This window comes from Triticum dicoccoides, chromosome 1B, assembly GCF_002162155.2.
Source record: "Triticum dicoccoides isolate Atlit2015 ecotype Zavitan chromosome 1B, WEW_v2.0, whole genome shotgun sequence".
In the NCBI taxonomy this organism is placed as follows: Eukaryota; Viridiplantae; Streptophyta; class Magnoliopsida; order Poales; family Poaceae; genus Triticum; species Triticum dicoccoides.
In genome coordinates, this window is record NC_041381.1 from 378,518,460 (window position 1) to 378,589,559 (window position 71,100).

At 46.0% G+C, this 71,100-nt stretch overlaps 4 protein-coding genes across 4 annotated transcripts; 2 read left to right on the top strand and 2 right to left on the bottom strand.

The window, feature by feature from the left end:
- The first annotated feature begins 33,903 nt into the window (after positions 1-33,903).
- On the top strand, positions 33,904-38,541 carry LOC119336562 (methionine aminopeptidase 1A-like). The gene is made up of 17 exons (XM_037608610.1): positions 33,904-34,050; positions 34,126-34,204; positions 34,564-34,614; positions 35,095-35,250; positions 35,637-35,712; positions 35,890-35,937; positions 36,031-36,075; positions 36,174-36,273; positions 36,502-36,553; positions 36,628-36,669; positions 36,798-36,859; positions 36,961-37,059; positions 37,251-37,324; positions 37,429-37,498; positions 37,632-37,697; positions 37,805-37,893; positions 38,168-38,541. Exons 2-17 carry the CDS (start codon positions 34,137-34,139, stop codon positions 38,255-38,257), a joined length of 1,188 nt encoding a protein of 395 aa, XP_037464507.1. The 5' UTR covers positions 33,904-34,050; positions 34,126-34,136; the 3' UTR covers positions 38,258-38,541.
- A 503-nt stretch (positions 38,542-39,044) lies between these two features.
- LOC119336552 (tubulin-folding cofactor D-like) lies at positions 39,045-49,481 on the bottom strand. The gene is made up of 17 exons (XM_037608601.1): positions 49,157-49,481; positions 47,830-48,377; positions 47,493-47,595; positions 47,191-47,367; positions 44,925-45,101; positions 44,106-44,222; positions 43,870-43,974; positions 43,303-43,473; positions 43,001-43,216; positions 42,464-42,662; positions 42,162-42,367; positions 41,769-41,993; positions 41,099-41,650; positions 40,445-40,714; positions 40,164-40,208; positions 39,583-39,765; positions 39,045-39,500 (listed from the first exon to the last, which is right to left on the bottom strand). Exons 1-17 carry the CDS (start codon positions 49,373-49,375, stop codon positions 39,207-39,209), a joined length of 3,807 nt encoding a protein of 1,268 aa, XP_037464498.1. The 5' UTR covers positions 49,376-49,481; the 3' UTR covers positions 39,045-39,206.
- Positions 49,482-49,604: 123 nt separating this feature from the next.
- Positions 49,605-52,691, top strand: LOC119336570. Its single transcript, XM_037608618.1, has 6 exons — positions 49,605-49,769; positions 49,877-49,932; positions 50,019-50,142; positions 51,013-51,119; positions 52,083-52,149; positions 52,239-52,691. Exons 1-6 carry the CDS (start codon positions 49,697-49,699, stop codon positions 52,316-52,318), a joined length of 507 nt encoding a protein of 168 aa, XP_037464515.1. The 5' UTR covers positions 49,605-49,696; the 3' UTR covers positions 52,319-52,691.
- A 12,176-nt stretch (positions 52,692-64,867) lies between these two features.
- Positions 64,868-65,875, bottom strand: LOC119336579 (21 kDa protein-like). The gene has a single exon (XM_037608626.1). The coding sequence runs from the start codon at positions 65,792-65,794 to the stop codon at positions 65,153-65,155; it is 642 nt and encodes a 213-aa protein (XP_037464523.1). The 5' UTR covers positions 65,795-65,875; the 3' UTR covers positions 64,868-65,152.
- Between the last annotated feature and the right edge of the window lie 5,225 nt (positions 65,876-71,100).

The following is a 71,100-nucleotide window of genomic DNA, read 5'->3' on the forward strand; positions in this document are numbered from 1 at the left end:
AAGGTTGATCGCAAGTCCACATCAGGCACATGTCACTTTCTGGGACGATCACTTGTCTGTTGGTCTTCAAAGAAGCAGAACTATGTATCTCTCTCCACTGCTGAATTCGAATACATTGCTGATGGATCTTGCCGTGCTCAGCTTCTTTGGATGAAGCAAACTCTCAAGGACTATGGTATTCACCTGAAGAATGTGCCACTCTACTGCGACAATGAGAGTGCCATCAAGATTGCCAACAACCCAGTTCAGCACTCGAAGACAAAGCACATTGAGATTCGTCATCACTTTCTCAGAGATCACATCATGAGGGAAGATATTGATATCATTCACGTCAATACTGAAGAGCAATTGGCTGATATCTTCACAAAGCCCTTGTTAGAGAAAAGGTTTTGCAAGTTGTAGTGTGAGCTAAATATCTTGGAATCCTCAAATGTCCTATGAACTGGACACACATCCTAACACTTATGCATTTTGATGACTTAGATGTGCAACACACAAAGTAATGTATATCTTCAATCAATGAAGACATACACTCTAAGTGTGAATACATTAATGCGGAATTTGACTTCGGAGTGCCATGATAATTGTGCGTCGTGTCTGGGTCTAATACTTCCTATACGGTGGGTAACGCCACCACCAAACTTTTGTTTGAAGTGTTATTCTTGGCGATATATTTGCACAGTCTTCATATTTGATTTGTCTTCATCCCTGGCTTATATTCAAGTTTATCCTCATTTGGTTGATTCGGCCTTATGCTAGTTATATACATATTTGTGTTTTGTCCTCTATAGCATTCACTTATAGCTATGGTTTTGTGCTGAATATTTTGATCTAAGTGAATGTGATCAGACCCTAACCTATCTATGCTTCTACCTCAACTCTATTTGTCCAAATCATATGCATTCTATTGAAAACTGTCGATTGTCTTCACTGAGACCTTGTCAGCTGAAGTCAATCTAACAAACATTTATATCTATTTTTAATGCTCTATCTTTATTGCCTGAAATCCGAAGAATTCGGAATGACCACCCCGACAATCCAGGTGTGCGTGGGAACATGGAACAACTACCAAGGAGTTGCATGCTTGCCACGTGTCCTTCAAATGTGAATCGCCAGGGGCACCTGCATAATTGCGTTGTGCCGTCACCTTCCTTATAAATACGCATCCCATCATGGTCAAAAAATTCCTTCTTCCACATCACCATCTCTCGCAAACCCTAGCACCACCGCTAGCTCTCGACGACGCCGGTGACGAAGCACTTAGCTACCGCAACTTCTCCGACACCGTCCTCACGCCAGTCGTGGACCTCATCGTTTCAGCCACCGCCGTAGGTGTCTTCCATCGCCAAGTTAGGGCACGGGAGATTGAACTGCTCGGCCTCCAACTTCGCTCCGTCTAGCAGTTCTTCTTGTGGTAATTAAAACTCACTTTTTACCGTATTTTAGATCTGGTAGATTCATCCTTCTCCATCAAAAGTAGTTTCTAGGTCTCCAAAGTTGAATCTATCTCTTTCTGCATCTCATACTATACCTAGTTTGTTCACTTATGCTACTCTACAAGTTAGATTCCTCACTTGTACCTATTCTTGGATTCGTACAAATCTGGAACTGACTCACAACAAATAAGTGAATGTCTTCGCGTTATGAGGTCAATGTCTTCAAACTGATTTATCATCAAAATCTTCTGAGAATGCATATGACCTCTTCCCCTTCCCTCGCACCTCTAATGCTGTCACAGGTACATGTCCGTGGGAGAATCCCTTGGTTCTCATAGTCTGCATTCATTTGTAGAGTTCTTACAGAGTCATATAAATTCTCCCGAAGCAAGTTCTTGTCTGACCAGCCATAAGAAGCCTTTGCAAGTTCTGAAGCCTTTCAGGTTAAGTTTCATGGCTACTGAGAAACCAGCAAGAAAGGGTGGCAGAAAGCGCCATGGGAACACTTCCAAGGATTTGCCTCCAGATTTGCATGAGCTGTACAAAACAAACCCAGAGGAAACCTATACAGGACGCAAGAATCGAATCCAATGGATTCGAAGATATTGGGCAGAGGAATGGTTCAAGTATCGATTCGTCACAGAAGAGTATGCAGAGAAGAATGCCATCAAGAGACCCTGGGGTGATATTCTGTACAAAAATCTACCTCCCAGGACCCAATTTGAAGCTATCGAGCAAGGTTTCTATCCGTGCATGGTTCGCGGACCGCAGCCAGAGAATGTTGACCCCTCTTCTCTGATGTGGTGTCGCGAAGACAATCTATTCAAGCGCAACTACCAGTTCACAAAAGACTCTGCTGTGAAGAACAAGAAGGCATTCGGACTTGACTTCAATCCAGGTTGGTCTGCTCCATGGGAAGATGGCACCCGTGAAGCCAATGAAAACAGGATCGGCCCCTTCTACAACTTTGAAGGCCTCCTCTCGCACATTGCCGTTCAAGGTGCAAACATGGATCATTTTGGTGACGATGCTGACATTGATGATGCACCAGCTCCTCCTCCTAAGCCGCAGAAGCAAAAGAAAGCTAAGGCTTCAAAACCAACAACTGCACCAAAAGCTTCTCGAGTGAAGCCATTGGCAACTGCCCCTACTGCTCCAAGTAACACCTCTGAAGATCACTCTCGCATCTCCAAGAAGGGAGAGAAACCTCAGAAGAAAACTATTCAGAGGACAAGTCAAGCATTGACACCAGCTGCCATTCTAAGGAACGAATCTGAAGCTATTGATCTGTCGTCAGATGACGAGTTTGGTGAGGATGCTATTGAGCAGCTGATAAAGAGCAAGCAAGAGGCGGAGATCTTCAATGATCTGCCCCTCTTCGACGTAAACTTTCTGGATAACTTCATTGATGAGTGGTTTGACAACCCCAATCTCGGCTTTGACAATCTTCAGCTCCTGATTGGCATCAGCGTCGCCTTTCAAGGTGCCATTACTCCTGAGCTGGCTCTGCCTCAATGCATTGTTGAACTAAAGAAAAAAATTGATTTTGAGAAAGAACAGTTCAAGAAGCATGTGGCCAAGCTTAGTGTGGCTGATGTTCAGAAGTTCAAGCTGATGCTGAATGACCTCAAGGAGGCGTTTCGCAAGAAGCGCGAAGAAGCCAAAGGCTCAAGAGAACGCATGAAGAATCTTGCTGCCAAATGTGTTCAAGCTTACAATGAAGCTGAGAAGCGCAAGGCACTTGGGCGTCCAGGCATTGACCCCAAGATGGCTGCCAAAAAGAAGAAGTCCACTGTGGCCCCAACTAAATCTCCAAGGCGGGAATAACCTCGCATTGTCTTCCCTGCCAGCATGACAAGCTCGAAGCCTAAGGTCCCCACAGTGTCTTCAGAACAAAAGAAAACCAAGGCAGTTGAAGCCAAAGCCAGAAAGCGCAAACTCAAGAACACCACTGATGATGCACCACCCACCAAGAAGAGAAAGACTAAGAAGAGAGATTGGGCTGCTCCCAAAGAGCCCCTTGTTGTCGAGCCCATTGCTTTTGCTCATCCCGCATCTGAAAATCAAGAGTGTCAGTTGATAGTTCATGAGTCTGCTTCCACATAGGCTCCTGAAGCTGAAGAAGATCCAGCCGTTGACCCCATCACGGCTGAAGACATTGGTCCTCAAGACAATGTAGAAGATGATGAAGTCCTTCCTCAGATCGAGCGCCAAACGGTATCGTCGCCTGTTCTCATGAATAGCGAACCCATCAGTATTGGTCGTCCTTTGACACCAATCTCACAGGATGCCTCATGGGCTAATTGCCCCCAACCAGCAACCCCAGTTCAAGACTCGCCAAGTACACGACGTCCTCCACCAACACAAGTCACCAGCCCAATTGTCAATGATGACAATTACATGGAGACCACACCATCACTGAAAGTGTCGCCTGTGTTTCAACAGCTTCGCAAAGGCCAGAGGCCATCGGTCTCCATGACAACCATCACAGAAGAGGATTCCCACCAGTCCAGCTCAGTGGCACGTCAAGTGTTCCCTGAAGACAATCCTTCTATGACGATTCCTATGTCAGAAGCTAATGCTTCTGAAGAGATTCCTGCTGCAGCAGCCGATGAAAGACAAGAAGAAGAACGTGTTGCTACACCCCCACCAACCAAGAAGAAGTTATTCTGGAGGAGAATGTGTCCATGCCCGGCCCTCCAGCTACTCAAGTAGAGGTTGAAAATCTTGCGGCGGCCACCAACAACACTACTGAAGCCAATGCCATTGTCATGGCTGAAGATAATGTGGCGCCTGCAATGAACACTGTGCATGAAGCCAATGATGCAACTGCAACCAATGTGCAGCCTGACGCCTCTGCTAATGCCACTGCTCCTGTTCCGCCTCCAAGGCCACACACCATTGAGCAAGCATTTTATGAAGGCGAGCTTGTCACTATCAGATGGCCTATTATGGTTCCTCCGCCTGCTCCTGGACCTCATTTTGATTATCATGTGGAGCACAGGCCTCAAGTTCAGAAGCCAAAGCCAAGGTTTCCATGGTTCCCAGGTACTGCATCTGCACTAGGATCATTCAATGTAAATGGCTTCATTGCACACAACACCTTCTTTGATAGTGCCAAGAACCCATACTCCAAGCCAAGAATATCCTCTGATCGGTTCTAGAGTTATCAGCAACGCAGCTATTACTCCTACATTCTATACAACCAAGGGCACATATTTCCTCATATGCGTCTGGATTCTGAAGCCATTGCTGGCCTGCCCTGCTTAGAAGAAGCACTTGGCTGTTTCCGAGATGCAGGCCTGCTACAGTTTGTCACTGATAAGGAGCATTGGAATGAAGAGCTTCTGCTCTAGTTTTATGCAACTCTCCACATTCGCGGCTACAACAGGGATCCGAAGACATGGGTCCTTGAGTGGATGACATGCAATGTACATCATGAAGCCAAAGCTTATGATCTCATTGAGATTACCGGCCTGTCCACTCCAGGTGAACTTTATGAACCTGGTTGTCAGCTTCACCGCAATGCATTGGAGAGCATCTTTCAGAAGCCAGAGCCCAACATGAGCCAAATGCTGAGCATGATGAAGCCACTGCCTCAGGATGCTGAATATCCCAAGGAATTCTTCGTTGAAGACCTGGAGTATCTGCCCCGCACCATCTATCACATCATTAGGCAAACTCTATGGCCCATCAAAGGGCATTCCTCCTCAGCAAGGCTTGAAGGTGCAATGAAGACATTGGTCTTCTACATTCTCAATGGCAAAAGCTTCAATGCTTAGGATTTCTTCATTCGTCAGTTTGCTGCATCTGGCTCTGACGTCTTTGGTCTGAAATTTTATGCTCCTTGGGTTATGCGTCTGATCAAGCTTCACTCCGCTGTTAACTATCAGCCCTCTGCACGCAACCATCTTATATTCCTGCCAGAGGTTGATATGTCAGTCGAAGCCATCTACCAAGAGCCTGCCAAGGAGGCAATATATCTTCACAATGTCGATCATCAGAGTTTCACTCAAAAGGTTGAAGGTGTTCAGGATGCTTCTCGTGTCTATCCTTTGGCCGGCAACACTCGCCGTGCATGTACCGAAGCCACAGAAAGCACCATTGCTCCAAGGACTCGAAAGCGATCTCGTGTGCTCAGTGACCGAGAGCTTCTCGTGGCCTTGCATCAGAAACACGACAAGCATCACTACTGACTGAAACGTCAAATGCAAAGCCTCTTGGTGGATGTCAAACACATTCGCAACCTTGCCACCAAGAACGCCTTTGTTACTCATGAAACCTGTCGGAGGACTTGGAAGGGTTTGACATTGCTCTGTGCTGAAGCTGATCTTCAAGACGATGGCTACACTAAGAGATTCAAGTTTGACTCCACTCCTCCAAGGAATATTGTCTTGCGTCAAACTTCGTCTCTTGAAGACTCAGAGTACTCTTCTCCGCAGCTACGGTAAATGCCAGAGTTCTTGATGACACCGATGATGCTACTTCACCACCTCCAACATCAGCGTGTATCGACACTGCACCAAGTTCTTTTGCACCACCAAACCTCAACGACGACCCTGCTGCTTGACCTACTCCTCATGGGAACGAGTAGTGACTATGTCTTCAAACCTTTTTGGTCCTTATTGACAAAAGGGGGAGAAGCATAAGTTGATAGTCTTCAATCGGGTCCATATGGGTGGTTGCTATACTTTTTCCTAGTGTTTACAACTCTCGTTTTGATACATTTGGTTCTTTGAGTTGTAATACTTAAACTTGATGGCCGTCTGCTACTTTCTCTGTTGTTCTATGATGCGACGATAAATCCCGCATGAAGTCATTTTGCAGACATCCATCTTTCATTATGCATGTCATTATTCCTGTATATCTGTTCATGCATGATGTATTGTCTTCATATGGTGAGGAAGATCTCCACAAGTACAACCTGCCATGTGCATTTGCATTCCAACGTAAAACATTTATATGCACATCTTCAGGGGGAGCCTTTTGCCACTTATGAAGACAATGTCTTAATCCTTTACAATTTCACATACTTTTATCCCCGTTGAAAACTTCAACCAGTTTGTCATCAATCACCAAAAAGGGGGAGATTGTAAGTGCATCTAGTGCCACCCCTAGTTGGTTTTGGAGTATTGACGATAAACCTGGTTGAGGGACTAATGTGTTTGTGAGAATTGCAGGATAACACAAGTAGTAGTCCCTCATTGATTCGGTTTACCTACCGGATATGATCCCTAAAAATGTGTGAAGATATTGAAGACAATGGTGGTATGTGAAGCTAATCACGTTGAAGACTATGACATGAGAAGACAATGTCTAAAGACTATGGAGCGCGAAGACTTAGTTGTTTCGTTGTTTCCTTTGTTTGTTGAGTCATAGGAACCACCGCACTGTTAAGTGGGGTCCAAGTGAACAAAGTCAGAGTGACTAAAGTAATGCTCAACCAAATCCTATGTCTTCGAGCGAAGACAATGAGTGCAAATCTTATCCAGAGTCGGATAAGTCAGCTTTACTTGTAGCCCAAGTCAAGCTGCCACGTGTGTTTGAAATCTGACCGTTGCGACACGTGTCAGTTCCTTTGTGACCCAGGGTCATTTCGGACAAATCAGGTCAGGTTGCCCAGTGGCTATAAATAGCCCACCCCTACACCATAAATTGGTGGCTGCTCAGAGTTAGTATACGGCTTTTGTCGTTTGAGAGCAACCCACCTTCGAAGCTTTTGAGAGAGATCCTTACAAGGACAAAGCCCAAACCACACAAAGCCCAAAGAGTGTTTGGCATCACTGAAGTCTTTCTGTCCGCGTGATCTGAAGACTTATTTCACTTGAGGACTGTGAATCCTCCATCCGGTTAGGCGTCACGTTCTGAGCTTCCAAGAGTCATTATGGATTGCCGATGAACGAAATTTGTGAAGGTCTGGGAGTCTACCTTGAAGACTTACCAGAGTGATTGGGCGGGGATTGAGAGTCCTTAGCTCAAGGGGAATAAGGTGAAGACGCGGTCTTCTGAGTTAAATATCAGCCTCCCTAACCAGACGTACAGTTGTCACAACAACTGGAACTGGTCGAACAAACCCCTGTCCTCCTGAAGCCATTGGTTATATCTCTCACTTCTGTTTACTTATAGTTTGTCTTCGTGAAGTCATTGCCTGCTTGCATAATCTGTTTGACTTCACTGTGTGACTACTTGTCTTGATTGGCTTCATACTATCTTCCATCCTGATCCTTACTACCTAGCTACTAATAGTCTTTGTGCTTTCGCTTCATTGAATACTTGACTATGGCTTGTCTAGTGTAGTCTACCTTCCGCTGCATACGAATAGTGTTGTTTCTACTGTTTGTCTTCGAAACTCCCATGTTTTGAAGACTTTCATAAAAATCACCTATTCACCCCCTCTAGTCGATAACTAGCCCTTTCAGGTATGAAGATACCGATGATCGAATCTCGGGCAAGTAACATACTGATGACAAAGGGAATAAAGTTTGTTGGCATAACGGTTTGACCGATAAAGATCTTCTTAGAATATGTGGGAGCCAATATGAGCATCCAGGTTCCTCTATTGCTTATTGACCGGAAAGGTGTCTCGGTCATGTCTATATAGTTCTCAAACCCGTAGGGTCCGCACGCCTAACGTTCGATGACGATTTGTATTATATGAGTTATGTGATTTGGTGACTGAATGTTGTTCGGAGTCCCGAATGAGATCACAGACATGACGAGGAGTCTCGAAATGGCCGAGAGGTAAAGATTGATATATAGGATGATAGTATTCGGACACCGGAAGTGTTCCGGCGATACCGGGACGTACCGGGTCACCGGAAGGGGTTCGGGGCATCCCCGGGCAACTACATGGGCCTAATGGGCCAAGAGTGGGACAGACCAACCCCTAAGGGGCTGGTGCACCCCATGTAGGCCGAAATAGAGGGAGGAAGGAAAGAGGAGAAGAGAGAAAAGAAGGGGAGGGATTCTGCCCCCCTCCTTCTCTTCCCCTCCTCCTTCCTTCTCCCTTCGGGAATTATGATAAGGGGGGACCGAATAGGATTAGGGACCCAAGTAGGATTCTTCCTACTTGGGCGCCCCCTTGGTTGTCCCCTCTCCCTCCCACCTATATATATGAAGGGGGGAGACGCCTAGAACACACATCATTGATTCCTAGCCGTGTGCGGCGCCCTCCTCCAAAGTTTATGTATGCGGTCATATTCATGTAATATGCTTAGGCGAAGCCCTGCGCGGATCACTTCACCATCACCGTCACCATGCCGTCGTGCTGACACAACTCTCCCTCGACACTTTGCTGGATCAAGAGTTCGAGGGAAGTCATCGAGTTGAACGTGTGTAGAACTCGGAGGTGTCGTACGCTCGGTGCTTGATCGGTCGGAACAAGAAGAAGTTCGACTTCATCAATCGCGTTAACAAACGCTTCCGCTTTCGCTCTACGAGGGTACGTGGACACACTCTCCCCCTGTCGTTGCTATGCATCTCCTAGATAGATCTTGCGTGAGCATAGGAATTTTTTCGAAATTGCATGCTACGTTTCCCAACAGCGCCGCCACACGATGCTGCGACCGAAAGACACCAGGGTCGTGATCGTCCATTGATTTTGTTTTTGGGTTGTAATACATATTTTCTTGGACGGGATCCCAGAAGAGGCCTAGTAGGCCCAATTGAATCTCCGATGCCTAAAAAACCACCGGAGCAGCGACCCAAGAAGGCTAGTGCCGCCTGTACACGTGATTTAGCATGTACGATGTGATTTAGGTGGGATTAAGAGCAAATTTGATGGTCGAGGATGCCTAAAAGTGATGATCCAACGGATAGAAATGCTAATGGCCTGAGAGGGAAGGAAAGGTGCTCGGTTATAACGTATCCAAATTCCACTCTTTATAATGTTATAATGTGCTATATCAAACTTCTTTACTCATATTTTTCAAATATTTTGAGTCAATAAAATCCATCCTTTATTAAAAAAATATAATTCAAGAGTTTAATTCTACTCTCTTCTTACTTCTTCATTTTTTAAGAATCATGGGGATAAAAAAAGTAATTCCTAAATACAAATCTTTTTAGAGATTTCAATATGAACTACGTACGAAGTAAAATGAGTGAATCTATACTCTAAAATATGTATACATCCATATGAAGTCCTACTGAAATATCCAAAAAATATATATTTAGAAACGGAGGTAATAAATGTTAAAGTTTAGGACTTTGATATTTGGCACATGTGTGCCATATAAGCAAAACTGTCACACCTCTACTTCCTTCACTTTATATACATGCATACATTAGCATCCTTTCTCCTTTCACGTGCATCTTTCCTTCTAATTATATGCATACACTAGAAGAAGAAAAAAGTTGATGTCATTCTAGATTCTATTTATTCTAAAATTTTAAAATGTTTTGTAGCTCAAACCGTTGGTCCAATGTAAAAACCGTTTTTACATAAAAGATTCTTTGCGACGAGATCTTTGAAACTAGATCTCATGCTGGCATGTTCCGATGACTTTTTTTCAGCCAAAATTTACCACACCTAGGCTACAGAAGTTACCATGCCCATTATATGCAAGTTACCATGCTATTTCCACATAAATTATCAAAGGCATAAAAATGGTTCACTGACCCTGCAGTTCATATATTACCATGTTGTATTCATATAAGTTATCGGGCATGCGGTTCTCATATTACCATGTTATTTTTAGGTTTGCGGTTCATATATTACCATGCTCTTTGGTCCATGTTATATCGGTGCTTGTACATGAGTTATCGTGGTGTTTGTACGTAGGTATGTGGTGCGTATGTAACCATGCTATTTACACAAAATTTACGGGGTAAGTTTTCAATAATTTCCCCACCGAGTCAAATATTACCATGATATTTGTACGTAACTTATCAAGTATGCGATGGGTATTAACACAGAAGTTACCGGGGGTATCTTTTGAACAAATTTTTTCTCCAGATCAAATTTACCGCAGTGTTTGTACCTAAATTATCAAGGTTGTGGTGCGTAATTTACTATGCTATTTACATACAAAAGTTGCCGGTGAATTTTTCGACCACTTTTTACTACTCTTCCCCAAATCAAGACTTGAAGGAAATATGCCCTAGAGGCAATAATAAAGTTATTATTTATTTCCTTACATCATGATAATTGTTTATTATTCATGCTAGAATTGTATTAACCGGAAACTTAGTACATGTGTGAATACATAGACAAAACATATAGTCCCTAGTATGCCTCTACTTGACTAGCTCGTTAATCAAAGATAGTTATGTTTTCTAACCATAGACATGTGTTGTCATTTGATGAACGGGATCACATCATTAGGAGAATGATGTGATGGACATGACCCATCCGTTAGCTTAGCATTATGATCGTGTTAGTTTCATTGCTACTGCTTTCTTCATGACTTATACAAGTTCCTCACACTATGAGATTATGCAACTCCCGAATACCGGAGAAATACTTTGTGTGCTACCAAACGTCACAACGTAACTGGGTGATTATACAGGTTCTCTACATGTGTCTCCGATGGTGTTTGTTGAGTTGGCATAGATCAAGATTAGGATTTGTCACTCCGATTGTCGGAGAGGTAGGTATCTTTGGGCCCTCTCGGTAATGCACATCACTATAAGCCTTGCAAGCAATGTGACTAATGAGTTAGTTGCGGGATGATGCATTACGGAACGAGTAAAGAGACTTGCCGGTAATAAGATTGAACAAGGTATTGAATACCGACGATCTAATCTCGGGAAAGTAACATACCGATGATAAAGGGAACAACGTATGTTGTTATGCGGTTTGACCGATAAAGATCTTCGTAGAATATGTGGGAGCCAATATGAGCATCCAGGTTACGCTATTGGTTATTGACCAGAAATGAGTCTCGGTCATGTCTACATAGTTCTCAAACCCGTAGGGGTCCGCACGCTTAACGTTCGGTGACGATCCGTAGTATGAGTTTATGTGTTTTGATGTACCGAAGGTAGTTCGAAGTCTCGGATGAGACCAGGGACATGACAAGGAGTCTCGAAATGGTTGAGACATAAAGATCGATATATTGGACGACTATATTCGGACATCGGAAAGGTTCCGAGTGATTCGGGTATTTTTCGGAGTACCGGAGAGTTACCGGAATTCGCCGGGAGAAGTATTGGGCCTTATTGGGCCATATGGGAAAGAGAGAGGGGCTGCCTAGGGAAGGGTCGCGCGCCCCCCAAGGCCTAGTCCGACTTGGACTAGGGGGAGGGACGGCGCCTGTCGTGGATCTAAGTCTGACAGTAGAGTGGGGGGTAGGTATGGAGAGGCAAGGTCCTAGCTATGAAGAGGTTGTAAACACAAGAGATGTACGAGTTCAGGCCCTTCTCGGAGGAAGTAAAAGCCCTACATCTCGGATCCCGGAGGCGGTCGAGTGGATTATGTGTATATGGATTACAAGGTGCCGAACCCTTCTGCCTGTGGAGGGGGGTGGCTTATATAGAGTGCGCCAGGACCCCAGCCAACCCATGTAATGAAGGGTTTAAGGTACATTAAGTCCGGGGTGTTACTGGTAACGCCCCACATAAAGTGTCTTTACTATCATAAAGTCTACTTAATTATAGACCGTTGCAGTGCAGAGTGCCTCTTGACCTTCTGGTGGTCGAGTGAGTCTTCGTGGTCGAGTCCTTCAAGTCAGTCGAGTGAGTCCCTCGTAGGTCGACTGGAAGGTGATTTCTTTTAAGGGTGTCCTTGGGCAGGGTACTTAGATCAGGTCTGTGGTCCTACCCTAGGTACATGACTCCATCATTAGCCCCCGAATGGATTGAGGCTTGAGTGATGAAGGAGTTGATGTTGTTTCCGATTAGCCTTCGCATACTGGTCGTGCGTTGTTTTGAACCAAAAAATCTCTTTGTTGAAAGTGAGCAACTTTTCTTCAGTCGACTCGATCCATTCTTTTCCTTCGTCGAGTGATCCTTTGGGCTTCGCCGATTTCCGAGCGATGGATCGCAGGAAATCCCGCGTTTGGCAGACCGATCTGCCGTCCGCGGATTCCGCGGGATGCGAAATTTGGGGAAGCGCGCGAAGCGGGGCGGACCGTGGTGTTCGGACGGGACAGGGCATAGACGCCTCGATCCCCGCGCCGCTTTTTTCGCCATGTATTGCGTCCGTGTAACTGTTCAGGATATGATTAGATCGACCGGGCCCACCTGTCATCCACTCGGAAGGGATCTTATAAATGCTCCCGGCGAGGGTTTTTTGAACAGTGCCTCAGCATTCTCTCTCTCTGCCCCTTCGTCTCCGCCCAACGCGCTCACTCTCGCCTCCGCACAACTTCCCCTCGTGCATCCCGCCGGCAGCCATGGTCAAGGAGAAGACGGCGGTGTTGGAACGCGCGAAGAAGGCGTCGGTGACGGAGAAGGCAAAGGGGAGATCCACCAGTCGTGGCGGGTCTTCGTCTAGATCTCGCCTGCTGAAAGGCTGGGTCCAGGGAGATTGGATCCAGTCGACCATCACGGAGAAGGATCTCCTCGACATGGCCAACGAGGGCCTGATCCCTCATGGAGCTGCGAGGCTTCCGGGGAAAGAGTGGCAGCCCCAGCCAGAAGAGGGTGAGTGCGTGCTTCTGGCTACCCATGTCGACCGCGGATTTTCTTTGCCGCCGAGCATTTTCTTCCGTGGTTTCTTGAACTTCTTTGGATCGCAACTCCAACACTTCACCCCGAATTCTATCGCCTATCTTGCCGCGTTTGTGTCCATGTGTGAGAGTTTCTTGGGTTGTCGACCGCATTGGGGTTTGTTCAAGCACATATTCAAGTGTCGCTCTCAGACCATGAAGAAGGCGAGCCCAGGCGATGAAAAAACCCGAGTTGTCCAAATGTGTGGGGGTCTGGGGATCCAGGTGAGGAACAAGAGCACCTTCCCAGCCATGACATTTCCCGAGTCAGTCAGAGGCTGGCAGTCGACCTGGTTCTACTGCCAGGATCAGTCGACGCCAGGGCAGTCGAGTGGACTCCCTCAGTTCACCATGGGCCGAGTGAACAAGCCCTCCTCTCTGAAGGTGATTCCAGAGGAGAAAGCTGACGTGAAGATGCTGATGGAGCGTGTAGTTCAGTTGGTTCGGGAGGGAGTGACGGGTATGGATCTCCTGGAGGTTTTCCTTAGGCGTCGTATCCAGCCTCTTCAGTTCCGGAGCCATTGCATGTGGTTGTACTGCGGGACTGAGGATGTGACTCGGGTCAATCCAGAAACAGTCGACGATGCCACTCTGGAAAGGTGGATGGCCGCTGTTACTGGGAACAAGGATAATCCTCGCGGAGCCAGAAGGATTCCCCCACTCGACTGCCACAATGATCCAAACAAGGTATGTCTGCTCCACTTCCCATTGTATTCTCGTCACATTTATTTCTGTTTTCTCTGCCGATCTGTCGACTGATCTTTGTATTGATGTCTATCAGGCCCTCACTGAGCTGTACTCGATGCCCAACGGAGCACAGGCTCCGACTGAGGAGGGAGAAGCGAGCGGGGGCGAGAGCCAGGAGGAGGAGTGGGACTCGGACGCCGTTGAGGATGATGATGATGATGATGACGATGATGACGATGATGATGATGATGGTGAGGACGAGGAAGAGGAGGAGGAGGAGGTTGCACCACCGCGCTCGGAAAGGCGGTCGAAGCTTGTCCATGACCCTGCGACTGAACGTGGCAAGGGGGTTGCGACTGTCACACAGTCGACCAAGCGCCCTCGGACCACCTCTCCGGCGCCGACTGAAAAGGCGTCGAAGCAGCCCAGGGCGGCCCCGTCAAAGCCGACCAAGCTCCTACCTAAGATGAAGGTATCCATCCCCACCATATCAGGGTAATCATGCTGCTTAAGTCTTCTTGTTTTGTATGAACTTTATCTCTGGTTGGCACTGGAGTTAGTCGACTGATTCCTTGGAGTTGCAGTGCTGCTACTTCTGAGACCTCAGCCCGGGCTGACGACCATGAGATGGAGGACGCAGCAACCTCAAAACCTGGTACTATACTCTTAACACCGTTTCTAGTCGACTGACTCATGATCTCTGACTCTGATTCTTTTCTGTAGCTCCATCCAATGTTGTTATCACTCTCCCTGACGATGATGAAGATGAGGAACCGCTAAAGTATAGAAGGAGTAGGAAAGCGTCTGCCGGCAGGGTGCTCCAGGATGTGACGGTGCCTGAGACCCTGGTCGCGGAGGAAGAGAACGCCACTCGACACACTGTGTCCTTCGCAGATCCGCTGACGAGTGCTCTGCGGCCCTCCCTCTTCACGACACACCACGTCCCAGAGGACCAAGCTGGCGCCGCGAAGGAGGCGATACGCCAGGCAGGGATCATGATGGAGCAGTTGAAGACCATCCGGGATGTGAGCCAGGCAGCTTACGACGCCAGTTCCGCCCTTCAAAGCAATGTTCAGGTCAGTCGACCACCACTTGTTCTGTTAGGATATGCTATCAAAAACTTTTCTTTCCAAAATTTATAGTAATCACCCACTGGGTGTGTCGATTTAAACTCCGTGTTAGCGGGGGCACGCTGAGTGCACCCGCTGGGTGTAGTCCCCAAGGCTAAGGTCGACTGCTGGCAGTCGGCCTTAGGCTTTATAAGTTCAGTCTCTCCATCATTCGACTATGGCGACTGGATTTCGCAAACCGGTGGGGGCACGCTGAGTGCACCCACTGGGTGTAGTCCCCGAGACTGTGGTCGACTGCTGGCAATCGGTTACAGTCTTAAAGAATACATCTTGTTTTTTTTTAGGTCGACTGGTCGACTCTGTCTCCAAGGCTAAGGTCGACTGCTGGCAGTCGGCCTTAGGCTTTATCAGTTCAGTCTCTCCGTCATTCGACTATGGCGACTGGATTTCGCAAACCGGTCGACTGGTCGACTCTGTCTTCAATAGGATTAGTGGGGGCACGCTGAGTGCACCCACTGGGTGTAGTCCCCGAGACTACGGTCGAATGCTTGAATTCGGCTGTAGTCTTAGAAACGCGTGATTTTTCCTTTTCTACTCGGAAGTGAATTATCTTTGACATTTAGTCGATTGGTTCTTCGCAGAACTCTTGTGACCTTGCGGCTCGCTACACTGAACTAGAAAACAAGCACATTCAGCTCGAGCTGAATTTGAAGCTGGTTCAGGAGAATCTGACGAAGGCGAAGGAGGAGACCGAAGGTATGTTTGGTGAGACTTCGACGACGGCTTTTTCCCTTCATTTGTTTCAAAATCTGATCTTGCTGTAACTTGCAGGTAAGGTGAGGGAGGCCCAAAGGAAAAAAGACCTTGAACTGGCTGAGAAGATCAAGCTTGTTGACGAGAAGTTAGCTTCAGTCACAAAGCTTGAGCAAGAAAATGCTACTCTGAAAGCTGTTCTTGGGAAGAAAAATGACCTGGAGGTCTTCCTGAGTGGCCTTGCCAAGAAGCTGTTTCTTATGCTCGAAGGTAAACCTTTACGCTCAACAATCATTTTCAACTGTGGTTTTTTTCATTCGACCATTGCCTTGACTCTGTGATCGTCCTTGCAGAATTTTGTCAAAACTTTGAAGAAGAGACTAGCCGACTGGAACCAAACCTTGACCCCGTCAATTCTCCGGTGAACGACGAAGTTGCCATGAATGTTTTCCGACTGGAGTCCCGTGTTGCAGCTGCCGTGGACTATCTTGCAAGGCTGAAGGTCGCCACATCTCGCATCGACTCAACGCTCTGGCCCGGGGAGACACTCCAGAACGACCTCGAGTCGCTGATGGCTCGTTTGAACGTTGTCCCTGGTCGAGTGCAGGAGTGGAAAAAGTCCTCGGCTCGGTGTGGTGCAGATGTTGCTCTGTGTCTGGCCCGAGTCCACTGCAAAGATGCGCGAGAAGACAAGCTGGCTGCCCTCCAGGTGGCCAACACCAAGAAACACGACTTCAGGTCCTTTATGGAAACTTTCCTTGCTGCTGCCACTCGGATCGCAGATGGAATTGATCTTGATGAGTTTGTTGCACCTTCCAGCCCTCCACAGGAGGGGTAAAAAACTTCTTCTACGCTCGATGCTTTAAATTTGCCTCGGTATGCCGAGTGGAGTTGTAACCGATAAACTTTAACAGGCTCAGCGCCTGAGCACTTTCGGTTCCTTTAGGTATCGTTCCGAACTTGAATTCGATGTTTGAATATGATTGCTTTTGGCTTGAAATGCCTTTTGCGGGTTCAAGCAAGACGCTCACCGCAGTCGACTTATTCCTTAATCCACTTAGGCGAGCACTGGGCTGCAACTAAGCCTCCGAGTGAGAGATTTGCTCTTCACTCGGTAGGATTTTTATATCTTAGGCGAGCACTGGGCTGCAGCTAAGCCCCCGAGTGAGAGGTTTGCTCTTCACTCGGTAGGATTTCTATATCTTAGGCGAGCACTGGGCTGCAGCTAAGCCTCCGAGTGAGAGGTCTGCTCGTCACTCGGTAGGATTTTGATAACTTAGGCGAGCACTGGGCTGCAGCTAAGCCCCCGAGTGAGAGGTTTGCTCTTCACTCGGTAGGATTTTGATAACTTAGGCGAGCACTAGGCTGAAGCTAAGCCCCCGAGTGAGAGGTTTGCTCTTCACTCGGTAGGATTTTTATATCTTAGGCGAGCACTGGGCTGCAGCTAAGCCCCCGAGTGAGAGGTTTGCTCTACACTCGGTAGGATTTTTATATCTTAGGCGAGTACTTGGACTGCAGCTAAGCCCCCGAGTGGAAGTCTGGCTTACCACTCGGTAGGATTTTGATAACTTAGGCGAGCACTGGGCTGCAGCTAAGCCTCCGAGTGGAAGTCTGGCTTACCACTCGGTAGGATTTTGATAACTTAGGCGAGTACTTGGACTGCAGCTAAGCCCCCGAGTGGAAGTCTGGCTTACCACTCGGTAGGATTTTATTTAATCTTAGGCGAAACGGATTCGCAGCTAAGCCTCCGAGTGGGAGTCTGGCTCACCACTCTGTAAGGATTTTTACAAACTTAGGCGAAACGGATTCGCGGCTAAGTCACCCACTGAGGGGAAAATTTTATTGGACAAAAATGAAAAGTGACAAAAATTATGGAGGAACTATGACACTATTATTTTGAAATCCATGAACTACAGGAGTACTTTATTGCAACTCATCCGAGTGATAAACTTAAGTGTAAAATGGGCGGAGTAGTTCCGCGTTCCAAGCTCGGGGCTCGTCGATATTATGTTCGACGTTGTAGAGACGATACGCCCCGTTGTGGAGAACTTTGGTGACGATGAAGGGTCCTTCCCAAGAAGGAGCAAGCTTGTGTGGTTTCTTCTGATCCACTCGGAGGACTAAATCTCCTTCTTAGAAGGCTCGACCCCTCACATTTCTGGCGTGGAAATGACGCAAATCTTGTTGGTAGATGGTCGATCGGATCAGAGCCATCTCCCTTTCTTCCTCTAAAAGGTCGACTGCGTCCTGCCGCGCTTGTTCAGCTTCTGCTTCGTTGTAGATCTCAACTCGAGGAGCATTGTGGAGAAGATCACTCGGCAAGACTGCTTCAGCTCCGTAGACCAAGAAGAATGGAGTTCTTCCGGTCGACCGATTAGGTGTGGTCCGTAGTCCCCAAAGCACCGAGGGAAGTTCGTCGACCCAAGCTCCAGCTGCATGCTTGAGATCACGCATCAGTCGGGGTTTCAATCCCTTGAGAATCAAGCCATTGGCTTGCTCTGCTTGTCCATTCGTCTGCGGATGGGCGACTGAAGCGTAGTCGACTCGTGTGCCTTGAGAGTTGCAGAAATCCCTGAATTCCTCCGAGTCAAAGTTCGACCCATTATCCGTAATGATGCTGTGCGGGACTCCATATCTGAATATCAGTTCCCTGATGAAGCTAACAACAGTACCGGCGTCAAGGTTCTTGATTGGTTTAGCCTCAATCCACTTGGTGAACTTGTCGACTGCCACCAGTACATGCGTGAAACCACTTCGACCTGTTCTCAAAGGACCGACCATGTCCAACCCCCATACTGCGAAAGGCCAGACGAGTGGAATGGTCTTCAGAGCTGATGCAGGCTTGTGTGACATATTCGAGTAGAACTGACATCCTTCGCATTTATCTACTATTTCCTTTGCCATCTCATTCGCCTTTGGCCAGTAAAATCCGGCTCGGTATGCTGTGGCCACGATGGTCCGAGAGGACGCATGATGACCACAGGTTCCCGAGTGGATATCATTAAGGATGATTCGACCTTCTTCTGGTGTTATGCACTTCTGACCAACTCCAGTCGCGCTTTCTCTATACAGCTGTCCTTTGATCACGGTAAAGGCTTTAGATCGATGGACGATCTGTCGAGCCTCTTCCTCATCCTCCGGGAGCTCTTTTCTCAGGATATACGCGATATACGGAACTGTCCAGTCGGGAATGACCACCAAGACCTCCATGACCAAGTCGACTACTGCTGGGACCTCAACCTCAGTCGGATCTGTGGCACTCTTGGGCCGTGGAGCTTCTTCGGTGAAAGGGTCTTCTTTGACTGACGGAGTGTGTATATGCTCCAAGAACACACCACTCGGAATGGCCCCTCTCTTGGAACCTATCTTTGCTAGATCATCAGCAGCTTGATTTTTCAGCCAGGGTATATGATGGAGCTCCAACCCCTCGAACTTCTTTTCCAGCTTCCTCACTGCACTGCAGTATCCAGTCATGGCTGGGCTTCTCACGTCCCACTCCTTCATCACTTGGTTGACCACTAAATCTGAGTCGCCATAGACCATCAGGCGACGGACGCCGAGTGAAATGGCCATGCGCAATCCGTATAAGAGGGCCTCATACTCTGCCTCATTGTTGGAGGAATCAAAGTGAATCTGGAGCACATATCTGAGCTTATCTCCTCTGGGGGAAACCAGGACAACCCCAGCACCGGACCATTCAACATCTTAGAGCCATCAAAAAACATGGTCCAATGCTCCGAGTGAACTTCAGTCGGCTGCTGCTGTTCAATCCACTCGGCGAGGAAATCTGCTATTGCCTGGGACTTAATGGCTTTCTTTGCCTCAAACTTGATATCAAGGGGAAGAAGTTCAATCGCCCATTTCGCCACTCGACCAGTTGCATCTCTGTTGTGCAAAATCTCTGATAATGGAGCGTCGCTGACGACTGTGATGGAATGATCAGGGAAATAATGAGCAACCTTCTTTGTGGTCATGTATATTCCATACACAAGCTTCTGATAATGAGGATATCTCTGCTTGGATGGAGTCAAGACTTCAGACAAATAATACACTGGGCGCTGAACTTTGAAAGCTTTTCCTTCCTCTTCCCGCTCGACCGTAAGCACTGTACTGACGACTTGTCCTGTGGCTGCGATATAAAGCAACAGAGGCTCTTTGCTGATTGGAGCAGCAAGCACCGACTGGGTGGAGAGCAGAGCTTTTAGCTCGGCAAACGCTGCATCAGCTTCTGGAGTCCACTCGAACTTGTCTGCCTTCTTCATCAGTCGGTAAAGAGGCAATGCCTTTTCACCGAGTCGTGAGATGAATCGACTTAATGCAGCCAAGCATCCAGTAAGCTTCTGGACATCGTGCACTCGCACAGGGTGTTTCATTCGGAGAATAGTGCCGATCTTTTCTGGATTAGCGTCGATCCCTCGCTCGGAAACGAGAAAACCGAGTAACTTGCCACCAGGAACTCCGAATGTGCACTTTGATGGATTGAGCTTGATATCATACCTTCTAAGGTTGGCAAATGTTTCGGCGAGGTCGGCGAGCAGGTCGGAACCTTTTCATGACTTGACGACGATATCATCCATATACGCTTCCACATTCCGACTGATTTGAGTGAGTAGACACTTCTGAATCATTCGCATAAATGTGGCTCCGGCATTCTTGAGGCCGAATGGCATGGTGATATAGCAGAAGCACCCGAATGGAGTGATGAAAGCTGTTTTTACCTTGTCGGGTCCGTACAGACGGATCTGGTGGTACCCGGAGTAGGCGTCTAGAAAAGACAATCTCTCGCATCCTGCGGTCGAGTCAACAATTTGATCTATGCGAGGGAGAGGAAAATGATCTTTCGGGCAGGCCCAATTGATGTGCTTGAAATCAATGCACATTCGGAGCGATTTGTCCTTCTTAGGAACCATGACAACATTAGCGAGCCACTCGGAGTGGTATATCTCTCGGATAAATCCTGCCGCCAACAGTCGAGCCACTTCCTCACCAATGGCTTTTCTCTTCTGGACGGCGGACCACCGAAGATGCTCTTTGACTGGTTTTGCTGATGAGTCGACTCTTAGGCGATGCTCAGCCAGTCCCCTGGGAACACCTGGCATGTCAGCGGGCTTCCATGCAAAAATGTCCCAGTTCTCACGGAGGAACTGGATGAGCGCTTCTTCCTATTTCGGGTCGAGTGTTGTGGAGATGTGGGTCGGAGCTGCATCGGGGTCGGTCGGGTGAATGTGAACAGGCTTCGTCTCACCGGACGACTGAAATGCAGATTCTGTGGCAGGTTTCTTGGATCGCAGCAAATCACTCGGATCTGCGTTTTGCTTGTACTCTTCAAACTCGACCGTTGTCACCTGGGAATCAGCAATTTTTGAGCCCTTTTGAAAGCACTCTTCTGCCTTTTTCCGATCACCGGTGATAGTGATCACTCCTTTGGGGCCGGGCATCTTCAATTTGAGGTACACGTAACATGGTCGAGCCATGAACCGTGCATAAGCTGGTCTCCCCAAAATGGCGTGATATGCACTCTGAAAATCCACGACCTCAAACGTCAACTTCTCTTTGCGAAAATGTTTCGAATCACCAAACACCACGTCCAGAGCTATTTGGCCGAGTGACTCGGCTTTCTTCCCTGGTATAACTCCATGAAAGCTCATGTTACTGGTGCTCAGTCGGGACATCGGAATGCCCATTCCTTTCAGTGTGTCTGCATACAGCAAATTCAGCCCGCTACCACCGTCCATCAGCACTTTTGTCAGTCGAGTGCCTTCGACAACTGGATCGACCACCAAAGCTTGCCTCCCAGGGGTGGCAATATGAGTCGGGTGATCAGATTGGTCGAATGTGATGGGTGTTTGGGACCATTTCAGATAATTTGCCTTTGCCGGGTCACCATGTTCACCTCGCGGTTAATGACTTTCAATCGACTCTTACTTTCCACATCTGCAAAGATCATCAGAGTGGAGTTGACATGCGGATATCCTTCCTCACTGTCCTCCTTGTCTTCGGCCTTGTCCGACTCCTTTTCCTTGTCTTTAGACTATTTTCCTTGAAACTGCTGGATCAGGAGTCGACATTGGCGAGTGGTATGCTTTGGGTAAACGATATTCCCCTCTTCGTCTTTCTTCGTGTGGATGTGACACGGCATATCCATCACGCCATTCCCTTCTTTATCCTTTACCTTCTTAGGGTTCCAGGATCCTTTTGGTTTCCCCTTAAACTTTCCATGAGCCACGGCCAGAGCCTCTCCAGGAGCTGCCGGTTCAGCCTTCCGCTTCTGTTTCCGACTGGTGTTTCCCTTCTTCGACTGGCTCGGCTTGTGCTTGCCGCTTCGGAGTCGGTCTTCTTCTTCACCGTTGGCGTACTTGGTAGCAATTTCCATCATCCGACTCAAGGTCATGTCACCGGTTCGACCAAATTTCAAACTCAATTCTCTGTTCTTGACACCATCTTTGAAGGCGCAGACTGCCTGATGATCAGACACATTCTCCACAGTATGGTGCAGAGTGATCCATCTCTGAATATACTCCCTGAGAGTCTCATTGGTCTTCTGCACGCAGACTTGCAGCTCCGTCAATCCAGCCGGTCGCTTGCAAGTTCCTTCAAACGTTCTGACGAACACTCGGGACAGATCTTCCCAAGTGTAAATGCTGCTAGGAGGTAACTGAGTCAACCACGCTCTGGCAGAACCTTCCAGCATGAGGGGCAAATGCTTCATGGCCACCTCGTCATTCCCACCACCAATCTGAACTGCCACTCGGTAGTCCTCAAGCCAAGTTTCAGGCTTAGACTCACCGGTGAACTTGCTGACTCCTGTTGCCAACCTGAAATTGGGAGGAATCACTGCGGCTCTGATAGCTCTGCTGAAACATTTCGGACCAGAAACATGCACTCGACTGCTCGTGGGCGCATCTCTGTCGGGTCCACCTCGATGGGCTCTGTTCCGGTCGACCAAGCCTTGCACGATAATGGATCGCGCGTCGAAGCTTGGTTCTCTGGGGTCGACTGGAACTCTTCGCCCTGCACTGAACTGACGTCTGTCATCTTGCTGCCGAGGAGCGTAAGATCCACCCCTCGGAGGGGAAGTGGGCACTCGTCGCCTATCATCTCGGTCGTGTCGGTCTCCATATTGGTCTCGCCGATTCTCACGCCCTTCACGCCGCGGAGGCGATCTGGGACTGTGAGCCGACTGAACCGTATTCGCAGCGACGGATCGACTGTGAATTCTGTTGCGCGACTGTGACACGGCTGAATTCTGATCTCCTGCTGCCCGGAGAAGATCCCTGATCTGCATCAAGCCTCTGCCGGCTTCCGACTGAGAGGGCTGGATGGACTCTGCTATACGGGTCGCAGCTGCTAAATTCTGGATTGGAGTTCGATATACCTGAGTCGGCGGGAAGAGTTGACGTCGACTGGCGTCGGGAACTCGTTGCCGCGCGCGCTCGTCGAGTGCTCGCTGAAGATTCTCCAAGCGAACGCGTTCGGCCAAGTTGCCAAACGTGCCTCCTCCAAGGCGCGAGCCTCGGGGGTTTCTCCTGCGATGGGAGTATGCAGGGCATCCACATTCCTGCGGCGAAGTTCCTCTCTTTGCAGAGAGTCGAGTGGCTCGGGCTGGTACTCTTCGTGGTCTCGTGCGGGGTCGCCTCCGTCGCCTGCCCCACCATCACGGGCAAAGCCAGGGGGACTGCGGGGCCCGTCGACCATCAGGATTTCCGCCGCTAGATCACTGCTATCGCACTCGGATGCAGTCTCTACGGAGCCAGTCGACAGATCGAACAGGCCGTAGAGAGATTCGTCGGGCTCGATCGCCACGACTTGGGTGGTGGCCGTCTGACGAGCCACCGCGTGCCTCACCCACCGCTGAAGCCTCGACCGGCCCGAGCGCTTACGCTGGCGGGATACCGGGAGGGTGGCCGATGGGGGAGTCGACCGATACGGGGTCGATGGTTGCCGCAGCAGAAAGCCGCGGACACATGCGCGAAAATGCGTCGCACCGCGGACGGGGAGCGCATCTACGTCGAGTGGAGCCTCCTGGAGCCAGGCGGAGTCGTCGGCGACGAAGGTGGGAGCACCGAGATGGATCTCTCGACCCTCGACCAAAACTCCAGCAGCCACCATGATGAAAGTACTCGGAAGAATCGCAACTTCTCCACAAAATCGCTAAAACACCCGCCCCACGGTGGGCGCCATCTGTCGTGGATCTAAGTCTGACAGTAGAGTGGGGGGTAGGTATGGAGAGGCAAGGTCCTAGCTATGGAGAGGTTGTAAACACAAGAGATGTACGAGTTCAGGCCCTTCTCGGAGGAAGTAAAAGCCCTACGTCTCGGAGCCCGGAGGCGGTCGAGTGGATTATGTGTATATGGATTACAAGGTGCCGAACCCTTCTGCCTGTGGAGGGGGGTGGCTTATATAGAGTGCGCCAGGACCCCAGCCAGCCCACGTAATGAAGGGTTTAAGGTACATTAAGTCCGGGGCGTTACTGGTAACGCCCCACATAAAGTGTCTTTACTATCATAAAGTCTACTTAATTACAGACCGTTGCAGTGCAGAGTGCCTCTTGACCTTCTGGTGGTCGAGTGAGTCTTCGTGGTCGAGTCCTTCAAGTCAGTCGAGTGAGTCCCTCGTAGGTCGACTGGAAGGTGATTTCTTCTAAGGGTGTCCTTGGGCAGGGTACTTAGATCAGGTCTGTGGCCCTACCCTAGGTACATGACTCCATCAGCGCCCCCTCCTTCCTTCTCTTCTCTCTTCCCCTTCCTTCTCTCCTACTCCTACTACTTGGAAGGGGGGAATCCTACTCCCGATGGGAGTAGGACTCCCCAGGGTGTGCCATAGAGAGGGATGGCCCCTCCCCTCCTCCACTCCTTTATATACAGGGAGGGGGGCACCCCGTGGACACACAAGTTGATCATTGATCTTTTAGCCGTGTGCGGTGCCCCCCTCCACCATAATCCACCTCGGTTATAGTGTAGCGGTGCTTAGGCGAAGCCCTGCATCGGTAGCTTCATCAACACCGTCATCACGCCGTCGTGCTGACGGAACTCTCCCTTGAAGCTCTACTGAATCGTGAGTTCGTGGGACGTCACCGAGCTTAACGTGTGCAGATCGCGGAGGTGTCGTACGCTCGGTACTAGGATCAGTCGATCATGAAGACGTATGACTACATCAACTGCATTGTCATAACGCTTCCGCTTACGGTCTACGAGGGTACGTGGACGACACTCTCCCCTCTCGTTGCTATGCATCACCATGATCTTGCATGTGCGTAGGATTTTTTTTGAAATACTACGTTCCCCAACAGTGGCATCCGAGCCAGGTTTATGCATAGATGTTATATGCACGAATAGAACACAAGTGAGTTGTGGGCGATAATAGTCATACTGCTTACCAGCATGTCATACTTTGATTCGGCGGTATTGTTGGATGAAGCGGCCCAGACCGACATTACGCGTACGCTTACGCGAGACTGGTTCTACCGACGTGCTTCGCACACAGGTGGCTGGCGGGTGTGAGTTTCTCCAACTTTAGTTGAATCGAGTGTGGCTACGCCCGGTCTTTGTTGAAGGTTAAAACAGAACATACTTGACGAAAAATCGTTGTGGTTTTGATGCTTACGTAAGAACAATTCTTGCTCAGCTCATAGCAGCCACGTAAAGCTTGCAACAACAAAGTAGAGGACGTCTAACTTGTTTTTGCAGGGCATGTTGTGATGTGATATGGTCAAGACATGATGCTAAATTTTATTGTATGAGATGATCATGTTTTGTAACAGAGTTATCGGCAACTGGCAGGATCCATATGATTGTCACTTTATTGTATGCAATGCAATCGCCATGTAATTGCTTTACTTTATCACTAAGCGGTAGCGATAGTCGTAGAAGCAATAGTTGGCGAGACGACAATGATGCTACGATGGAGATCAAGGTGTCGCGTTGGTGACGATGGTGATCATGATGGTGCTTCGGAGATGGAGATCAAAGGCACAAGATGATGATGGCCATATCATATCACTTATATTGATTGCATGTGATGTTTATCCTTTATGCATCTTATTTTGCTTAGATCGGCGGTAGCACTATAAGATGTTCTCTCACTAAATTTCAAGGTATGAGTGTTCTCCCTGAGTATGCACCGTTGCCAAAGTTCATCATGCCAAGACACCACGTGATGATCGGGTGTGATAAGCTCTACGTTCACATACAACGGGTGCAAGCCAGTTTTGCACACGCAGAAATACTCGGGTTAAACTTGACGAGCCTAACATATGCAGATATGGCCTCGGAACACTGAGGCCGAAAGGTCGAGCGTGAATCATATAGTAGATATGATCAACATAGTGATGTTCACCATTGAAAACTACTCCATCTCACGTGATGATCGAACATGGTTTAGTTGATATGGATCACACGATCACTTAGATGATTAGAGGGATGTCTATCTAAGTGGGAGTTCTTAAGTAATATGATTAATTGAACTTTAATTTATCATGAACTTAGTCCTGGTAGTATTTTTCAAATTATGTTGTAGATCAATAGCTCGCGTTATAGCTTCCGTATGTTTTTTACATGTTCCTAGAGAAAACTAAGTTGAAAGATGATAGTAGCAATGATGCGGACTGGGTCCGTGATCTGAGGTTTATCCTCATTGCTGCACAGAAGAATTATGTCCTTGATGCACCGCTAGGTGACAGACCTATTGCAGGAGTAGATGCAAACGTTATGAACGTTTGACTAGCTCGATATGATGACTACTTGATAGTTTAGTGCAGCATGCTTAAAGGCTTAGAATCGGGATTTCAACGGCATTTTGAACGTCATGGAGCATATGAGATGTTCCAGGAGTTGATGTTAATATTTCAAGCAAATACCCGAGTTGAGAGATATGAAGTCTCTAACAAGTTCTATAGCTAAAAGATGGAGGAGAATAGCTCAAGCAATGAGCATGTGCTTAGATTGTCTGGGTACTACAATCACTTGAATCAAGTGAGAGTTAATCTTCTAGATAAGATAGTGATTGACAGAGTTCTCTAGTCACCATCATCAAGTTACTAGAACTTTGTGATGAACTATAATATGCAAGGGATGACGAAAACGAATCCCGAGCTCTTCGTGATACTGAAATCGACGAAGGTAAAAATCAAGAAAAGAGCATCAAGTGTTGATGATTGATAAGACCACTAGTTTCAAGAAAAGAGCAAATGGAAAGAAAGAGAACTTCAAGTAGGATGGCAAGCAAGTTGTCGCTCACGTGAAGAAGCCCAAAGCTGGACCAAAGCCTGAAACTGAGTGTTTCTACTGCAAAGGAAATGGTCACTAGAAGCAGAAATACCCGGAATATTTGGTGGATAAGAAGGACGGCAAAGTGAACAAGGGTATATTTGATATACATGTTATTGATCTGTATCTTACTAGTGTTTATAGTAGCCCCTGAGTATTTGATACTTGTTCGATTGCTAATATTAGTAACTCAAAACAGGAGTTACAGAATAAACAGAGACTAGTTGAGGGTGTAGTGACTATGTGTGTTGGAAGTGGTTCCAAGATTGATATGATCATCATCGCACACTCACTATACTTTTGGGATTAGTGTTGAACCTAAATAAATGTTATTTTGCATTTGCGTTGAGCATGAATATGATTTGATCATATTTATTGCAATACGATTATTATTTGAAGTCAGAGAATAATTGTTATTCTGTTTATATGAATAAAACCTTCAAATGTAATACACCCAATGAAAATAGTTTGTTGGATCTCGATCGTGGTAATACACATATTCATAATATTGATGCCAAAAGATGCAAAGTTGATAATGATAGTGCAACTTATTTGTGGCACTGCCGTTTGGGTCATATCGGTGTAAAGCGCATGAAGAAACTCCATAAAGATGGACTTTTGGAATCACTTGAATATGAATCATTTGATGTTTGCGAACCGTGCCTTATGGGAAAGATGACTAACACTCCGTTCTCCGGAACAATGGTACGAGCTAGTGACTTATTGGAAATAATACATACCGATGTATGCGGTCCAATGAGTGTTGATTCTCATGGCAGGTATCGTTATTTTCTGACCTTCACATATGATTTGGGTAGATATGGGTATATCTTCTTAATGAAACACAAGTCTGAAACATTTGAAAAGTTCAAAGAATTTCAGAGTGAAGTGGAGAATCATCGTAACAAGAAAATAAAGTGTCTACGATCTGATTGTGGAGAAGAATATTTGAGTTACGAGTTTGGCCTTCATATAAAACAATGTGGAATAGTTTCATAGCTCACGCCACCTGGAACACCACAGTGTTATGGTGTGTCCGAACTTCGTAACCGCATTTTATTGGATATTGTGTGATCTATGATGTCTCTTATCGGTTCACCACTATCGTTTTGGGATTATGCATTAAAGACAGCCGCATTCACTTTAAATAGGGCACCATCAAAATCCATTGAGACGACGCCTTATGAACTATGGTTTGGCAAGAAACCAAAGTTGTCGTTTCTTAAAAAGTTTGGGGCTGCGATGCTTATGTGAAAAAGTTTCGACCTGATAAGCTCGAACCCAAATCGGAGAAGTGCGTCTTCATAGGATACCCAAAGGAAACTGTTGGGTACACCTTCTATCACAGATCCGAAGGCAAGATCATTGCCAAGAATGGATCCTTTCTTGAGAAGGAGTTTCTCTTGAAAGAAGTGAGTGGGAGGAAAGTAGAACTTGATGAGGTAATTGTACCTTCTCCCTTGTTGGAAAGTAGTTCATCACAGAAATCAGTTCCAATGATTCTTACACCAATTAGTGAGGAAGTTAATGATGATGATCATGAAACTTTAGATCAAGTTGCTACCGAACCTCGCAGGTCTTCCAGAGTAAGATCCGCACCAGAGTGGTACGATAATCCAGTTTTGGAAGTCATGTTACTAGACCATGATGAACCTACGAACTATAAGGAAGCGATGATGAGCCCAGATTCCGTGAAATGGCTTGAGGCCATAAAATCAGAGATAGGATCCATGTATGAGAACAAAGTATGGACTTTGGTTGACTTGCTCGATGATCAGCAAGCCAAGTTACATAAATGGATCTTCAAGAGGAAGACGGACACTGATAGTAGTGTTACTATCTACAAAGCTCGACCTGTTGCGAAAGGTTTTCGACAAGTTTAAGGTGTTGAATACGATGAGATTTTCTCACTCGTAACGATGCTTAAGTCTGTCCGAATCATGTTAGCAATTGCCACATTTTATGAAATCTGGCAAATGGATGTCAAAACTGCATTCCTTAAATGGATATTTCTTAAAGAAGTGTTGTATATGATACAACCAGAAGGTTTTGTCAATCCTAAAGGTGCTAACAAAATGTGCAAGCTCCAGCGATCCATCAATGGACTAGTGCAAGCATCTCGGAGTTGGAATATACACTTTGATGGGTTGATCAAAGCATATGGTTTTATACAGACTTTTGGAAAGGCCTGTATTTACAAGAAAGTGAGTGGGAGCACTACAACCTTTCTGATAATTATATGTGAATGACATATTGTTGATTGGAAATAATGTAGAATTTTCTGGAAAGCATAAAGGAGTGTTTGAAAGGATTTTTTCAAAGAAAAACCTCGGTGAAGCTGCTTACATATTGGGCATCAAGATCTATAGAGATAGATCAAGACACTTGATAAGATTTTTCAATGAGTACATACCTTGACAAGATTTTGAAGTAGTTCAAAATGGAGCAGTCAAAGAAAGAGTTCTTGCCTGTGTTGCAAGGTGTAAAGTTGAAGTAAGACTCAAAATCCAACCACAACAGAAAATAGAAAGAGAATTAAAGTCATTCCCGATGCCTCAGCCATAGGTTCTGTAAACTATGTTATGTTGTGTACCAATCCTATTGTGTACCTTATCATGAGTTTGGCAAGGGGGTACGATAGTGATCCAGAAGTGGATCACTGGACAACGGTCAAAGTTATCCTTAGTGAGGACTAAAGAAATGTTTCTCGGTGATGGGGTGATAAAAGAGTTCGTCGTAAAGAGTTACATCGATGCAAGCTTTTACACCGATCCAGATTACTCTAAGTCTCAATCTGGATACATATTGAAAGTGGGAGCAATTAGCTAGAGTATCACCGTGTAGAGCATTGAAGACATAGAATATTTACAAAATACATACGGCTCTGAATGTGGCAGACCCGTTGACTAAACTTCTCTCACAAGCAAAACATGATCACACCTTAGTACTGTTTGGGTATTAATCACATAGCGATGTGAACTAGATTATTGACTCTAGTAAACCCTTTAGGTGTTGGTCACATGACGATGTGAACTATGGGTGTTAATCACATACATATGTGAACCATTGATGTTAAATCACATGGCGATGTGAACTATATTATTGACTCTAGTGCAAGTGGGAGATTAAATGAAATATGCCCTAGAGGCAATAATAAATTTATTATTTATTTCCTTATATCATGATATTTTTTTATTATTCATGCTAGAATTGTATTAACCGGAAACTTAGTACATGTGTGAATACATAGACAAAACCTATAGTCCCTAGCATGCCTCTACTTGACTAGCTCGTTAATCAAAGATGGTTATGTTTACTAACCATAAACATGTGTTGTCATTTGATGAACGGGATCACATCATTAGGAGAATGATGTGATTGACATGACCCATCCGTTAGCTTAGCATTATGATCGTGTTAGTTTCATTGCTACTGCTTTCTTCAAGACTTATACAAGTTCCTCAGACTATGAGATTATGCAACCCCCAAATACCGGAGGAACACTTTGTGTGATACCAAACATCACAACGTAACTGGGTGATTATAAAGGTGCTCTACAGGTGTCTCCGATGGTGTTTGTTGAGTTGGCATAGATCAAGATTAGAATTTGTCACTCCGATTGTCGGAGAGGTAGGTATCTTTGGGCCCTCTCGGTAATGCACATCACTATAAGCCTTGCAAGCAATGTGACTAATGAGTTAGTTGCGAGATGATGCATTATGGAACGAGTAAAGAGACTTGCCGGTAACGAGATTGAATTAGGTATTGAATACTGACAATCAAATCTCGGGCAAGTAACATACCGATGACAAAGGGAACAACGTATGTTGTTATGCGGTTTGACCGATAAAGATCTTCGTAGAATATGTGGGAGCCAATATGAGCATCCAGGTTCCGCATTGGTTATTGACCGGAAATGAGTCTCGGTCATGTCTACATAGTTCTCGAACCCGTAGGGTCCGCACGCTTAACGTTCGGTGACGATCCGTATTATGAGTTTATGTGTTTTGATGTACTGAAGATAGTTCAGAGTCCCGAATGAGATTAGGGAGATGACGAGGAGTCTCGAAATGGTCGAGATGTAAAGATCGATATATTGGACGACTATATTTGAACACCGGAAAGGTTCCGAGTGATTCGGGTATTTTTCAGAGTACCGGAGAGTTACGGGAATTCGCTGGGAGAAGTATTGGGCCTTATTGTGCCATACGGGAAAGAGAGAGGGGCTGCCTAGGGCAGGCCGCACCCCCAAGGCCTAGTCCGAATTGGACTAGGGGGAGGGGCGGCGCCCCCTCCTTCCTTCTCTTCTCTCTTCCCCTTCCTTCTCTCGTACTCCTACTACTTGGAGGGGGGATCATACTCCCGGTGGGAGTAGGACTACCCAGGGCGCGCCATAGAGAGGGTCGGCCCCTCCCTTCCTCCACTCCTTTATATACGGGGAGGGGGGCACCCCATGGACACACAAGTTGATATTTGATCTTTTAGCCGTTGCGGTGCCCCCTCCACCATAATCCAGCTCGGTCATATCGTAGCGGTGCTTAGACGAAGCCCTGCGTCGGTAGCTTCATCAACACCATCATCACGCCGTCGTGCTGACGTAACTCTCCCTCGAAGCTCTACTAGATCATGAGTTCGTGGGACGTCACCGAGCTGAACATGTGCAGATCACGGAGGTGCCGTACGTTCGGTACTAGGATCAGTCGATCGTGAAGACGTATGACTACATCAACCGCGTTATCATAATGCTTCCGCTTACGGTCTACGAGGGTACGTGAACGACACTCTCCCCTCTCGTTGCTATGCATCACCATGATCTTGCGTGTGCGTAGGAATTTTTTTGAAATACTACGTTCCCCAACAAGACTATCACCGTGCTATTTACACATAAGTTCCCGGGGTATATTTTCAACAAATTCATCCACCCAAATCAAACTTATCATGCTCTTTGTGCGTAATTTATCAGGCATGTGTTGTGTATATTACCATGCTATTTATACAAAATTTACCAATGATATGTTTCCGACCACTTTTTCCGTGGGTCAAAGCTATCATACTGTTTCTACTTAAGCTATTGTGTCTATAGTAAGTACATTACGGTGCTATTTACCTAGAACTTATTAGGGTTAATGTTCTTCAACGAAAAAAAATTCAAGGTCAAAAAGTTTCCATGTTGTTTGAGCGGGGGTTATTAGGTCTTCGGTGGGTAAATTATCATGTTATTTACACATAAATTACCGAGGGTATGCTTTTCAACAACTTCATTCGGGTCAAAGTTATCATGGTGTTTGTGCTTAAGTTGTCAAGTTTGTGGTGCGTATATTACCATACTGTTTACACAAAATTTACCGAGGGGTACGTTTCCAACAACTTTTTTTCCCTAGATCAAAGTTAATGCGGTGTTTTTGTGTAAGTTATCATGTCTATAGTGTGTGTACTACCGTGCTGAATAGAAGTTAACGGAGTATGTTTTTCAACAACTTTTCTCCTTACATAGAAGCTACCGCTGAAATATTTTTCGACACATTTTTCCTCCTTGGTCAATATTACCGTGGTGTTTGTAAGTAGTATTTTTTCCCGGCCTCGTCTCCGCCTGCATAGCCTCCTCCCACGGTGTTCATATGTAACTTATCAAATATGCAGTGTGTAAGTTATTATACTATTTAAACAGAAACTACCGAGGTATTTTTCTACGAATAAAATTCCTCGGTAGAAATTAGCACAGTGTTGCAAATAAGCTGTTAGGTCTATGGTGCATAAATTAGCATGCTATACACATAAAAGTTACCGGCTATATTTCAAGAATTCTGTTCCTAGGTCCAAAATATTACCTGGCCTGGGCTGCATAAGTTATCGCGTTTGCAGTATGTAAAATTACCATGTTGTTTATGCAGATGTTACCGGACATGAAAACCTGAACTACTTTCAATGTTTCAATGGGGTTTTTTAGGTCGAAAGTATCGTCCGGTACAACCAATCGTTACCAATATTGTTTACATGTTGCTTCCAATAAAACATCGTTTGAGTTGTCGGTCTACTTGTGGGTTGTTAGGACCACAAGTATGCTCGATTTATGCCGTCTAGGCCCGATTTAGATCGATGAGCACTGATACAGTGGTAAACCATAAACCCGAACTCAGTGCAAAAATTTACAAAGGTTTTATTTTCATTTTCTACTATGCAAGTAGAGGAGAGGATCGTCAGTGCGTCACCATCGTGCAGATCAGGGATCCCAACTCAAACTCTTGTCTCAATGCTAGTGTTTCAGGCTTTTGTATAGTGATTTGGTTGGAGCCTTTTGTAGTCCGTCGGTCATGCAAGTAACCGAACCTGATTGTAATGATTAGTCTATTCACCCAAGCTTCATACAACACTGAATCTTACAAGGGGTTGCGACAGAGAGGTGAGCAGCAACAACAGCAAGAGGCGTTGGTGAAAAGAACAGGAGCAACAAAGGTATATGAATTTGGAGCCGCCTCGTTGCGCCCCGCATCACATGCAAAAAACAATCTAAAAACAACAACAAATCAAGCCGTCTCGTCGTCCTAGAGAGCAAAACGAGCACAACGGGGAGCTTCCAGTCCTGGGCTGCCGTTGGTGATGACTCCGAGGAGATGGGAGGGGTTTCCAGTTCTGGGCGTACCTAGGCATCGTCGTGGCCATCGAAGAGGTGCGGTGAGAGGCGAAGCGCGTCGGCGTTGAGACCCAGCCCGCCGAGGTCGCGACGCATGACGAGCAGGCACACAGCCTGTCAGCGAAGCGCGGGGCTGCGATGCAGGCGTCCCCCATCTCCTCACTGCGGCGGGGCGGCCAGACGTGTGAGCGCATCTCTTCAAGCCGGCGTGCCTTGCTGGCCAAATTCACGATAAGGAAGATTTATGCGGTGGTGCAGAGATGAAGACGATCGAAGGGGAGGAATAGACACAGGATCGAGATCAGACGTTACTCGGGTCATACAGTAGTTTTCGCAATCTGCCACACGGTTGCCATATACATATTTTGTAAAGTTTAAGATAAGACTTTTCTTGATTACCCGACGCCGCCCCGGCCCGGCTCAAGTTCACCAAACTTGTCTGGCCGCAATAAAACCCTCCTCCCCTCTGTTCCATCCTCTGACTCTCCCTCCCTAGGGTCAACCGCCGGCGCCGCCTGAACCCTAGCCCCGCCGCGCCGCACCCCTGCCCCGCTGCAGGTGAGTTGATCTTTTCGCGCCCTTCGCTTTCATTTCACCCCTCTTGTCGGCCATCTTACCACCCGTGCGGCGCAGGCAGCTGAGAGATGGAGAAGGGGGCGTCGGAGTCGTCGCCGCTCGACTGCGCTCGCTGCGGCAAGCCCGCGTCTCTCCAGTACGTTTTCTTGCCCATCTTCCTCCGGCCGCCACCAGTTAGTCGGAAAATAGCTGAAAGACGGCGCCGTCTCGGTTCCGGCTGCTACCAATTATACGAGTTCTAAGCACTCGACAGATTAAATGCTCTAGAATCCTCAATCTAGCGCAAGTAGTCATTGTCCTGGGCAACTTTGCAGGGGCGCTATAAAGAGGGAAGTTATGTCGTCGGATCTTTACTTGTGGGATCCTTGTTTTAGTTTGTTATATGAGGGGCATTTATTCCATCCCCTGCCCATTTGATCCATGGTGTGGAGTGCGCACGAAGGAACCAGACGAGCTATTCTGTTAAGATGTTTGCTAACAGTTCGATATTTTCAGATGCCCCAAGTGCGCACAACTGAAGCTCCCCCGTGAAGCTGCTGCTTTCTGGTGAGTTGCAACCTCCTTTTTCTTCCCACAGTTTTGTACTGCGATAGTGTCGGTGAAGATTTTCAGCTGTTCTATAGGTGCTGCTCATTTCACAGCTAGATTGTCCTTGGTAGTCAGCTGACATGAATTATGGTTTGTCCTGGAGACCTTGATACTAATACTTCTAAGTAGAGTTCTGAATGGACTTGTAAGAATTGCTCCTTTTAGATTGCCAGTTATCTTAGTAAAGCCTTCTAGATGTTTATTCTATGCTGTATTACCAATTTCATCACCAATAAGTATGGCCTTGGTTCAGTCTACCATTCTGTCCAATACATCTTTCGATGACCTTCAGTAGTGAGGAAAATTGAGTTACCTGCTGAAGAAAATGGATCTTTTGATATTTAAGCATCTATTGAAGGCGTTAGCGTACTTACCAGTACAGGGTAAATTCTGCCTCTGAGTGAAAACACTTTATACTAATGCGCAAATCATCCACAGTTCGCAGGATTGTTTCAAGGCAGCATGGGCCTCTCACAAGTCTGTTCACACAAAGGTAGATGCACTGACATCCCAGCTGTCTCAAGAAGGCTGGAAATATTGTTTGAAAAAAGGGCGGACCCGGACTATGGAGCTTCCTCGTTTTGATTGGACAGGGTATTTTTTTTGCCACATATTTATATCTACGTTGTTGTGTTAATGCCGATGCTTCTGTTTCTTATAACCAACAATATAAAGTATCTTGCTAGTGCATTTTGGTTTTGTATGTACCTCTAGGGCAAACTACTTAAAAATGCATTTCTTACTTTATAGTTTATATCAACTGATCATGTATTACAGTTTATTGAGATCATGCCTGGCATATGGGTACCTTATTTTTAGTTTCTGTTATGTCTATATATTAGTAACTTCCTTGACAAAATTAGTCTGGGTAAACCAAAAGAAGCAGTTCTCTCATATAATTGGATTTTATTGCATTTGGAGCTAATTCTGTAGCATAGGACTAACTTTTTTTTTTTACTTTGTATTTATTGTGGTTTTAGTCCATTGAGACCATTTCCTATATCAAAGATGCGTTTGGTGCCAGACGGAATCGAGAAACCTGATTGGGCGCTTGATGTAAGTATCAACTGTGGCTAAGTTTATTTCATCCCATCCTCTTTGTGTCTTTTTAGCATTACTATTGGAATGATATAGATCCCTGTACCAAAAGAGAGGATCATTAAGTTGGCAGTATTTTGTTATCCTGTAATCTGCTCTAGTACATATCCTCTGATGTTTGATAAACTTTTTTAGGGAATCCCCAAGATCGAGCCTGACAGTGATTTGCAGAAAAGAGTAGAGGTAGAGCATTCCACTGATATGCAAGTATCATATATATTCCAAAAATAGATATCTGATGTTATTTTGCTGGATCTTTTTCTGCTATTTCTGTAGATCAAGACCCCTGAGCAAATTGAAAGGATGAGGGAAACATGCCGAGTAAGTTCTCAGCACATCAAGTTTTGTACTTAAATAATGAAATGTTATGGTGGCATTGTACTGACCCATTCCACTTTGTTCCCAACTGTTACTGTTAGATTGCAAGAGAAGTTTTAGATGCAGGTGCTCGTATAATCAAGCCAGGAATTACAACAGATGAAATTGATAGAGTGATTCATGAGGAGACAATTGCCAGAGGTCTGATTAACCTTCTTGAAAATTTTGAAATGCAGCAAATTGATCACCAGCTGAATCAGTGATGAATATACCTTTTAAATCACTATCATATCTCATGAAATGTTTCAGGGAATCTTGTACTTGTTTTTTATGTCTTAACATTTGTTGTACATAAGAGAATTAAATGTATTCCCAAGCTATTTAATATGCATCTCGATCTTTTTCGTAATTTCCATTCTTGATCTACAGGTGGATACCCGTCCCCATTGAATTACCATTTCTTCCCGAAGTCATGCTGCACGTAGGTTATTGTATTATTTGTTACTTACTATTTAGCATCAAGTGATGTTTCTTATTATCGTCGTTTGTATTCAGGTCAGTTAATGAAGTCATTTGCCATGGAATTCCAGATGCCAGGTCCCTTGATATTTACACATAGAGCTAATCATTTATCTCATTCTTGCTTGAACCTGATGTTGCTTTGTCTAATTTTGATTTACATTTGTAAGGTTAACCATCGGTTTCTATCTAAATGTTCCTAACAGAAAACTTGAAGATGGTGACATTGTAAACATTGACGTTACTGTATACTATAAAGGTGTTCATGGTAAAGTCTCAGGCGCCTGATGCTGTATTTAACCACTTAAAATTGTTATATTTGGTGTTTGACTAGACATATAACCTGTAAGATGCAACTATTAACTGCAGGTGATTTGAATGATACATATTTTGTTGGAAACGTTGATGAAGCTTCGAAACAGCTTGTCCGTTGTACCTATGAGTGCTTGGAGAAAGCTATCGCAATAGGTGATGCTCCGGTTTAATTCTTGTAATTTAGTAATTTCACCTTTCTTTGTTTCTTATCATTTTCTCTTGCGGCTATTATATCATACCGGAAGAAATGTAATTTTCTTCTGTTTGAAATTCCTGCAAGATTTTGGAAAACAGCATCTCTGAAATGAGACATGCCATTTAAATTTACACATTTTGATGCACAGTTAAACCTGGAGTTAGGTTTCGGGAAGTTGGAGAAGTCATAAGTCGACATGCATCGATGTCAGGTTTATCTGTGGTCAGTATTGCATTGGCACCGACTTGATCCTGAAATAGCTTAGCTCTTTTGTTACCTTTTGTGTTATATAATTGCACCTTTACTCCCGTATCTTGTTATTCCAGGTGAAATCTTATTGTGGTCATGGCATAGGAGAATTGTTCCACTGTGCCCCGAACATCCCTCATTATTCAAGTATGGTTCTTGCAGCTTGTATTTCTTATTTGCATTCCTTCTATTAAAGCTATATAAGCTTTACCTTAGTATATTTATGTCCAAATGCTACAAAATGCCATTGAATATGAGATATGGTTGCTTCATAATGTAGGAAACAAGGCTGTTGGTATCATGAAAGCTGGTCAGACATTTACAATTGAGCCAATGATTAACACAGGCAAGTGTGTGACAGTGGCAAACACAATGTGCGGTTGAACGCCTCGATGCTACTTTTGGCCTAGGTCTGCTGCATTGTTTTATAACGAAAGATTTCATATTTTGCAGGACTTTGGCGTGACCGTCTATGGCCTGACGAGTGGACTGCAGTGACTGCAGATGGTAAACGTAGTGCTCAATTTGAGCACACCCTTTTGGTGAGTATGTTGTTTTGTTTAGATGAATCGATCCAATTTGCTCATGTAGTGTGTGGTGTGGATGGCATTGTGGCCACGTGGGTGTCTTTTCCAAAGTTTTTGTCGCCTCAAAATCTGCGCCGTAGGTTAATCCTTTGTCAAAATTGGACATGTAGACCAAACATGGTTTTCACTTTTTCGGCCTGCCTCCAGTTTGTCTAAGAAGATAAACTTATTTTCTCTGCTGTTTGATGGTATACACAAACTCATTCTCTCTGTTCTCCTATGCCCTTAGGTGACGGAAACCGGAGTTGAAGTTTTGACAGCAAGGCTGCCCTCATCACCGGACGTCTACCCATGGTTGAAGCCCGGTGTCAGCAAATAGCAAGTGATACGAGCACATCTTTTTGATCAACTTGCCATTGAGACGGTGTCGACTCTCCAGAGGCCAAACCGCGTGGATTTTCCTTGGGTCACAACTTGCTGCAACCATTGTTCTTTTTACCGAATGTCGATCATTTGTGCCAATTCGAACTGAGTTATATAGTTGAATGTGGTGTTGGGCACATGAGGTGTCCTCCCATTATGCTATGTCATGAGAGTCAAACATATGATGATTCATACAATTTTGAGCAGATTCATGCCGAGTTATATTGTTACATGAGGTCCTCCCATTATGCTATGTTCAATCGACTGGTGATAATAAGATAAAAAAATATGAGTGCAGTGAAAACTGTGCCGGTTCTGAGAACAGAATGGAAACGAAGCGCGAAAATGGGAATCCACAAAATGGAAGGGAAAAATGGAAGTGGCAACTTAAGTTTCTTGTGGGAAACAGGACAGTGTTTTCAGCAGAATTTTTGTGCAAACAGAATTTCCGTATTGCATTCTTGGAGTGTAACTAGACAATTTGTTGTTTTGTCTATGTCCCAATGGAGATTTTTAGAGCTAAAAACCTCGCTTTTCGCACCAGTTTCTGCACTGAACTTCTCTTTCCGTTTCCCCTAAAAGATACGGTCCACTTCCGCTCTGTTTTCATCTCTAGTTGGTAGACTGTCGGTTCATATCGACTGGGATGCAAGCCTCGGGTGCAACTGGTGACATTTTACACCAGCTTACTCCATTTTAAGGCTCATAGCAGAAAAGCTTCTTGCAAACCTTGTTGTTGATCATGAACTAAGCTGCTGCTGCTGCGTGTAATGCATTTCTTCAAGCAAAAAATGTCTCAAATGCCTAATATACAAAATTAAGATAAACGCTGAAACGAAATATTGTACAAGTGTAGTGCACAACGGTGTACATTATAGAAGGGGAGAACGATGGCCCCCTGCTTCCTAGTACCCACTGAATTCAACCAGTGAGGAATAAGACGTGTTCTCATCAGTTGAAGCAGCATTTCGAACATCGGGAGCTCTTGCTCCCTGTCGGTTCTCGGACTTCTGCGAGGTGGCAACGCCAAAACCAGCCATCGCATTCAGTTCTGACCTCCTGTGCCTCGCTTCCTCGACGTCTCCTTCCCAGCATGTCTCCGCGAGCACTTCCTGGGCTTTATCCATATCTTCCGCAGAGATCAGACTGTCATTTTGCAGCAGCACAAGGTACACCTGATCAGCCGCAGCCTTCCGGATCTGCAAGTTGGCAGAGAGTATCTGAGTTCGGTCCACCATTGGCGTTCTGCACTTCTCAGGCAAGAAATATATCAAATGTTACCTTGGGGTATCTATGGCCTAGGAACACTAGAAGTTGAGAGAATGCCTTGGTGCCAGTTCCATCCAATTGTGAAGAAATATATCCCAGGATTGAGAGGCCTGCACATAACTTCGTGAAGTCCTTCGATCCCTTTAGTTCAGGGCCTAGTAATTTTACCAATTCACTGTAGAAGTCGCCGTGCCCCTGTTTAACGTTGCAAGGCCAGAAGATATACAGCTTTGTAAACATAGCTAAGATGTGGAAACAACCTAACAACATCAGATAACCAAGTATCATACAATGTATTGCCCTTATACTATGATGAAGCGTAGACTTTGTAAGTTATATCCTATTTTATGAGCTTTTAAGTTGTCAACTAATAAAAAATGTGCAGTATAATAGTAATAGTTTTGGTTTCTCTGATCATCAAGTTCCACTTCTTTGTCTGTCAGTATTAATGCTTAACAAAATGAGCTTTGTTCATCTGCCACTACAAATGAAGGTCAAAAGAATGGAATTTAGCTTTCCAGATCAGCCTCGCAATGTTAAGCACAATAGGTGTCTTACTAAAAATCCTTCTTACATAGCTAAAATTAACTCACCTCCTTGTTCAAGAAAACCTGTTTACTGAGCAGAGTCTCGATAGTCTGCAATACAGGGACCTCGTTAGATTTACCAAAAGGAGTAAAGAATAATGTATGGCGAACAACAATGTAGAAACACGTGAACTTTCAGACTAAACTTGTCAAATCGAAACTAAATTACTAGAACTGGTGATAATCACATCAGTCTAAACATGAACAGGCTAGAATTTAAATATACAACATATCTTAGAGACAAAAAATATGCATCCAGCTTCAGATATATGTATACACTATGTTACCTTCAATGTGGGTGCAATTACACGGTCACACTTCTGGTAACGTTGGAGAACCCACAAAATGTCACGACTCAATAGATACTCTCTACTTTTCCCTTCATCACCTATATTAATACTTGAATCTTGCAAGTATCCTACTAAAGCTGATGTTGAAGCTTTCCTCAAAGACTCCTGCAACCCACCGGTAGAAATCACAAGCCCTGAAAGCACAGGTCTGCTGTAACAGCTAGCCTGAAGAATCTTCACCAATCGTGGATATGATACTGTAGGAACCTAACCAAGGCAAATGACTATCAGTTGATGCTTGAGTGACAGTACGATCACCCTTAATATAATGCACATAATGGTGCAAAATGAATCAGCGTGCAATTTATTATTGAGGCAATATTGTCAAAATGGCAATGTATGTGTTAAACAAAACAAATGTACTTATGGGCCGCGGTCACTACAAAACTAAACGCCTAAGGACTTATTTCCGAGATGACTACCATTTCGGAATAAAGAAAGTTGGTGAGCACTGAGCATTAAAAAGATAAGAGCTGAGGGCAGCACAGCTAGTTGTACAACGTACCACAATACAAGCATTAGATATGAAATATGATAGATCATAGTGGGTTTGGCAATAAATAGAAATGAAATTGGTGAAAAATTACTTACTGCCCACTCCAAATCTGAATTGTTGGGAATAATTTCTTCCAACAACTTCCTGTAAGGTATAGACGGGACAAACTGTTCTTGGTTGTACAGAATCCTCTGCAGAGTCCTGACTGCTATTTCTCTTATCTTATCTATTTTCTCAACTGCCTGTTTTGCAATGCCAGCGACCAGATCCTGTGCAATAGCAGAATCAAATAGTTGGTATGTGGTACTAATTGCATTTGCATCCATGTCGCTTGGCTGAGATTCATCCTCAGCAGCTGGTGCTGCTCTCACTGCAACAGCATCTCTCTTGCAGAGGATGAACGTGCATCTTTCTAGTGCATCCATTGCTGCCTCACGTACCCAAGAACCCACATCTCCTCTGTTATCTACAGCATAATCATCAAGTGCTCTGAATACAGCTGGCATGACCTCAACTTTTATGTATGCATATACAGATTCTCCAATATCTGAGCTCTGATCAACATTAGATGTTAATGTTTCGCAGACCAGAATGAGCCCCCTAACAGAATTCACTCGTGCTTCAGCATCAGGATCATCAGCCTTATCCTGCATATTATATGAAATAAGAGTTTCAGTCAGAGATTTCAAGAAATGCATCAACAGCACGAGTTATTGTTCCTTATATATGTTTTGCTGCTGAAATGTCAATAGGAAATTTCACTACCTCTATTGTGCATGAGCTACAGAGCTTACTCATGACAGGCATCCATTTTAATAACAAGAACTCGTACGGCAATATTCCAAGGGCCAGCGCCCCGCCTCGTCTTGCAGCTACATTCGGGTCATCTAGAAGCGTCACATACTTCGAAATGACATCATTAGCAATCTTTTCACCAGCAGAAACCAGATATGTTGGAATAAAATGCTTCAAAGCGTCAACAGCGGCACACTGGAAAAGATTGTGAATAGCACCCAGTCAACAATGCGGGACAACAGTGTCATGCTTGTACAGTATGAAACAGCAGCAGCAACAACAAATGACACTAAATGGACATCAACAAGCCTTTACTGCTATCTTAACTATTGCATTGCTAGTACAAGAAAAAAGAAAGCTCACCTGTATTTGAGAATTGGGATGCCTCAAATTCTCGTTAAGGGTTTCAACTAAACTTCTCTTTGTCTTCTCATTCAAGGATATTGCAGCCATGGAAATACATGCAATGAATCGGGAAACAGCAGAGCGCATAATCTCTCCTCCTTTACCTCGATAAAGGCGTGCCTTTTCAATTGCAGGGACAATACCTGACAAACCTCTCTGCATGTCTACAGATATGCACAGATGCAAGGCCCCCTTTAGGCCTTTAGGGTAAGAAATTCACTGAAAAGTACTGCATAGATAATCCAGATATGGACATTTACCTGTGGTAAAAATGAAACCAAGCTGATGCAACTTCAAAGCAATTTCGCCAGCAGCTAAAGTGGCCCCATGTCGAGTGCACAGATCTGATGACAGAGTGCAGGGAATTAACTTTTGAAGGGCATGCCCAGCAAAGTAATCCATATCATATTGCACAAGCAAAGCAAGGGCCTGCGCAGCCAACTCTCTCAGGCTTTTCTCCTAACAAGAAAGAAAGTTCAGCCAAATCATGTGGTCTATGGATAGACAAAACAATAGGAAAAAAACATGGCGACAAAAGGATATAAAAATGACTGATGAAAAGCCATGGATGCTTAACAGGGATCATCGTCAAACTAACATTATGTTAAACAATGGGTGTTGCTGTTACAATAATTTACAGAAGTAAATAACACATCTGTATTTGCTATGTAAATGATTCAAGCAGAAGTTGACAGGATTGAAGCACAGGAAATAAGAAAATAGGCAAATGTTGCCAGAGTAGGGAAAATTAAGCAATTTCACCCCAACTAAAAAATAGTTGCACAGTATTACAGTACCCAGTGAGTTGTTTTATTGCACAGTAGCTCTTCTGCAAAGGGATACACATACTCCTTATACTGAGCAACAGAAACGGCGACACTCAGATAAGAGTTTGACCGTGAAGCCAGTGCAAAGTAGTCTGTTGTATTCACAATATCAATGCCATGCGGATAAGTTCCCTGTCTTCCAACATTCTCTTGAAAGGCAGCAGAAGCAGCTCTTCTACAATTAACCTGAAATCAGATACGGCAAAGGACACATTAGAAACAGTTATCAAAATATCATTCCACCAATGAAAGCAGCACAAAATGAACCTTGCCTCTCGATCATAACAAGCAACCGTTAGAAGGTGGGGAGCAAGTTGTTCCAAGACTGCCTTCATATCTAAGTTAGTATAGGCACGACCAAACGCCCAACAAACATATGCTGCGGCATCTCTTACGTGTGAGCCAATGCTATGTGGACCTCTACGCACATCATAGTGTAAAGCCTGCAAAGAAAAATATGCCATGAAGTCAACTGGGACACTAGGCTGCTGTATTATAACTATACAAGGCAACAAGGGTGCCAACACTTAAGTATCTTATAAATAATTTATCAGAAGATAGGTAAGAGCACGTGGGGGCATGCAACAGCACGCCCACATTGCAATGATGCCAGAAAAATGAAGCATGCACAAATAATTCACAAAAGTTCTGGTCATCGGATAGAGATACAAAAGTATCTTGCAGAAAAGAGAGTTAAAAACTACTGGTTATCAGATATAGTGATTTAAAACGTCTTACATTTGTTTACAGAGGGAGCAGTAAGCATCTTTGCTGCCAGCAGTCAAGAGATAACTTCATTGGTACATAGAGGTGGTATCTGGTATTATTCTATTACGTACCTTCGTTATAACAGGAATAACATCAGGGAAGCTAGAAGGCAGCAACAGCCCCCTCCGAGCAAGTTCAGCCAAAGCCAAGCAGCCTCCATGCCAGGAACCATCACCCTTCAGTATTCAAAATGCATGAGTTATTTACTAAAGTAATTCACTAAATAAGAATTGCAATTTTGAAAGCTGGAAGATGAATCTGAAAATATTTTCAAACAAAGGATACTATGAAGTTCTCATAAACGGACCTCACCAGGAGAAAAAAGCTGCAAGATTGATGATAGAACTTCTTCAGACAGTGCAGGTGTTAAACGTGCAGTTATCCTGCCAACACCTTTGGCAGCAGACCATCTCACAATAGTATCCTGGACAGAGAGGAATAAAAAAGCTTTTACTTTTTAGTTTGAGGGCTACAATCTTCGAGGTAAATGAAAAGATGAATAGTTCACAAAGTATCCTTAAGTATAAAAAATTTCATCAGAGACTACAGTGCATCACCTATCTGAATGAAACATCAATATTTTGAATGAAAACATTTACTTTTTGCATGTAGAGAAGCATAGTCGCAAGAAGGAGACGTCATAACAACCGCTGCTGCAGAGAATTTATGTGGCAGGTAGGCAAATTGACTGTTTGAAGCATGTTCACACTCCATATGACAATGAAACTTTAATGTACATTAATGCCCACGAAAAGGTTTCATCGCCTCTATTCTAACCCATCCAAACAAGCTGCACTGAATCAAATTATATTTCACTTATATGTAAACGATTTATAAAATCTAAAGAAGATCAAACAAGACTGGGTAGCATTGATGGTCAAAGTCTCCAAAATACTGAATAATCTGGAGTACAGTTGCATATTTACATAGGATGCAGCGGTGGCAGATTTGCAGTAAAGATACTGGTGTAATAATGATATTAATCAGCATGCATGCACACGGGAAGAAAGAAACACAGTAGAGATGATGGACCTACCTAAAGCAAAGAAGACATTATCCGTAAATTTATTAAACATGACACAGAGAACAAACTAAATGTACAGTATAGTATTCGATGAGAACATACGGAATCCCTCAAGCCAGTCAATAGTAAGTCAATTATCTCTTCCACAATTTCTGGAACATCCATGTCTTCTTCCAACCCACATGTGTCTGTTTGATCAATGTTCACTTGTTGGGTTGATCCACTTGAAGACGCAGCAGTAGAACTTAAAAGGTTTGCACCCAGTGAACTACTTATTGACTGCATGACAGAAAACCAGTAAGCACTATGGTAGAACAAACTGACGAACAGATACAACATAATAGCAAAAGTTTCTCACAGAATGCATCCGATAAAAGATAAATGTAGAACATGATATCAATTATTAAATGATTCTTCTGCATTAGCCATCTCGGAAACTAGAAGCTAAATCACTGCCAGCACTCAGCAATTTTGAAAAGAAGGGATGTGGTGTAGTTTGGTACATGTTTTTTTTGGGGAGAACGCAAAGGACCTATTGTATTGAAAAGAGAGAGTTTTATGTTACAGCCCTCCTAGGAGGCGGATTACAGTCTGGGAACATGAGCTAATGCACATCCCAGGTCGGGGGCAAGACTACTCTAAGTCCAGCAGCGCCTGCCACAGCCCAAAGTCTGGCTTCCTCCTTAATGCCGTGAACTAGTGTTCGGATGGAAGGGCGCGCGTTGTTGAAGATGCAGTCGTTTCGGTGCTTCCAGATCATACAGGATGTAAGAAGTGTCGCGGATGCCAGCCCTTTGCGCATCGCCTTTGGCGTGACTTGCCGAGCATCATGCCACCAACCAAAGAGGGTAGCCTCATTGTCCGGGGGCCTGCAAGTCATGTGCATACAAGAGAGGATCTCGAACCAGACATGCCTCGAGAAGGGGCACCCAAGTAGGAGATGGCGCAGCGTCTCAGGCTCCTGGCTGCAAAGGGGGCAACTGGTGTGGTGCTGCAGTCCATGCCGGGCGAGGCGGTCCGCCGTCCAACATCGATCCAAGCTGACAAGCCAGTGGAAGAATTTCACTCTGGGGGGTGCCCAACTCTTCCATGTGAGCTTCCAGTTGCTGCAGGTCGTCGAACCGTGGAAGGAAGCGATGTAGGCAGATTTGGCAGTGTATATGCCCGACGCGTTCCACTCCCACACGAGCTGGTCTGGTGCGTCTGAGAGCGCCGTGCCCTCAATCAGGCACCAGAGTAAGATGTACTGGCCGATTTCGTGAATGCCCATAACTCCATGGATGTCCCGCGCCCATAGGTGTCCCGGCAAGCCTTCGGCTACCGTCCTAGCTTTCCTTCGCCTTTTAGTTTGGTACATGTTGCGCCTTTGATGCACCTAATTACCTTATATGTCCTTAGCTAATCCCCACATTAGTTTTGACAGGCTTCGTCCCAGAAAGAAGTTCCAGTAATCCCAAGAAATAAACAGTATTTTGAATTAAAAAAAAACACCTTCCTATAAACTGTTTACTTTTACCAGAATCCCACAGAAGTTGGATTCTAAGTTAGTACCAAGCTATGCCTTAACTGAGCAGATGTTGGAGCTCCAGTATGTTAGACAAGCTCTTACCCAACTGCTACCATATGGATGGTTCACACATCCAGATTTAACAAACGAAATCCATGAGCAGGATGTGATCACTGCAAAGATGTTCGGTACATCAAGTAGGATGCAAATTGATAGTTTTTGGCCCTTCGTGCAATTTTTGTATCATTTACATCTTGTGGAATACCGATTCCTTATTTTCAAATATATTTTCAGTAACGCTGTGCCCTACTGTTCTCCAAAAGAAAAGATGTGATTTGGAGTTCTGGATTGTGCATATAATTTATGAGCTTGCACACCCATATCAGACACATGTTTTGTTTAAACCAGGTAATGGAACATTGAACGTAAGAATACCAGGTGCACCAGCAGTAAACAATTTTTACATTGTGCCTACAACTTTACTCAAAAAAGAAGCTGCACACGCACAAAAGGATCTATATATTTTAAATGTACTCCCTCCGTCTCTTTTTACTCCGCATACAATTTTTCTTAGTCAAACTATGCAAAGTTTGATCAAATTTATATTAAAAATATCAATACCTACAATACTAAAGTTATATATTATGAAAATTATTTTCATGATGCACCTAATGATATTGATTTCGTGTTGTGAGTGCTGATATTTTTTCCTATAAAGTTGGTCAAACTTTACGAAGTTTGACTTCAGAAAAATTTTATATGCAAATAATAAGAAACGGAGGGAGTAATCTAAGCAAGTAAGCATTATTATATCCCATACAATATTGATTAAGCAAAGGTTAACAATGAAAGATTTCAAACCTGATAGCGCCATGATGGCGTACGGGGAGCCAGGCTAATGAGAGCAACTCGCTGTGCCAGTTTGACCAGAAATTTCCTAAGGAGGGGACTTCTGATGGCAATATTAGTCTTCATCACAAATGAACAGTCGTTCCAAATACCAGAATTGGCATCATGTAGCACTCTCCTGTTACCAATCTGCAACAGGAGGAACCAAAAGAAAAATATGGTGTTTATAGAATTGTTAGGCCGCTGGGAACAGATATCTCTAGAACATATGCAGTATGACGTTAGAAATAAACAAAAAAACGGCAATGTCAAACCTTAAATATTGATGCTAAAGCTTCCACTATGCCAATGGACCTAAATTGATCCACAAAGTCATCTGTGACAGACAACAAGATTTTGTGTGCCCATTCCATAAAACTGAAGACAAAATAAAGGCAACTCATTACATTTTCCTCTACTATATATGCCATAAGTTACAAAGACATGGTTAGCTAAATACAATTTTTTAACATTTTTGCATTCAATTCAGACAATAAAAAGTTCCTAGTAGTGATAGAAATTTGACAGTTACTCTGGTGACAGGATACTTTTGAAGGTGATTTAGCAATTTGAAATGTCCATGCATGATGGCTATAAGCTGTAAAGGATAACCTGCTGAAGGCCTTCAGCATGTCTGGACGAGTCAACAGCCTTGCAAGCAGCAACCCTGACATCCTTCTCATCGGACCAGAGTTGGAGAGATAATCCTTACAGATGTCCAATATCCTTGTCACAAGTGGAACAACCTCAGACCCAGGCATGTGATCAGTGGCAGCAATGCTCGTGTCAACAGAGGAGATATCAAATGGAATTAAGATCAGTATATAAAGCCACAACAGAACGACACACTTGGTCTCCATTTCTCCTGTGCTCTCTTGCCTAAGAGCTGTCGCTGAGCTCATTGTATGGCACTTCTCAAGGAGAGCAACCGCAAGCTCTAGATCTGAAACCTGATGAGGGAAGAACTTGATGACGCTCTTATACCCACAGACTGTGACCAGGGTGTAGATGATAATACACAGAGGCTTGATGATTTCAAGGAGCTCATCTGTGGCAGCACCAAGTTCCATTATCTTTGATCGAACCAATGACATAATTGGTGAGATGATGTCTTCTAGGTATGGCTCGAGAAGTTGACCTTCTTCTTGATATTTGTCCATCTATTTCCCAACAAAAACCATGGCATTAATTTGTATCAAGCTTTTAAACATGAAGGTTCCCAACAAAAACCATGGCATTAATTTGTATCAAGCTTTTAAACATGAAGGGTTTGGCATAAATTGTAGTTCACAGATTGACAAAACCAATCAATTTCCAGTGCAAATTTGCTAGCTAGTCCACTAAACAGCTTAAATTGCATCATATACTCCCTCCGTTCCTAAATATAAGTCTTTGTAGAGATTTCACTATGGACTATATACGGAGCAAAATGAATGAATCTACACTCTAAAATGCATCTACATACATCCGTATGTGGTTCATAGTGAAATCTCTCCAAAGACTTATATTTAGGAACGGACCTAAATATAAGTCTTTTTAGAGAATCCACTATGGACTACATACGGAGCAAAATGAGTGAATCTACACTCTAAAATATGTCTATATACATCCGTATGTTAGTTTGTAGTGGAATCTCTAAAAAGACTTACATTTAGAAACGGAGGGAGTACTATCCAGCACTCATCGAGTGTTCACTGAAACAAAGACATCCAAACGAGGGCTTGCCATTTCCCAAGAGCACGGGACTTGAAAACTTACATGATCTCTTCAGATTTTGTGTACGCAATTAATAATCAACGTTGAAACAGAATAAGCTCTTCCGTGATCCGTACCAAACAAGCAGAATCTAGCATTGCTTACAGGGCTAAACATTATTCTCGTTGGGATCTATGGTTCAGCGGCAGTTAACATCCAGAAGGGGTGGGGTGAGAGAGCTTACGATGGAGCGGATCCTGTGGACGTCAGCGGGCTCCGCGACGCCGCCAGCGGCGACGATGCGGCGGAGGATGGCGGAGACCAGCTCCCATTCCTGAAGGAAGTACCGCCGCAGGACGACCTCCTTGGAGTCGTGCACGTCGTCGCAGACAGCAGTGGCAGTAGGATCAGTCGAGGCATCCCCAGCGCCAGTGGCCGCGGGCTGGTCGGGCGGGGCAGGCATGAAGACAGTCTCTGGGAATGGCGGAGCTTCCTCCGTCGCCGGAGCTCAGGCGGCGGCGGAGTGGACAGGTGGTTGCGACTTGCGAGTCAAAAAAACTTGCGAGTGTGCCGGAGACTGCGCCGTCGTGTTTCTTTGTGCGCGTCTCTGATCGTGTGACGCTTAATAGCATTGCAGGCGCATTCCCCACTTTTACGCGTCTGTTGGTAAGTGGCGTATTTTCCGTCTACAAGACTTCTGGCAGGCAGGGAGGCGCCCTGCCTGGACAGTCCTCCCCTTCCTTCCCCGCGTGCACCGCCGTCGCCGTCGTCGTCGTCCATCCCGATGCAGCAGCGGCGCGGCCGGCCGTCCGGCACGGATGGCTCCGACTTCTCCTACCGCATGGTCGTCGACTCCCGTAAGCGTCCAGCGCCCCCAAAACACCAAACCCCCACTACCTTCTTGTTCGCTTCGGGAAGCCTAATCCAGCCCCAAAACATCCGCGATTCTCGCGCGCCATTGCAGGGTACCAGAGGGTCGCCGACGGCAGATCCCGCCTCGCCCGGCTCATGCTCGTGCAGGTAAGGACCGGCGCGCTGGCTCATAATCCTTGTCATCGCTGCGGTTCTTGATCTGACAAGTGTTCGTCGTGGTTTGCTTTCTGTAGACACTGCACCAAGTTGCCGGGGGCGCGTTGCTGTTGCTGTCTCTGTCGAAGGGGGCGGAGATAAACAAGTTCGCCGTGCTGTCCTTGGCCGCCGGGCTGCTGGCCATTCTGTTGGGGGAATTTGGTGATGAGTCAATTATACCTGTTTTTGAGCTTTTGTTTGCAGATTTCCTTGTCTTTTGCCCAAAACATTAGATCTGGATCTGGTTTTAGTAACAAAATCGCCATGAGATCCTACAAAGCCTTTACTAAGTTTCAGTAAAAGAAAGGGCTTCATAGTTCAGTGGAAGACTACAAAATTATATAATTGGTATCACTGAGCTAAAAAGGGGAACTTAAAACTATGAGTTAAAATTATATAATTGGTGTCACTGAGCTAAAAAAGTCTATACAATCCAGAGAAAACATTGCCAAGTCGCCAATGATGGTCACAGGTCACTCCTTGTGTAGGACTAGCGAAACTAGGAGACTTCAGTACTTCGATTATTCTCGTGGTTGTTTTAACTCGTGAGCTTTGTTTAGAGCCTTCAAGTTGTATATTGATTGGCATCCATAGCACGAAACCCTTCCTAGTAATTTGTAGTTAGTACTATTCCCACAGTTCCACTCTGAACGCTTTAAAGACAATCATGTTAGGTTAAACAAGTATGACTGTATTACAGCACACATTATTATAGGCCTTCCATACCGACAAGCAAATTGCAGCACTGTATGAGCTTCTGATCCTTTTTCTTGACCAGCCCCTACCGTCTCTCGACATATATTGAGTAAATGATCAAGGGGTTGTAGGTATCCAAAGTTTACTCACGCCAAATTGGAAATGTACTTTGTCAGTGGACATCTGAAGAAATAATCTTCAATACTCCATTCGGTTCTCCGCAGTGGGGCATCCTTTTATGCCATTGTTTTATCCAACTACCCTCATCAGATTGTTGATTGCATTCTAGCTGATCTTGTTGATGATGGTGTTTGAGCTGATCATGTTGTTTCACAGGGCGGAGGCGGACTGTGGCAGTGTTTCTTCGGTTGTACACAAGCTTGTCATCGATTGCTATTGCATTCTCTGTGACGTGCATTATTCGTTCAGACTTGTTCGTGAAGGTTTGAACTTTGGACTATGTAATTTAGTACCTAAATATTTTTGCAAGTAATATGTGTGAAGTTGTCTCATGTAAGGCTCTGCTTCTTTGGCAAGCTTAAGTACCTCTAAACCCATGAGTTCAATCTTCTTCAGCTTCATTGAGTTAGGAACCGCTTTGTCTAGACTCTTACTCCTTGTAGTTTGTTGGCCCTGAGTTTGCTGTCTAGTCCCACATAATTGACAATTTATGCGCTAGACCTAGACTTGAATCCAAAATATGTAGCTTAAACGTCAATCACCTGCTAGAAGTTGAACAGTTGAGGGAAATTTAAGCCTTTGTGATGATTCAGCTACAAAGAAGATGTACTATACTCAATATGGAATGAGAATGACTATATAAAGCATATAAATAACATCAGCACATTTGAGAAGTTTGATAATCAGATGAGAAGAAAATTAGGCTTATCTGGCAGAAGAAAAATACTTGTAAGTAGTTCCCTTTTCTGTTGAAAAAAGATGTTGTGTAGGATTGTCCTCATCCCATGTGAAAGGTGATTGCCACTGTCCACATGGCTGAGCTAGCTTAAAGGTATATGATATATCATTTACATATATCTTGATCCTTATAAGTGCAATCAACAATAATACAGGCACTCACATCTACCCATTTGGCATTTCCATTCTTTGCCATCTTTTAACTGTCTTTTCTTATCATTTAGATCTGAAATTGCTTTGGAATTTGAATTTTTATAAATTTAGGATGGCAATTTAAGACATTCATGTGCTAACTCCGAATCATCAAGGCCAGAATTATGCTTTCACTTCACTTCCGTTGCAGCAATATAGTCAATGCATTCTCTGTGCACTTTGCAGTTCCATGTTACCAATTTACTGCACGAGTTTGCCTTTATTTACCAAGTTATTGTCAAATTCTTCCTCCAGAATACGAATACATCGATTAATTAGCATCCGATTCTTTCTAGATCACGAAGCAAAACACAGCAGCCATTACAAGCTATGAGATGTTTGATGTGGTCCGTGTTGCACTTGGTAAGTTCTAGATTGCTCCTTTTATCGGTTGACGACAAAATATGCGATGCTAACTTCAGGCTTCCATCACCCTTCATTGCTTTGGTTAGGTGTCCTGCTCCAATTGGTGGTCATCGCGACAACCACCAGACTCCTGCAAAACATGTCTCCTCCCAAGAGAACTTCATGAAGGCCATGACCTTGCAGCTGCGCTCTATCAGTACAAAGGAATACCGGCTGTGTTTTCAGACTCGTGGGATGGAATGATGCAGGCCTCTAAAGAAACTGCAATTGGCGCAAAATCTCCATGACGATCATATGTTTACTTGTTTTTAGCCCCTCTTCTGTTCTCCGACTCGCCGGGAGATTTTTGTGGTGGCTGAAAGGCTAATTGAAGAACTTTTATGTCTCGTTTTGGTGTGCTGTATGTGTTTCTATAAATGTTTATGGTGCCGATGGTTGCCACTGCTCGCTCGGATGCTGACGGCAATAGCAACTGAAGGCGCGGGTTAACCGCCGTGTGGATGATTCTGAGCGTGACATGGAACTAACTTGCCCATTCATTGCGTTGCGTTTTCATGCCCTGTGGATTAGAAGTTGACTGGAAAGTTGAATTATTGCTTGGAGGAAATGCGCAGTGGAGCAGGAAGCAAGTTCTTGCTCTCGGCCGCTAGCCCTCGTATTCATCGTAAAACGGCAAGAGAAGCACTTCACTGAAGTGGACGAGGTGAGTTTCGTCCGTCGTATCACAGGCTCACGTGCTGCATGAGGAGCCTGCGAGAGGCGGCCAAATTCACTGTTTTGATCCTTTTGTGCACGTTAAGCCGCATCTGACCCCTCTGGGGAAATTTTTTCGGATCTGACCCTTTTCCTACCACCTCCAGCTCTGGCGGTAGGGACCCGGTCAACGTCGATGGCGCCGTCTGCCTACTGACGTGGATAAGTGGCTACCGCCACTGGCCGTGGCGATAGGTCTAGGCAGCCTACTGCCAGAGACGGTGGCGGTAGATGCCTTTTGTGCTTGGTGGCTGCGGGCGGGCCCTGCCCCACCCACCAACCCGTTCTTCCTCCTCCCCTCGATCGAACAGAGGCGAGCGGCGCCTCTCTCCTCCTCCCGATCCCCTCCCTCGATCTCCCTCTTCCCTTCACCATTTTCGCGGATCTTTGGGGCAAATCAAAGAGGCCGGCAAGCTCCTCCATTCCCTCCAATAAGTTTTCGAAATGCTTTTTTATTTTTGAAGCTATTTTTGGCACTAGGTGCAACCTAGGTTGTGGTGTTGATTTTTTATTTATGATGTTTTAGTTGTTTAGTAGTTTATGATTTAGTAGTAGGCTTGTGAAAGGATGTGTGGGTGAAACCATTGCGAGATATGTGAGGATATGTTGATGAATGCATATATGTTGGTCAATTTTCTTTTGTTATGTAGATATGAATTGCATGAGGAGTTTTTCTGTATGGTGAATGCAAGATTGTGAGGATGAAGGCATTGCAAAATTCTTAGATGGTTAATGCATTGTAAAATTGTGAGGATGATTTTTTTGGAAAATTTGTAGGTGGTTAATGCATAGTGTGAAAATGTGTGTATTTCATATAGATGATTTTTGTTGTGATGGATAATGCATACTAATAGTATGGTATTTTCATATTTTGCAGTTTATAATTGTAGGTGTTTGGTTTTAGTTTTATTTATTCATATGTATTAGACGATGTTGTCTAATAAGTGAAAAACTTATATATTTGTTAGGATGGCCGAGGATGAGGACAATGGGCGTTTGTATACGGGGCTTGACCTTGCTTTTGACAAGGACCATCGTGCCCGTGCTATCGAGCGTGGAGAGGTAACATTTTTCATGCTATTTTTTGAATGAAGGAAGCTTCTGACATATTTTCTCAATTGTTACAGAAACTTGCTGTCATCCGCTTTAGGAGCCACATGACGGAAAACCAGATGCAATATGACGTGCGCTACGAGCCGTACTTTGAGCGTGCCGGGCTGCTACCGTTTGTTCTTCAGTTCAAGCGCGTGCCGCCGTCGATGTGTCATTCAGCTCTCACCGCCCTCGTCGATCGTTGGCGGCCGGAGACACACCTCTCCCTTGTGGCGAGCTAACGGTGACGTTGGAGGACTTTGCCATGATCACTGGGCTGCCCATTGACGGCAAGGCTCTCACCAGACGAGTGGACGGCAAGAACTGGCGTGCGAGGGTTACCGCTCTCATCGGTGACTGCTCGGCATCTCTTAGTGCCCAGGGAAGGACTGACAACAGGACAAACGGCGTCCCATTCCCTTGGCTCCAGCATCATAGGTCGGGATGCCCTGAAGAAGCCAATGAGGAGACCGTGGAGCAGTATGCTCGAGCGTATGTGTGGCACCTCATATCACAGGTGGTCTTTGGAGACTGCTCTGGAGACGTTGCTCCTTGGATGTTTCTTGACTTTTTGGCCGACTGGGACGAGAAGTACAGATGGGGATCTGCTAGGCTCGCCTACTTATACCGTCAGGTAACAAGTTATGCAAATATTCATTAAGCATGGTAGTATGTTCATGAATTCCTACAAAGAGCACTCCTCCAACTCTTATGTTAGTACATTTAACCAGTTTGTTTTTTGGGTTGCAGCTCGACCTCACATGTAGGAAAACCACCTCGAGGCCATGCATGGGTGGATGTATTTGGGACCTCTCGGTCTGGATGTGGGAGCGTTTGCCGGTTGGGCGTCCTGAAAAGCATCCTTCACCGCACGTGTGGGTAGGCCATAATGAAGAAGATGATGTTTTTCGACTCCCCACCGTGGCATTCTCTTGGGACCGGGTTTGAATTTTTGGAAGCAAGAACAAGTCTTTGTACAAGAATTTCATCAACGAAATGGACAACCTCACATATCATCAGGTATACCTATTCAATATTTTCTCTGAGCTTCCATCAAATGCATTGGCCGAACTAATAGCTCATTGATAGGTTAACTGGAGGCCTTACGAGGCAAATAGGGGTTTCGCATTGAACCAGATGTGCACTAGGGACTCCCATCTTTGGCGGATCAGGTGCCCTCTCATATGCATTTATGCTGTCGAGTGGCATCTACCACATCGAGTGGCCATGCAATTTGGTATGAGGCAACGCACCCCATCGGAGCCAGCAAGCACGGGTGGACTTGAGCTTCACAAGTGAGTTAACTAACCAAGGCTATGTTAACCAACAATACAATGGTTCAAGTTATTTCTTATGCTTTGTTGTTGTCATTCAATGCAGTCAGAACCGAAAGAATAATCAGAATGTGCTTGAGTGGGGACAACACCATGCTAGGTATGTCGAGATGTGGGAGCAGAGGCTCGGTTCTAGAGAGACGGATATGACTCTGGCGGACATGAGGAATTTCAAAGAAACTCATCTAAAGTGGTATGACAATGGGAGGCGATTTCGGGTGCGTCTGAGGCCAAGGTGGACCGACGCAGATCTTGCAGATCATGATGCAAACAATGAATCAAACGATGAGTATGACGCCACAGTGAGAAGTACGCAAGGTTCTCACAGAGAGTATGCGCCCTTGACTGATAGAGTGGTAAGTCTTGTGAACCTATTTGAAAGTGCATTCATATTATCTTGATTGTGCAAACTTTTGAGCTTACGTTGAATTTTCAGACTTTTGAGCTCAATAGAAGTATCATCGAAGGCTCGAATGCACTAATCCATAACCCCGGGACTCTGGAGTCGGATGCCACCTTGAGGGAAACGGTGAAAGTAAGCACTAGAGATCCTTAGTCTGTTGCATTAAAATTGTTTTACTTCACAAGGCCTTACGTTGTTGCATTAAAAATCATTGTTTCTTTGTTTTTGTTGTTGCTGCAGTGTTTCATGAAATGTTGCCGGAAGCTAGTCACCATTCTTGGATGCGCAAGCCCGGGTGACGTAGATGTGCATGCTCCGAGCACATCCATGGTGCGGGCTAGTGGAGCCGCCGCTTCTTCTAGCCACGCCGGTGCTAATACTAGCCATGCCCGTGCTTCTTCTAGCCACGCAGATGATGGCAGCGACTCTGGTGAATCTGAGGAGGAAGAGGAGGTGGACTTGCAGGACGACGAAGCCCCGTAAGAGATGAACATGTCACAAATGATGGATGCACCACCGGCCTCCCAAGCAAAAAGGGTTTCTCACCCTCATGATAATCCATTCAGCCCGTCACCGTTCCAAAAGCTGGTCCCTCGTCGCCGCAAGAAGACCGCGAATGAGGGGTGCTCTAAGAGAGGAAGAATGGGACAATGAACTAGTGTTTGGGCATGTTAAACTAGTGTTTGGCCATGTTGAACTATCATGAGCTATTAGTTTGCTTTGGACTTGATGGCTTTTATTTCAAGTTTTATGTTGGACTTGAGGACTTATATTTGTAGTGTTATGTTGGACTTGTTTTCTACTATTTGTGCTCTATTCATTACATATGATGAACTGCTATGAAAACTGTGCATATATGTTGTTGTTTGATCTAAATAAACTGTGAAAACTGATGTTTATAGGTCTGTTTTGTAGTTGGTGAGGGCAGGACCCTACCGCCATAGTCTCTGGCGGTAGGTCTGCGTACCCTACCGCCAGCAACTATGGCGGTAGGGTCCTTCCCTCACCACATCCACTTGAAAAGGATAAGGTACCCCCCCCCCCCACACACACACCCATTCAGCATCTTTCTTCCCCGAGCTGGTCTTCTATTTTCCACCTCCCTCCCCATTGAAGCCCTCCCAAATCCATCTTCATTCTTTGAGATTTGTCCGGTGGATCCGGACTATTTTCATCTTTGAAGGTATCTCTACCACCCCTCTCACTTTTGTTGGTTGGAATCACATCATTTGGTTGCATTGTTAGCTTTGTTGCAAACCCTAGTTTTAGTCATTTTGTGTTAAATCAACTATCAAGTTCATTTGTAAGGTTATATATGTGCTTATTATAGTGCCAAGTTAGTGGATCTAACACTTCATAGTACAAACTAGGATTGTGGTTAGGGTTAGTGCTTAGGGTTAAGCTTATGATGCCTTTGGTTTTTTGGTGTGAGAAGACCAAATGTGGGATGGGGGTTGGTGCTTACGGTTAGTGTTTAAGGTTATGCTTACGATGACCATTATAGGTACCCCTCGACTTGTAGGATGCAACCAATCATCTTCATTGAGTCTTCCGCGGAGGCGGCGGCAAAGCGTGAACGTGAAGTCATTGAGGAAAAGATGAAGCTGTGGGTAGAAGCCGTCGATGCGTTGAATGCGGCTTGTAGTGACTTTTCAAAGTACTATGTGAGTGAGTGTGACGACAACAAAGTTGAGTTCTATGAAGGTAAAGAGAAAAACATAAGCAAACTCAAGAAGGAAGAGAAATTTCATAGACGTGCTCTTGCAAGGCAAATTGCATTGTGCGGTACACGGGATGAAGTGCATGAGATGGACTTGAAGAACCCCGGCCAGATCATTGATTGGCTAGTTAGGCAACCATCTTCGCCGATATCTAGCCGGGCTTCTCGTTGGGCTTGGGTCCGTGAAAGAAATGATGTCATTTGCTCCAACCCAGGGCCGTACGACAAAGATGTCGTGTTGATGGACGAATAGAGTTATTTCAAACACATGATGTTCTAGTGTCATTTCGATTATAATGGCATGTACCCTTATCATTTATGTAATCCAAGTCATTTGAATTCGATTATGATGGACGGATAGAATTTCCACTTATGTTATGTAAGCCAAGTCATTTTACTTCGATTATGATGTTCTAGTTTTGTTTTTTTCCATTCAATGTAGCATGGAAAAAAGGACCCCTGAGGTGCAGATAGCATATGAGAAGTGTGAAGTAGAACGACGCCGTAGGATGATGAGGGAGCTTCGAAAATGGATTAAGAGTTGTGAAGAGGCATGCGCGGCCGAGAGAGATTTCATTAAGTATGTGTTCTGTGAGTTCCCTGAAGAGCTCGAGAGAGAAAAATGAAAGATAGTTAATGAGTTGCAGGAGAAAGAAGATGAGTGTAGATGGACTTTGGCAATGGAGATAGCGTTCTCCGTAAGCATTGACGAATTTGAGGAGGTGGACATGGCAAAGCCCGGACAGATCATTGGATGGGCAATCAAACAAGGAGTGTCGGAGAAACCAACCCGACGTGCATGATGGGCCTGGTTCCGTGAGGAAAAGGGTTGCATGATCCATTGGCGGGTGATGCAGAGTATGAACCAAAGCCTAATCCAAAGCATGTTGCACTAATCGAACGTATTAAGCAGGTTAGGGCATCTTTTCCGGCTTATTAGGGACTCCTTTCCAGGTACTTAGGATGCTACCGGGCATGATGTTGGTCATTTGAACTTGGGGAAATGATGTGTGTCATTTGAACTATCGGACATGACATGTGTCATTTGAACTATGCACTGGGTGTTGCTTCTTATTTCATTTATCCGACATGACATGTGTCACTTGAACTATGTACCAGGTGTTGCATCTCATTTTTTTTCATTTGAACATTGTTGCACTTGAACATTGTTTCTTATTTCACTTGAACATTGTTTTTGACTCCCATCTCTACCCCTAAGCAGCTGTTTTGCAGGGATCCAACCCTACCGCCACTGTCCCAGGCGGTAGGCCAGCATACCCTACCGCCATCGCCTTTGGCGGTAAGGTCCCTTCGCGTCGCGCCAGACACCAGACACGGTGTCTGGGCAGGCGAGCGAGTATGAGGGGCCTACCGCCACTGGCCCCGGCGGTAGGTGCCCACATCCTACTGCCGCATACTATGGCGGTAGTGTTCCCTTGCTGTTGCGCCCCCCACCAGACAGGTGTCTGGGTCGGCGCGCGAGTATCAGGGCCTACCGCCACTGCCCCCGGCGGTAGGTGGCCACATCCTACCGCCATAGTCTGCGGCGGTAGGGTTCAAATATCTACAAAATGAAAGAAAGCAACATGTTAGACAATCATATATAGCTGAAAATATTTCAGCAACAATTTGTCTGACACTTTTTTAGCTCACAAATAGTTCAACACTAAAGATCACAAATAGTTCATACATAGTGGAATAAAATAGTCTCAAGCATCGCAATATCATCAAATATCCGGCATACGAAATACCATCGGACAGTCACAAACATACAACTTCAATAGATGCATCTAAAGATCACTAAGGAAACATGGGCCCTTTGCCCTTCTTGTAACGTGCCTCATCCTCCTCTTGTGCATCACGAGCCCGTGCAAGCTTTCTTGCCCTCTCTTCTGCACGAGCAACCTTCTCTTTGCGTGCCCTCTCCTCCTCGCGTTTCTTTCGTTCCATCTTCTCCTTCTGACGACGCTCTTCGTCCAAGCCCCTCTGAAATGCTTCTTCAAACCGCCGTTGCCTCCTAAGACAATCTTGATATTGGTCCTTTTTGACATCCTCTGAAACATCTTGATCTATCCATGTGAAGTACTTGCAAAGAGGAGGCGGTGACTGCATAGGATAAAAAAATTTGATGTTAGGATTATGAGTTGAAGTTGGACAAAATTTGAGATTACTCTTTGACCATACCGGTGGTACGTCATATGCGTTTGTTGGTAGCCTCGGATCATGTGCATAGTTGGGACACACAAAGAATCTTCTCCCTTCCGTCCATAACTTCTTGCGGTCAGTGGACACCTTCACCTTGCAAACATCTCCACACCAACATGATGGAGTTTTCTTAACTTTTTCCGTCACCTCGTCCAGCTTGGCGTTCTCCCACTTGTTCGGCATGTCTTCACGATCAGCACACGGCGGCCTCGTCATGGAACCGGATGAAGCCATGCCTACAAAAATATGAGTGGTTGTTAGTGAAAGATATCAATACAATGAATAGAGAAAATGAAATAAGAGTGATTACACAAAACAGCAAGTACCATTCATATTATTTCAACCATCCGGATTAAGCAAAACATCAATAGGCCTTCCTCTATCGATCCTCCTCGTCCTAGTAAGACCGGAAGAACGACCACCAAGAGTAGTTCCTCCTCGTGCACTACCTGTAAGACTAGTCCGTCCTCCACGACCACCAGTCCTACCTCCTCGTGTGCCACCGGAACCTCCTCTACGAACACCTATTTGGCTAGAGCGAGGGTTGGCATCGGTCCTTGGTTTTTTGGTGCATGTCCTAACATTGTGTCCCGGATCGTCACATTGTCCACAGTTGTTGATGTCCGGTGGCTCCATGAAATGACCGCTACCAAACTGTTTCATTCCGGTGTAACCAGCTAGATCATCCATGTCACTCCTAAACCTCTTCTTTCTTCTTCTTCCCTTTGTAGGTACCATGAGTTCAGGGTCAGGGACAATATGTGGGCCATCATAGTCAGGCCACTTTGACTGGTCAAGGAAAGGATGAAATCGAGACGCTCATGTCAACCTCGTGGCTTCCAATGTGAACTCCTGCAACCACACGGTCCTCCCATCAGAAACATGCAAGTTTCTCGCCTTGGCCGCCGTCATCAAATGCGAGCACGGCCAGTGGTACTTATGAGGCCTCTCACACTGACACCACCCGTTCTTGAGGTCCACCTTATACGCAACACCGTCGTAAGCCACACCATCTCGTGTTGTGCCACCTGGCTCGTCCACCTGGTAGATCATTTCTTTGTCGTTGAATCTAATGATTTGTTGATGCGAGGACTTCCCTGCTTGAAACCTCAACCAATCATCAACATTGTCGGGATACTCTTTTTTCTCACCTATCCATTTGGCGGTGGTTTCAGAATGCCTAAGAAAATACTCGTTCAGCTTGAAGAAGGTGTATTTCAGTATTGCAGTCACCAGCAAAGAACGGACGCCCTTAAGCACATTGTTGAAGCATTCAACCATGTTGCTCGTCATGTCACCGTATCTCCAACCTCCTTCATCGTAAGTGCGTGACCACTTATGCTTCTCCCCATAATTCCTTTCTAAGAATGCTCTTCCACCTTTGTTCTTTGCCAAAGCCTTGAAGAGTTTGTCATACCAGATTTTGAAAGAACTGACGGTGAATGCCACACAAACATGGGTAAGGTCTTTGCAAAACTCCTTGCTCTTGCATGCCCGATAAAAGTTCGCCACGAAATGCCTCATGCACCATCGGTGATGAAGCTTTGGAAGCCCAGGAATGACAACTTCTATGGCTTTGAGGATGCCATGGTGCCGGTCCGATATAATGCATACCTGCCTCTTCCCAATCACCTTGGTCCTCACATGCCCTATGAACCACTCCCAATTGTCGTCATGCTCGGAAGGAACTAAAGCAAAGGCCACCGGCAGCACGTTATCATTGGACGAATGAGCCATTGCCACCATTAGTGTGCCCATGTATTTGCCGGTCAAAAAAGTGCCATCTATAGACAACACCGGACGACAATGCTTAAATGCCTCGATGCATTGCCCAAAACTCCAGAAGGCACGATGAAACACTCCGTCAATGTCCTCAACCCCATGCTGCATGCATGGGTTCTTATGTGAAATGGCTCCCAACATCCTCGGAAGAATATTGTATGCGGCCGCATAATCACTATGCAACATCCTAATAGCATTTGACTTGGCCTTCCATACCTTCCCATAGCTGACCTTGTATCCGTACATTTTTTCAAGAATACTCATTAGAAACTTCACCTTCACGGTTGGGTCATGGGATATCTCATTCAATAATTTGTAGCCAAGAAACTCTGAAGTGAGTTGACGGTGGCCCTTGCTTCGGTCAGCTTTGTCTGGAGGTATGCACTCGTGAGTAGCTACACAACTTTTCAACTCCCATTGCCCCGTTTCTTGAATTTTTCTTCCACGAACCTTCCATTTACAACCTTCTTTGTCACACTTCACGGTGTACCGCACCTCTTGGTTCGAATGACCAAAAACAAATGGCCTATGGTTCCGAATGGCATAGTCACTCAACCACATCTTAAACTCTTGGAAGCACCCAAACTTGATGCCTTTTTTCAAATGAGCATTCTCGTCCTCACCCTTTGGCCTTGGATCACCGACTCTCGGGCACGGTGTTGGTTCAACCAACCCAAGTCTCATGCCACCATCAACAATGGCATGGTCGGTAAGGCTAAGATCACGAAACAATGGGGGTCCTCTTTCCTTGCCATGCACCTCCGTGAAGAATTGATTTTCTTGCACCGTGAATCCATCTTCGTCCAAATCTTCCTCAGGACCCTCGTCATCCGAGCCATAACCACACATACGGTTATAAGGGAGGCTACGATCCATGTCTTGTTGATGGACAATGACATCCAAGTTACCTATTGGATTGTAATGAATCTCTTCTTCTTCCGCATAAGCATCATCATCATCAACATGATCCATAGCTAGAATCTTTGGGTCTTCAATTACTATGGCTCTATCATTCATCTCCGCTTCATTTGATTGACTACTTGGTGGTTGGCTATAAGAATTGGGGACATACACATCAACCCTAGCATCATGTATTGGGGAGGAGGCATGCCGGTTCAAGTCAATTTGTAGCAGAGGAGCATCAACCTTGCTGGCAAATAATTCAAGTGAGTTGTCTTGTGATTGCTCTACTTTACCCTTATACACCTTCCAATGCAATTCCGAGGTGATAGGCATACTCTTCAACCGAGACTTCACCCCCACTCCAACATCATACCTTCCAATAAGTTTAACCTCATCACTTGGGTCCATCCAATGTAACACACTTCTAACTTTCACAACTACATCCTCATAGGTTGGGCTATACTCAAATACCATGTGTTCTTCCCCTTCATCGTCATTGCCATTCATAAATGTCTCCTTATCCAAATAATGGAGATTCACAAGACTACCCATCTAAATAAATTTTAGAAAATGTCAACGATAACCGGCAACATAATATGGGACAATATCCATTGTGCATCCCATGGATCAATAAAAGTTCTATGCAATACATTTAAGCAACAAAACAAATAACAACTAAAGAACAAAATATCATGGGTTAACCCTAACAACTAAAAAATGACTTTGCTTAACACTAACCCTAACCCTAGAAATAACCAAAACAATAACCATAGATCTAGCTACAAACAACAAAGTTAGCACACTAACATGGTCAATCACACATATACAACCCTAGATCTAGATCTACCATCCATCAAATTCATTGATTTCACACAAAAAGTAGCACAACTAGGGTTTGGATAAAAGAAATCAATGCCATCAAATAAGTTGATTCCAACCAACCAAAAAGAAGAAAGTGGGTGAGGTACCTTGAGTGATGAAAATTGCCTAAATCCACCGGAGAAAACTCAAGCAATGGAGATGAATTTGATGGAGCCCTAGGATGGGGGAGAGAGGGGGAGAGGGGCTCAGCTCGGGGAAGAAAGGATTTGGGGGCGAATGGGTGGCTTGTGGGCCCACCTAAACCCCCAGCCATTGGTTTTGTGTAAAAGGCATCTACCGCCACCGTCTCTGACGGTAGGCTGCCTAGACCTACCGCCACGGCCAGTGGCGGTAGCCACTTATCCATGCCAGCAGGTAGACGGCGCCGTCGATGTTGACCGGGTCCCTACCGCCAGAGCTGGCGGCGGTAGGGTGTTCTAGCCTACCGCCAGATCGGGTGGCAGTAGGAAAAGGGTCAGATCCGAATTTTTTTCCCCAGAGGGGTCAGATGCGGCTTAACGTGCACAAAAGGGTCAAAACAGTGAATTTGGCCACGAGAGGCAAGAGGAGCACTTGTTTGCTGAAAAAGAATCACGGATCACCATCTGGCGTGTAGGTTCTCCTCCCTCTTTGTAGGCCGATAGGGCATGCTTTGGTTGGTTGCCAAAAATTGGACAAAGTAAGTTGGCAGCCAACCAAATTTTTGGCTTGCCTGTATATTGGCAAACCAATGTTTGGTACCAAACCAAGTAGCCACATAGTATTTCACGGACATGCCTTTTGTGTCATCCTCGCAATCTACTATGGCTCTCATGGTTTGTACTCTTGAGTTTTTCACCATCGGTTATCGACCTGCCTTGTAAGGGCTGTCACAACGCGTTTTCACCTTTCCGGTTGAGCCTGCCTTGTAAGGGCTGTCACAATGCGTTTTCACCTTTCCGGTTGAGCGAATCATGCGCCTCTTCAAAAACTATGAGGTTAACCCATCTTATTTAGGTTTGGTCTTCTGCAGTTTTGTCATAAGAGGCACTGCAAAATATTAAGATACGAAAAATGAAGCTAGAAATGTTGGCTATGATTCTTTTTTTACATGTAATGCCATGTTTATTTTAGATCTTTGTTGTCGGTATTATCATCCGACGTACTCATTTTCCAAAACTTGACAAAAGATATACTCCTCCTTTAGGAAATAACTTTTGAACTAAAACCACGCCAGTTATTTCTTAACCGATGTAATATTTTTTTAGTATTATTATTTCTTTTTGAAAAGAATAATGCACATAAGTACCGAGTCAAAACTTACACATGTAAATTTTCACAAAATTACTTAATGCACAAAATTCTCTACCTCATTTAGTTTTTTATAGCAAAAACAATGTTTTTTAAGTCTTCCCTTAAAACTATCCCATGTAAGTTTTCACAAAATAATACATATGATGATTTGCAACATGTATGAAAATGACTTGAACCATATCATTCTCCTTTTTACCTAGGTCGCAAACAGTCATTTATCTTACGAAAACTTACACGTGCACGTTTCAAACTAATACATATGTACGTGATCTTTTCAGAATTTTTCAATGCATAGAAATATGTTTTCAGTTTTATGAAGTAAGTTCCAGTGTACCCTGATTCCAAAAATCATCTCCCATGTTCTCTATATTCCTTATTATAATCTTTATACTTTCTTTGCTGGACCAATAAGTAGATCTTTCATTTTTGTTCAAGTAAAAAACAGGACGAGCACGCAGATGATGTCGGAGGCCTTCTGTGCTGTGTCCGTGTAGGTACGATCATACTACCATGACGACAGGTCACACGTACACGAGATATTTGCACGTACTGTGTACAAGGGAAAACATGTTACAGTTCGAGCTTCTAGCACATGGCAATTGCCAAAAAAGAGGAGAAGAAGCACACACACAAGGCATGCATATTTCCCGGCGGCTATGGCGGCGCCGTTTCGTTGGCCATGGCGCCGACGATGCAAAGCGCGTTGGCCGTGAGGTGCAGGAGGCCCGCGACGTGGCCGCGCACGGCCTCCCTCACGCCGCCGCCGCCGGCAGCCTCGCCCCTGAACCCTTCCATGCACATGTCGCCGTCGGTGAGCGCCGCGCTGGCCCACGTCCGCACGCTGTCCACCTGGAACCTCACCGTCCTCTCCTGCGAGTGGCCCTGCTCCGCCTCGGCCCCGACCTGCGCCATGGCCTCCACCGACTGCCTCAGCATGCCTACGGCGTCCCCGAGCATGCTCACGCAGTCCCCCGCCGCCTCCGCCGCCACGGGCGGCAGGCGTCCGGCCACCATGCCCCTCATGGCCGCCGTCGCGTTCCGCACGCCGGCGAGCGTCACGTTCAGCGCGGCGCACGCCAGCCTCGCCGGGCTGTCCCCCACCGCGGCCGCGTACGGCGAGAGCGTCGCGTCGCACAGCGCCGGGTACTCCGTCCCCGCGCACCACGCCCTCACGAAGCTCGCGTTGTTGCCGCCGCCCGTGCCAGCGGCGGCCGACGGCGCCGCCGGCCGCGCCGCGACGGCGAGGCCGCACCAGCACGAGAGGAGCAGCCACAGGCAGCCAACGGTGCGCGCCATGGCTCCGGAACGAGCGTACGTGCGCGGCTAAATGCGGCAACGTGTCGACGCGTGTGTTGCGGTGTGTACGAGTTTTTCCGTGGAGCGCGCGGGGTCGTGGGGTTATATAGTGCGGGCGCGCGGCCGAGGGGATAAGGGCGCGGCTGGCGTATGGCCGTATGGGCGCGCGCTAGCTGAAAAGATCGCCGGCTCGCGCTCGCTGTTCACATGCCTGCCATCCCATCCGTGGCCCAGAGCTTAATTGTGACGACGTGGCTCATGGTCGGCATGCACGTAACCCAAGCTACGTCGCGATCCAAATGGTTACACAAATTCATCTCTCTCTCTCTCTCTCTCTCTCTCTCTCTCCCTCTCTCTCTCTCTCTCTCTCTCTCTCTGCAACTTGCACTGTGACGATCGGCCGCTGGGTTTACGTGTGTGTGCGTGCGTCTCTTCAGGTGCAGACCACGGTGGGGGACAGGGCTCGCTGTTGCCGGGGCCAGGCAGATCGACCGGTGTATCGGTACCGGATCTGTTTACGTCGATGCCGCCTCGTGTCGGATTCGACGGGAACGAAATATCTTTGGCGGCTTGCCTCCTACACGATGGCTAGCTTTGCCTGTGCCTGTCTAGCGAGTCCGGACACTTCTTTGCGCCGGTGACCGTGAGCAGCGACCTGGGTCACGACAGCTTCGTCCTTCTCGCACTGTTGCCACGACGGCGTGGCGAAGGGATCTGGCCCTGGGAGAACCATAGCTGCAATGTGGCACGCCGACAGCTGGGACCGGTGCGGATTAAGTCGCAGTGGGCCAGGTGGGAAAGGCTCAAAGGTCCGATCAGGAAGCGATCGGATCAAGATTTCATTCAATAAGCGGACTGGATTGAGCAAACAGTTGTTTTATTCTTCGAATAAGGAGCAAAGAGTTCGGGAAAAAAATCTCGAAAGTACATGCATGTAACATGCTGCGAATGCACTGTATTTAACACCAACGTACATGTAGAGAGATACTAGTATTAATTACTTGGTTTTATGCCGTAAGGTGATCCTTTATTTGCAAGAGGTTTATTAGCTTCATGACGATTTTCTACCTGGCACGTAACGTAATGTCCATTTGCTGATGCAGAATGCGTGGTTGGGTCGCCGGTATGTATACGTAGCTGCTGCCGCTCCTAGTGCTGCTACGGCTCGTTGACGTCCAACGGCAGCCACGCTGACGACGGAGCACCCGCCGCGCCGGTCTTGCTCCCGTCCGCGGCATCGCCATCGTCGTCGCCACGGCAGCGTGGCTTCCACTTCGGCCTGGGGGAGCCCCGCCGCACCGGGACGCGCGGCCCGCAGCGAGCCTCGTGCTCCAGCCCTCGCCTCGCATCGGGGCTGAGCTCGAAAGGGTGGAGAGGGGTCCTCAACCGTTGCCTCCCCGGCGGCGGCGGGGGCACCGCGATTCCATCAGCGGGGGCGGGGGCGGGGGCGTGGGCGTGGGCGGCATCGCCTTCAGACCATCCGGGTGCTGCCTCCGGCACTGCCTCGTGGAGCCATCCGTCGACGCTTCCGGCTGCAGGGCTGGCCCGCGATGGCTCGGCTGTCGCGGTCGAGAGGAGGAGGGCCATGAGGATGAGGCACAGCGAGAAGAGTGAGGCCATTGCTGGTGATGCAGGCTTGCTGACGCCTTCCTTTCCTGTCTGTGAAGAATCAAAGGGTGGCAGACAACTAGTTATAGCAAGTTGCCGTAACTGACGGATGGTAATGTTAACACATTGCAGGTTAAGGGAGTTAATGTTAACCCGAGTTTGAAACAGATCCTGGCATAAACACACTTAATGAGAAGCATTTGCTTCGAAAGAAACTTCTTCAACGGCAGCATTGAGATTTCAGGCAACTCTAGCTGATCTCTGAGAAGAGTTTTAACTCCTCCGACCAGGACAAGCCGTTTGTCAGCTTTCTGAAATGTTTTGAGCCAAACATTCAAACAATCCCCTAAATTATTTCGGAGTTGTTCTCAAATAGAGGCACATTTTATCAGACGCCAGACAAGTCTGGCAGCTGAACACTCAGGACGCGTTTGGTTACCTGCATCGTATTTGTCACTTTGCATACTTGTCCCAGTTGGGCCTGGCTGAGCATATGCAGGCAAAAAACCAACATTTGCATATTGATTGGTTGCCTACATCCCCTCTAGGCTGCATGTGCTAAAACGGAAGGCCTGCTGTTTGGTTGAGGACTTGTTTGAGGGGAAACACAAGTCCGGGTGTTTGGTTATATCCAAGACAGTTGTGTGGTAACCTCCTCCTCAATGTGGTGACGTTACCAAAGGCACACATGAACTACTAAGAACTAAACTAGGAGCAACAGAACAAACTTAGGCACAAACACAAATCTTAACCACGCATCACAAGTTTTAAACCAACATAGTATGATAAGTTTTAAACGAAACCCAAGTCTTAAAGCAAGAACCAACAAGGAACTGACAACAGGAGCTCAGGCGGGCGCAGCAAAGGCGTTGTCGCGCTCCTTGCACTTGGTGACCACCTCCAAGCCCTCGCCGTTGAAGACGATCACCTTCATGGTGTCGGGGGTCAGCAGCTTGAACGTCAGCATGTACCCGTTCATGATCTAGTGAATGGCGGCGAAGGTGGCCCAACCCTGATCAAGGGCGACCCTGCCGTTGATCACCCTCACGGTCACCCTCCATGCGTAGTCGATGTTCGTCTTGAGCTTGAACTCTATAGGGATGGCAGGGAAGTTGATGTAGGGTGTAAACCCTAGGGCCGATCTTTCACGATTGGAGTGGATCCTACAAAGAACACGAGGGAGAACACAAAGGGAAACACGAGGGGAAACGCGAGAGAAATCACTCAAACCAATAAGATTTGATTACACATGTGCTAGATTCTCGAAACACAACGAGATACACGATCCACGATCAACAAAGGACGATACATAGGGTAGCTAGTTCATCTCCGTGAGGAGGTCTTGAGGGTCTTCCCGTTAGGGGTCTTGAATCCACTTGGGGGATCTTCTCTGCAGAGGTCGTGAACTCCTATGGAAAAGTAACCAAGTGGATGAGCAAAGCTCTATCTCTCAAATGAGCTAATCCTTTGCTAACCCTAGAAAGAGGGACGAGGAGGAGTATATATAGTCTAGGTGGGCGAAGGGGTACATGGGCCTCGGGCCCTTACACTGCGCGCAGACATGGGAGGCTGGATGGCCACGCGTCGGGCCGGATGTCCGGGCCTTTATGAAGTGTCGGATGTCCGGGCTGCCGCCGGACGTCCGGGCGGTCGGGGCTGCCGCCGGACGTCCGGGCGGTCGGGGCTGCCGCCGGACGTCCGGGCGGTCGGGGCTGGTCTCGGTGCTCTCTAGATAGGTGGGATCCGGATGTCCGGGCTAGAGGCCGGATGTCCGGGCTGACTTGGCCGATTCAGTTGCTCTCTGGATAGGAGGAGCCGGATTTCCGGGCGTCCGGCCAGATGTCCGGGGCTGGGCCGGCTGTCCGTGCCCTGTAGCGTCGGCTGGTGGGCATCGGCCGAGGTTGAAAGCTCCAGGGGCCGGATGTCCGGGTCCTGGGGGCTTCTCTGATTCCTTTCGTCGTTCCTCTTCGTCCATGAACTTGGGGACTCTTCCGTCTTCACGTGCATCTTCGAGTGGGCCTTCTTGGTACCTGATCATGCACAACATTTCAGACTTAGGTATTAACCATGTCTCGAGTGGATCATATGGAATATCACTAAGGAGAGATGTCACCTCGGCCTCGAGAGCTCTAGCTCTAGCTTGTGTCATCGGTCCTTTTGGTACTTGATGAGACGATGGTAGGTCCATGGGGATGACCAAAGGATGCTCCACATCAGAAGTACTTCATGAAGTCCAGAGGCAATGGCAGACTCTCCAGCTTTGGAGCAAGGATAACCTTGCAGAAGTGGTTTGGTCCTGACTCCTGATGGTAGTGACCATATTTCCTCCGCTTGGGGCTTGGGTGATCCTGCACCGACACTTCGATCAATGGAGGCACAACCTCCTTGCCCTTCTCCAATGGTGGCATGTCATCCTTGCCCTTGCCCATCTGCATTATGAACAACACGCAGTTCAATGGTCAACAGTCATTCATATCGGCCTAACGCTCCTATATTAACCCACCCTACTAACCCAGCACCACACTCAAACCCCCTCTATTTCACCACCTCTCATCTTCCACCTCTCTGTTTCACCACCTCTCCTCTTCCACCTCTCTGTTTCACCACCTCTCTTTTTTACCACATCCCCCTCCCCATAAACTCCAACCCCAACCCTTTGCCTTGGGGCATTGGATGGAGGGCCTTTTTCCTTTGGTGCTCGCTTGGTGACCGCAAGAAGTTAGAGCACACCATGGAAGTGTGCTCGAACTTCAGCAGCATCGATGACATGCACAAGAAGGCTGATGCTGTGATGAAGAAGGCTACGCCGGACGAGCTGAAGACACTGATTCCGGACCCAGCCAAGGGTGCGATGTCAGTGGACATCCTGCGTTGGGCCATGAATCAGGCAGACTCCAGCGATGCTAGACAACAGGCAAGATGAGCCAAGTACAGTCAGTACAAGGCGCTTCAAGACCAGCGTGTCGTGATGTACTAGAGTAACACGTTTGCATCGCCGGAGGCCGACAACAACAAGGTGCAGATGGTGGCTAGGGTGCCGACGGTAGGCAATCGTGCAAGACCCATTGTTCTTGACGAAGCCGATGAGGTCGAAGACGATGAGGAAGAAAAGAAGATGGCTACACCCCCCTCCCCTGCCGCTCGTCGTGACTCCAGGGCCGCCGCGGCTAGACAAGAAAGTTTGTACCCCAATCCCCACCCCCGATGTACGAGAAATAACCTATGAACCCTAGTAGCCGTCGATGCAAAATCGATTGATGGCAATCCTCCACCCCTGATGTGTTCAATCCCCTCCCTAAATCTTCAATCGTGCGCTCTAATCTAATCTTGCATGAGTTGAAAGCAGTGAATCGACAGAGAGGATGGGGTTTTACCACCATGGCCAATGCGCTCCAGTGGAGGTCTGTAGTTGCTCTGGTGGTTGCGCCGTCTTGGATCGATTCACACTAGAGCTCTAGTGATCGCCGCCGCCTGTGTGAGTGGGGAAGAGGGGGAGATAGCGGCGAGGAAGGGAGGTGAGGGTAATTTATGACGACGCGTCTAGAAACAATGCGACTTCTCGGGACCGCACCCACACGTGCAACGGCCCACGCCCACGTGCCTAGGTTTGCATTGTGCGGGCTTGGCTCCATAAAAACGACCAATTTGAGCATTCCTCTGGATGCAGGCCCATAGGTGCTTTAATGTTCATTCTATGC

What these genes read in the sequence shown, in the direction of transcription:
- LOC119336562 (XM_037608610.1), top strand. Translation starts at nt 34,137, where the DNA reads ATGGAGAAGGGGGCGTCGGAGTCGTCGCCGCTCGACTGCGCTCGCTGC. An exon ending in GGAGAAAGCTATCGCAATAG is followed by an intron (nt 37,060 to 37,250) that starts GTGATGCTCCGG and finishes TTTGATGCACAG; the next exon opens with TTAAACCTGGAGTTAGGTTT. An exon ending in CGATGTCAGGTTTATCTGTG is followed by an intron (nt 37,325 to 37,428) that starts GTCAGTATTGCA and finishes TTGTTATTCCAG; the next exon opens with GTGAAATCTTATTGTGGTCA.
- LOC119336570 (XM_037608618.1), top strand. Translation starts at nt 49,697, where the DNA reads ATGCAGCAGCGGCGCGGCCGGCCGTCCGGCACGGATGGCTCCGACTTC. An exon ending in CATTCTGTTGGGGGAATTTG is followed by an intron (nt 50,143 to 51,012) that starts GTGATGAGTCAA and finishes GTTGTTTCACAG; the next exon opens with GGCGGAGGCGGACTGTGGCA. An exon ending in TGTGGTCCGTGTTGCACTTG is followed by an intron (nt 52,150 to 52,238) that starts GTAAGTTCTAGA and finishes TGCTTTGGTTAG; the next exon opens with GTGTCCTGCTCCAATTGGTG.
- LOC119336552 (XM_037608601.1), bottom strand. Translation starts at nt 49,375, where the DNA reads ATGCCTGCCCCGCCCGACCAGCCCGCGGCCACTGGCGCTGGGGATGCC. An exon ending in ATGCTGAAGGCCTTCAGCAG is followed by an intron (nt 47,596 to 47,829) that starts GTTATCCTTTAC and finishes TTTTGTCTTCAG; the next exon opens with TTTTATGGAATGGGCACACA. An exon ending in CGCCATCATGGCGCTATCAG is followed by an intron (nt 45,102 to 47,190) that starts GTTTGAAATCTT and finishes TCTGTCATGCAG; the next exon opens with TCAATAAGTAGTTCACTGGG.
- LOC119336579 (XM_037608626.1), bottom strand. Translation starts at nt 65,794, where the DNA reads ATGGCGCGCACCGTTGGCTGCCTGTGGCTGCTCCTCTCGTGCTGGTGC.